The sequence below is a fragment of the Coffea arabica genome, chromosome 3e (assembly GCF_036785885.1).
Source record: "Coffea arabica cultivar ET-39 chromosome 3e, Coffea Arabica ET-39 HiFi, whole genome shotgun sequence".
Taxonomy (NCBI): Eukaryota; Viridiplantae; Streptophyta; class Magnoliopsida; order Gentianales; family Rubiaceae; genus Coffea; species Coffea arabica.
In genome coordinates this window covers 21,304,236-21,376,324 of record NC_092315.1, presented here as the reverse complement: position 1 = coordinate 21,376,324, position 72,089 = coordinate 21,304,236, and the positions used below count along the sequence as shown (strand labels likewise).

Below are 72,089 nucleotides of genomic sequence, written 5' to 3'. Positions count from 1 at the left end.
TTTATAGAGTTTGTGATAGAGAACCCTATGCCATAGCAGGGTACAGAGGTTGTGATAGAATACTCGTGTATTGAAAAATTGGACCATGAGAATTGGTCTTGGACTACTCGTTCATTGATTGGAATTAGGGAAAAGTGACCCTAAATGGACAAAGGTCTAAAAAGAGGGACTCTGTCGAGATTGTTGGTGTTGTGTAGTGATCAAGAAAAAAAAAAAGTCTTGCCAAATTATTGACTGTCTATAGCGGAGTTTGATCAAGCCTAAAACCAGGGAGGCCAAGAAATTCAAGTAGGGAAGAAAAATTTTGTAAAGGTGTGCAAATTATTTTGAGTTGCCATGGAGCGAGAATTTATCAATTGTGAAAATTTAAAGTTTTATGGACACTTAGTGGTGATAAAGAAAGATCTGAATAGTCAAGAATAATGCACAAATATCTTAAAAGGTGTGGTTTAGGTGAATTTCTTGAAATCAATTTAAGTAGTGGTCCATCAAAAGAAATTAAAAGAAGGAAGACCAGATTATTTTTCAAAATAATGTGAAAATCAATGGCTAAAGAGTATTACAAAAGACTTATCCTCTCTTCTCAATCGCTTTAGTGGTTTTGGTAAGATCTCTTTTATATTTTGGTGATAGAATTTTCATTTGAATCTAATCATAAGTCAAAAATTGGTTTAGAATGGGAGATTAATTTGGAAGAGGATGTGTTTGTTGATGATAAAGAGACTTTGAAATTTTTGATATGGTTGAAAATTATGATTTGCATACTTTGTTTGGGATGATTGATAAGAAGAACTTGTCAATGAATGCATTAATTTGGTTGTGGATGAGAATATTACAAAAATTGTTGGTACTTGTGGGATGGATGAATACATTGGCAATCATAGAATTAGAAATTATTGGAAAAAAGAAAGCCATGATTTATTGGTTGAAAATAGTGTGAATTATTATTATCCAAGAAAATATGGAGGCTTTAATGGTGAATGGGTCAATATGGATGAATTTTTTGATCAAGTGAAATTTGCTGCCGAATTGTGTTCAATGTACAAGCATGTCCTATTCCCATTGGTGACGATGGAGATAAAAATTAAACTGGAATTGCATGTGAGTTATATAGCTACAGGTGTTGCTTATAAAACTTATAAAACTCATATACACTGACAATAAGTATAAGTTATAAAACTTAATAAATAACAACTAAATAAATTAAAACACCATTTAATTTATCATTGATTCTACAATTAACTTATTCTTATAGATCAAATTTACACCTAATAATATATAATGACCACTCAAGTAATGAGAAAAGAATTAACATTCATCATCACACTTATCTCACATTAGTCTTGGAATATGTGCCTAGTCCAATTAAGATTAATATTACTTCTTTGATCCAAAATATAACTCTAATGAAGAAATATTTAGGAACACGAGTTTTCAACTTGGCAATAAGAATTTCAAGTTATAAGTAGCCAATAATGAGATAACTCCTCTATCAAAAGAAAAGATAAATCCTTATAGATTATTCACTATCAAACTACACTTCATATTATACCCAATCACTAACAATTTGGATTACTTAATTACGAGAAGCAATCAAATAGAGTCAAAGTATAGAAACTCAACTCAAGATACCATGATAAATTTTAAACCTAAGTATCACTTACACAAACATCACTTAGAGAATAATCCTTTGTGCACTTAAGAATTTCTCTATGCAGAGTAATATAGTGAATTTGATCATTCTATCAAGTACCTATATACTAGTTTAGATGTCTCACATCATAGTAGATGAGATCTACAACTTCTCATATAGAACGGACATAGTATATACTAGTCTCTCCGTATTAACAATGTCTTTTCTTGTCGATACTATGACTAGAGACATTTAAGATTAAACCTTAGTAATAACATATTGAACCTCAAAGTCATAAATTTTATGATTTAATCAATTGATTTATTCTAATGACTTTATAATTTAAATGTAAAACATATGCAATTGAAATGATAAACTTGTTATTCATTAATTACATGAATAGAAAAATATATAGGGAATCCCTAAAAATTGATTGGTTTTACGGCCAACATATTTTCAAGATTTCCTCAATTCGATCTCTATAACTCAATTTATGGTCAAAATACAGAAACGTGTGAAACCAAAACGCGAATCACTTTTGGAAACTAGCTTCCTTAACTTTCTTCAAGGCAATTTCAACTTGATTTCTTTCTAACTCCAAGTTTTCTAAATGTCATTAGGCATCTAACAACCTTTCTTAAATACTTTTTAAGCACTTTTAAGCCCTTTTCCAAATCCTATCAAAACAAACATAAAACACTACTTAAAACCATTATTTTTTAAATATATCATCAAATCATGATTAAAACACAAAAATGCTAAGAAAATCTTAAAATAAACAACTTTAACATACATGCATAACAAATGGATCCAAACACACACCCAATAATGCAAAATATGACACTTATCAACCACAGATTCTTTTGTGTACCTCACGTGGCATGTAATATCTTTCTTCTTTAGTAATGTATTTTAGCCAAGGCATTAGATAATAATGCCTATAATGCATACTATGTGGACTTGACCTTAGATATCTAATTACCAACAATGACTTCAATTGGTAGTTGGCAGGGCCAACAACTCAACTACAACAAATTTGAAATAGTTTATTAGCATAAACCAACTATAACTCCCATTGGAATGGCCCACAACTCAACTACAAGTTGGTTGAGGCAATAGAGGGATCACTTACCTCAAACTATGTGAGCTAGCATCCAGTTTAACCCCTAGCTGTCTCAATACAAATCACTTCCCCATCTAAGCATAATAAAAACAACTAATTCAAGCTCTAAAGACTCTTATGCATGCTAATTTATCATAGTAAAGTCACCAAACACTAATCCTAAGTGATACCTATAGCAAAGATCATCTTCTCACTATAATGGTGCATATAATCAACTTTAAAGGTTTATCAACTTTCATAGATACTAAACTTGGGTGAGACACTTATATGAACTTAAAACCCTCTGAATCTAGATTTTAACCCAATAATGATGCTCAATTTAGGTTTCTTATTCAAAGATATAATCAAAATACTAAACTAGTACAATGCTACTAGAAAATTTTGAGCTGAATCTCAGATAGATTTTTGGCAGAATAGCTTTCCAGCTTTGGGTCTAAGTTCCATTTTCACCTTACATTATGCCAAAGATTTTGTAGCCATAAAAAACCACAATTTTATACCTAAAATCATATTATACCATAAACACACTTGGAGGTGAAGTATTAGACCCAAATCATGCAATTTCTATCAAATTCACTCATCTCATAAAACACCCAAAAATATCAAATTGCACGCTAACTAAATCGACCAACTTTTGTTGTACAACTAAGCTTAAAGCATGGTATTAAAACAAAGATAAACTACACCTAACAACTCAACCCGCTAACTCAAGATCCAAATCATTTTAAACCATAATAAACTCAAAGATAATTTCCTAGTTTCTCACCACTTGCTTAAATTTGATTCTTCAACGATGCACCTCAATTGGAAGAAAAAATGGGAAGAAAAGTTTAGAGGATGAGACGAGAGGTAAGAAGAGGAAAAATAATAATAATTCATAAAAATGTATGAATAATACCCCACTACCACTTTTATATTCCTCCACTAAATTTTTTAATTTTCTTAATACCTCCAATCTTCTTGGCATTCACAATCTAACCCCAATGTTCTCCATATTCTACCTCAAAGATTGCCAACGAGGTCACAAAGAGTGACTAATAATTATTGGATTCACCTTTACTACTTAGATACTTCCCCAGTGCAGTACTTCTACCAAAACTTCTAGGCCTCTACTAATAGATGATGGTACTCCATATTTCTCCTTATGAAGGGTTTATTTAGAGTTTTCCTGAGGGTTAGTAGCATCAGTATGTATGCCTTAAAACCAATCTACTTCTATAAATTCCTTATTTATTTATGCTATTATGCATTAATGAGTGCCATCTTTGTCATTTCAATTGCATATATTTTACATTAGAATTATAAAGTTCTTGGAATAAACTTAAGTCAATAAAATTGTAAAAGTTATAATGATGAGATTTATTTGACTTACTTAGGGTTTATTCTAAAATATTGCTAGTCATAGTATTAATAAGATGAGATATTATTAATATGAATAGACTAGCACATACGGTGCCTCTTCCTTTTGCAGAAAATTATAGATCTTATCTAAATATGATGTAAGGACATCTAAACTAGTATATGGATATTTGATAAGATGATCAAATTTACTAGATTGATCTGAATAGAGAAACCCTTATAGATAACTATTTGTGTACCAATGGGATATTCTTTAAGTACCAAGAGTGTAAGTGATTTATAGTTTTAGGGTTGGGATAATGCCTTGAATGTGGATTACTATGCTTAGACTCTATTTGATTCATTCTTGAGAATGAGTAGTTCAAATCATTAGAGATTGGGTATAATATGAATATAGAAGTATAATGAGTAATCTATAAGGATCTAATGGTACAAGAGTTATCTTTTTATTGGCCACTTATTGAAGCATAACTCAAGAAATCTTAGCACTAAGTGAAAACGGTCATAGAAATATATTTTTAAATTCCTATTCATGAGAGTTATTATGAGGGCTCAAAAATTAATCTATAAATATTCATACTTTTATCTAGAAAACTAAGTGTGTTACATTTACCTTATTATTGATTGATTTATGTATTTAATTGCTTTCCTTATAATTTAGGTCCATAAGAGAACTTTTTTTTTAAATAATACTCTTGTTAATACTTAAATTTTATTAAATTGTGCAAAATAAAAGTGGTACAAATTTCCAGCTAAGCTAAAGCAGTTTTCTATGAAAATTAGGGAAACCTAAACTGTCCATGGTACTCTCCCCACGGACAGTAACCGGCAAAGCGTGAAAGTCTTCAAAAACACCCTTTTGCTCCATATTTGCACCCTGGTTAGCTAGATAATCAGCGGGTTTGTTCGCCTCTCTATAGCAATGTGTTATCTCACGGAAATGTTGCTTGAAACTGAGCAATTCATTCACCTCCCGTTGCAGCCTCCAAGGGCAACCATGTGTCCCTTGCAGTATCTGCACCAAGACAAGTGAGTCAGATTTGACATGCAACTCTTGTAAGCCTCGAGCAACACATAGCCACACCCCAAAGAGCATGGCCTTGAGCTTCGCGTGTAAACTGGTTAAGGACCCAAAAAAAATAGGAATAACCGACGATGATTCTCCCTTCGCAATCTCACACAACTCCTCCACCCCCGCTCACTCCCAGGTTCCCCCTAGCACAGCCATCCGAATTCAACTTATACCCTGCCCTAGGAGCCGACCATGTAATCGGTAAAATGGAAACCCTTCTTTTCAGACCAATTAACCAAGAGTGAAGAACATCCCAAGAGACGAAAAAACATGCTATCTCCGAAAAATTACAATGCAGTAAATCACACAGTTGTTGAAAAACTTGATCTGCCACTTCCGCCTACCCACCTTCTTTCCATCAAAAACTCCCTTGTTTCTCGCTTTCCATAACTCCCAGTAGATAAGCATTGGTAACGTATCATAAACAAACCTGAGGTACACGTTGTGCCCCTTACGCAACCACCACCGTAACACCACGTGTCTCAGCGTGGACACCATTGCCAAATCTCCTGAGCCGCCCTCAAATCTACCCCAGACTGCCTTAGCTAAATCCCCTGTACAAAATATGTGATTAGCCTCCTCCTCTGCTGGCTCAGAACAACAATGACACTTAGACGGACCCTGTACCCCAAATCTACGCAGCAGGTCCATCAGAGGAAGAGACAATCATAGCAACCATAGCATGAAGAAGGAGACTTTGATAGGACACCCCTTCAACCACACGTGCAAAACCATCGAAGAACAATTAGAAGCCTACGAAACAAGCGAGTAAGCCGAAGAAATCGAGAATGCACCATCCTGCATCAAAACCCACACCATCCTATCAGAACTACGAGCAGATGGAGGGGGGACCTTCACCACTTGCCTAACCAACTCAGGCCCTAGAACCTATTGAAGGAGCTGCATATTCCATTGTGCCTGAGAGACAAAATCCGACACAACATGCTCATGAAAAATTTCCACCTGTTGACAGATAGCCCCAGTTCCCAGCCAATTGTCATGCCAGAAATCCATCGATCCCTCACCGAGGACCCAGCAAATGTGCTCCTCTGCCAATTGTTGGATCGAACATAACCTCCTCCAAGTGTAAGAAAGCAAACAACCCTCTTCTGCCAAGGGTGCACTCTTCTACTATATTTGGCTGCTAAAAATTCAGCCCATAGCGATCTTCTCTGTTGAAAGTTCCACCAGAGCTTAATGGAAAATGCGTCATATACCTTCGCCATGCTACAGACTCCAATCCCATCCTCATGCTGCGGGCGGCACAACTCCCCCCAACTTATCCAATGGAACTTATGGCCCATATCCGTCGAACTCCACAAAAAGTCAGCCATCACCCTTTCTAAGGAAGCAATAACTCCCTTCGAAGGCGATGCCGCTGCTAACAGGTGGATTGGCATTGAAGACAGAACACTCTTTAACAACACAATTTTGCCCCCAATGGTGAGGACTCGATTCTTCCATGATAGGATTCTGGATGTTACAACGTCGCAGAGCGCGGCAAAATAATGCATCCTCCTTCTTCCAATATATAGAGGACAACCAAGATATTTGATTGAAAAAGATTTGTACGAGAAGTCGGTTACCATTCCAATCATTGCACGTCGTTGCAAAGGTAAGGTGGGATGTACCAAAAAATAACTCTTCTGACAATTAACTCGCTGCTCGGAAACTGCACGGTATCCATCCACTACTCTTTTGACCAACGTTACTGAAGTCTTAAGGCCGCTAGTGAAAATAACCACGTCATCAGCATAGGCCAAATGCGTGACCATAGGGCAGTCTCTTGGGACTTTGAATGGTATGAATCGTCGATGCTCTGCCAACGCATTGAGCGAACGAGACAAGACCTCTGCTCTAATGACGAACAAGGCCGGCGAAATTGGGTTACCTTGTCTCAAACCCCGTGAGGACTTAAAGAAACCGTGAGGCAAGCCATTCACAATGACAGAAAACCAAACATTCGATATCAGTCTCTACACCATATCAATCCAAACTTCGCTAAACCCAAACCGATGAAGCACTTGTATAAAAAACAACCAAGACACCCTATCATACGCCTTCATCATGTCCAGCTTGAGCATCACATTCCCTCCCTGACTAGGCTTTTTAATATCACTCAACAATTCTTGAGCTAATAGAAAATTGTCCGCCATTTGTCTCCCTTGCACAAAACCGCTCTGTTGCGGTTAGATAATCCGAAGAAGAACCTTAGCCAAGCTGGAGAATAAAATCTTGGAGATGACCTTGTTGATAAAGTTGCATAAACTTATCGGGCAGTATTGTGTGAAGTTTTTGAACCTTGGGAAGTAAAACAATTGCAGTAGTTAAGACATTTCTTAGCAACGTCGCGCCACAAAAGAAACTCACGATAGCCCTGTGAACATCCTCAGCGACCACCTCCCATGCAGACGTGAAAAACTTCCCGTGAAACCATCCGTACCCGCAACACTCTCCCCATTCATTGAAAAAATGACTTCCTTCACTTCCTGCATCGATGGAACCTCAGTCAACGTCTCATTATCCTGCTTAGTGATCAACCTTGGAATAATCTCTAGCATGTTATTCGAGGACTGTCCCTCCTCATCTGTAAACAACTCCTGGAAGAACGAAACAGCCTCATTTCAAATACTCGACTCGTCAGCCACCCAGTCACCATTTGTCTTCCTAATTCTATGAATCACTGACTTCCTTCTCCTCTTGGTCACCACAGTGTGAAAAAATTTCGTATTCTTGTCCCCATCTGAGAGCCATTTGACACGAGCCTTTTGCCTCCAGAACTCTTCCTTAACCACCAATGTGTGTTTCAATCTTGCACGTGCCTCTTGTAGAGTCACCAACGACCTTTCTAACGAATGGTTATCATGATCTATTTTAGCTTCCAGCACCCTCTGCTCTGCCGTCCGAATCACCAAGAAGATGTCACCAACAAATTCCCTCGACCATAGTCGAAGTGCTTGTTTAACCCTTCACAGCTTAGCCGACAAAACCTGGAGAGGCGAACCAGGAGAGGAAATACACCAACTCCCCTTAATCACATCCAGGAAACCTGGCTTCGTCGTCCAAACATTCAGGAATCGGAATGGCCGTGGCTTGTCATCCAATCTCGTTGATGCCGATATCATAAAAGGGGCATGATTAGAAGGGTCTCTCCCCAAGTGCTGCACTAAAATAGAACTCTCCATAAGCATAGCAGCCGAGTTGAGCAAAAGTCTGTCTAGCCGCTTCCAGGCTCTCAATATACCCTGCCAATTGTTACACCATGTATACCTAGACCCCGAGAACCCAGCATCCCCAACTTCCGCCAATGACATAAAATGTGATAATTCAACCCCCTCAACATGTCTAAAAGGTAGGCCATCCCATTTTTCCTCTGCATTTAAGATAACATTAAAATCCCCCACAAGAAACCATGGTTTAATATCGCATGAATTTTAGCTATTACCCCACAAGAATCCTTTGTCTTGCAACCGAGAGAGAGAGGGAGAGATTTAGCTCCATTTTCTTCTTTTCACTTCAAGACAAGAGACAGAATTGAGAATGAGGGAGAGATTGCAACTTTTTTGTGTCCAAACCAGCTGCATTGGTGCATTTCATCCTTGGAGAAACTGAGAGGGAAGGGAGTAAAGCTGTGTGTGCATTTCCAGCTTTTATTTGCAAGGGAAAAGAGGTAAAATTTTGCTAACCACACCCTCCATTCTCTCAATAGACTTAGATACTTGTTGCATGTTGGATTTGAGTTAAGGAAAAAGAATTTTGCTGAAGAAAAACCTTGCTTAAGAACTGATTTCTTGCTGGAAATTTCCAGCTTTGGCCGAGAGGAAGGGAGCTTAGTTTCACATCCTTTTATTCGATTTTTTGGAGGAATTTTTACTAAGAATACATGATATATGTCTTATCTCTTGCTTTATATGATATATAGTATGTTTTACCTTTGAATCTAGTGGAAAGTTGGTGACTTTGGATGAAAAATTTGAAGAAACTTGCTGGAAATTTCTGCTAGAACCCTAAGGGGAGAAACTGGGATTTTTTCAGCTTTATCCCTAAAACTTTGGTTGTAATCTTGGCTCCATATACCTTCTAACACTTTAATCTTAGCATGCATGTGGTATTCTACTTGATTTAAACACGAAAATTTGGTGATTTTTACAAGAAAAGTAAAAAGTGAAATTTCTGGAATTTTTCACAGCTTATTACCGAACCTTGAAGCTGATTATTTTGTAGCATGTAGCTTTGAATCTTGATAGATTTTGGTATATTATTGCTTTACACATGTTTTACTATATATATCGTGGTTTGCATGTTGAATTTCTTGGGTTAAAAGTGAGATAAATGTATGAGATTCATAGGAGAGGTAAGCTGATTTGTTTCACCAAAAACTTGAGTATAGGTTAAACACTCTTGAAACTATAATTGGTGGCTGGAAATCAGCATGCATGTAGGAATTTTCCTAAGATTTATACCAAATGAATAGTTAAATAATTATGGTAATTATAACTTGTCTCAGGAGGCAATAAGGTGCAAGAAGGAAACCCCAAAGCCAAGGTGTAAATTGTTCACTTAGGGTGAGTGTTCCTTATGTGCGTTTATAACTAAATATCTGCATTGGTTTAGTGCTTGTTGCCTACTTGTTCGCTTGGTGATTGTTGAAAAGTAATGATGAAAATTGTTAGATGTGCCTAATTGCCATGTTGGTACTTAAACTTGAGTTACTTACTGCATTATGGTTGATAGACCAGCGCGTATTTTATCTCACTTTACCTAATCAAATTTGAGATTTCTATGGCCTTAATTGTTGGACTAAATGTGCATGATTGTAAGCCATATGTGTATGCTATCACATCTGTTGAATTGGACCCCAAAACCCTTCGTTAGTCGACCTATTCGAGACAACGGCGGGCTCGGTCGGATAGGTTAGCAACCTTGGGTAAATGTGTGGTATACTCGAGTATTACCTTGTAGTACAATGACTATTGAAATGACTATTAATTGAAGGGGATTGTTTATTGGTTTGGAGGATATAAGGGGGTGATTTTGGCAGAGTGTGCAATGATATTGAAATTACTTCCAAAGAGAGCTTGTACATTTTATATTGAATAAGTTATTATATCGTGAATTGTACAGTGTTTTGACCTGAATTGAAATGTTTATTATTGATTGTTTCTTTTAGGACCTCACTGGGCATAAACTCAACCCTTTAGTTTGTTTTCCTTATAGGGTATGAGGGCGGAAGGAATAGAGATTAGCAACCCTGATCTTGAAGTTCTACTTTGTATCTTTTCCAAACAATCTTGTATTTTGAGAATTAGTAAATAAACTCATACTCTAATCTTATTGGGTTGTACATAAGTGTGAATGTCATGATTAATTGATAGAGTAAATGTTACTTTTGGGAGGTCATTGCAGTGAATTCTGGCCAGAGTCAGGCAGGTGGTCCACTAAGGCCTAGGGTGCGTCTTAAGATGAGATGGGGTAGTCACAATTATATTTTGGTAACAAAAAAATTATCATTAATCATATTATAGTTGCCACATATTTCATACTTTAGAGTAATGCGAGATAAATATGGTAAGGGATATTAATTACATAGAGAACATGCAAGGAACATGGTAAGGGATATTAATTACATGGTGAACATGTAAGGAATTGTGAAGTTATCTAGTTGACTTTTGCATTGCTTGAGTGGTTATGATGCATTGCTACATGTTAATCTTGATCTATAAAACTAAGTTGATTGATTAGTTGAAACAATGATAAATTCAAAAGAATTTAATATATCTAGCTCTTATTTATTTTGAGAGTTATAACATATAGTTATTACCAACGTGTATAAGAACTTAATAGGTCCACATTAAGGGTTTCATTAGCAAAATTAAAAGGAATTCAAGTAAAGGCTTGAATGATAAGTTTTAATAAGTTTTAGTTTAATTTGTGAGGGACTTACAATGTGAAAAGGTTAAGTCCTCAAAAATGAGAGTTATATTAGAAAATAGAAACCAAATTCTTTTGGAACCACTTTGTATTTCCTATAGGAAGAGTATCTATTTATCTATATATAACCTTATAGTTTAAGCTAACAAGATATAACATTAATTCAAGTTTTATAAGATTTTTGAGAAAATCTAAAGAGAGAGAGAGAGAGAAAAAAAGAAAAATTCGACAAGAGCTATAAGACTACATGGAGTCTCTCTCGTCTCCTCTGGCCGTCTCTGTAGTCCAACAAAACTAGGATTTATCTTCTTCGTAACTAACTTCTCATCTCATGGAACATAATAAAAAAAGATCTGCTTAAAAGAATAAAAATTATAAAATTTTCTGTATGCATTTATACAATTAGAAAATTGTTTCGGTCAATAGACACTTGAAGACTATTTTGTGGCTAATTAGGCTGTAGTAGTGTAGTGTGTAGATTACTGTGTGTGGTGTGTTAAAATTTGGTGACATATCTCATAAAATAATTACTTGGTGTTGCTAAAATTTGTATGATATTTGAGTTATAAAAGAGGAAGTCATCTCAAGGGACATGAAAAAAAAATATCCTTATGTAAACAAATGGCAACCTTTAGTTGTAAGCTGCCCTGGTTGAGGTTCCAAAAGTTATTCTTGTCCCGAATAGGCGAACCTAGAGAGATGGTGAATAGGTTCATATATTATTTTGGCTAAATTTAAGAACTTTTTCAGATTTGAAAAATTCCAATGAAATGGATTGAAAGTATTAAATCAAAACTGCCCCACTACGAAAATACCACGATGCAAACACTTACGTTATACCAAGTAACTTAAGTGAGCAAACAACATTAATAGAGATGCATGCAATAAAAGCAATAATGACTCTCAAAGTAAATTTGCAGCCAAATTAAAAAAAAAAGGGATAATTTCACAAATCTCCCCTGAGGTTTCTGACACTTGCATTGACACTCCCTAAGATTTTAAAAATTTCACTAACCACCCTTTTGAGATTTTGGTAACAATTCAGTCCAAATGTGATTAAAATATTATTTTTATGAGTAAGATGAGATTTTTATTCCATGAATGCCCACTTGGTCCATGTATTAGTAGAAGATTGCAAGTTATTAAAAGGTTGAAATGATTAGTAAAGTTGAGGGAGTGTCAATATAATTCAAAAACTTTCAAACGTCACATGGAAACATTAGCAATGTTTTTTCCAGCATTGACTTATAGTCAAGCTACTCGAACTCCCCCCGAAAAGTAGAAGAAGTTCTTGAGAAGGTCAAAGAAAGAGCTTCTTCTTCCGACGTGAGGAATTTTTCCAAAAATTCCGAGCCTAATCCTTTCAAAAAAGCACGCACAGTACTTTTGTGTTTCCGAGCCAAAGTTTTAGCACAAACCATCCCAGGCATAAAATTGAATAAGGCATATACCTAAAACTTACTTGAAAATCAGAGTAGCCTTTGAGATGAAAACTTTAAATAGCAGAGCCTTTGAGATGAAATCAAACTTCGAATTGTTATTGAACTTCTTGAATGAGAGAGTATACAAAGAAATATAAATCTGAGAAAGTAGAGGTTTACAGAGAGATTTCAGGATGGCTAAAAACTCGATGCCTCTACAACTGATTTTGAGTTCTATTTATAGAGACTTCCGTCTTTGAATTTCATCTTCATTTGATTGCCGACACTTTCATTTGAATTTCATTTGCTTTTTCTGCCGACACCTTATCTTCTTTTGATTGGTTACTTTTGAGATTCTTATCCTTTGAAATCTTTTCGTTGGCCGACAACTTTTTCAAAAGTCTGTCGGGTCTTGAGCACATGGACCACCGAAAGGATCAAAAGTAGATTCTGTTGGCGATCCAGCTGACTCATCTTTTTTGTCTTTTTCTTTTTTGTCTTGACTTTGCAAATAATTTAGGTATTCTTTGAGCATTTCCGGATTTTGCATCATCTTTTTCATTAAGAAATCATTTGCCCTTGTTTCTGATGTTGAGCAACTTTTCTCCTTCTCTTTCTTCTGTGGAGTGGTTGGGATATTAACTCCTTTGGCAGATTGCTGATTTGGATTTGTCCATTTGAGTTTTTCTCCCGTTTCTAGGAATCTTAATACATTCTTTTGATCACAAAATTCTTGATTGAATCCTATCCACCATTTGATTTTGAATTCTCGGACTAGTGACATTGGAAGTGGTTTTTCCCATTCTTGATGGACTTTGAAACTCCAGCAAAAAATCCATGGTACTTTGAATTCCATGTGGAATAGTATTGGCCGTATATATTCTTCCCCCCTTGCTTTTTTGAGATAGGTTTGGAATCCCATGAGGACGTTTGGAGGTAAAATTTCTTTTTGAGGGCCAAACCATTGCCACCAATGGTTGAACCAAATTGGGAATTTTTTGCTACAACTTTCTTTGAATGTAAAAAACCAGGAATGATTGAATGGTCTATACAAAAAAGCACGATACCATGCCATTTTGTAATCTTGATAAGTGAATCCATCTGTAATGAATCTGACTGAGAAAGATTCTTTGAATAAAGAGAAGTCCATTCATTAGGAGAACAAACTTTCTTTACGATACATTTTGAATGGCTAATTATTTCTGGGTTCTTTTTATCTGGAATAGGGAAAATTTCCACAGACTGAGTATCTGTGAGAATTAATTCATAATAATCCAGATTTTTTGATGGATCATTGTAAACACCAAATTTTTGGTTTCGAACTTTATTTGTTTAATTAATTTAATTTTAGCTTTATTTGTTTCAATTTTAGGTTTTTTATTTTTATGTTTATTTTATTATTTATTTTGTCTTCGGGTCTCTTATTTTTGTTTGATTTAAGGTCAAAAGCATTTTCTTTTACATACTAAATTTCAGGAAAAGGAAAAAAAAAGAGAAAAAAAGAAAATCAACAAGCAGAAAAATCCTTTAGCATTTTATCTTCTATTCCCGGTTTTGCTCATTTTATTTGATGTTATTTTCATTATAAAAAAAAGGGGGGGGGGGGGGAAAGCCACGCATGCAACGGAATTACAGAATTATGAAGAATCCATTTTTCACGGTTGTTTCTGCTTTTCTTTTTTCAAAACCTTCGGCCACCTCATCCTTTTTTGGATTCCTATCAAAAACCTTCTAGAACAACAGCCATCGGATGGCCAAGGTAGAAGCATTGAGTTGGGTTGGTTTGTGGCCATCCAGATGAGGGCTAAAAGAGAGGCACGGTGATATAAAAGGATAAGGAGAGAATCTGGAACGGGGGGGATCGAGCGACGGCTAGGTTCTGAGATAGAGAGAGAGGTGGGGATAGAAAGGCTAGGGTTTTAGAAAAATGAGGGAGGCGGCTAAGCGAAAAGAGAGAGAACCGAGAGAGAGCCGAACGAGAAAAATCTGAGAGAGGGTTCTGGGGACGGCGAAAAAGAAAAACAGCGAAGCAAGAAAGCTACGGGGGAAAGCTGAGAGAGAGCTGGAGTTGGCGGCTGAGTGAAAGAAAGGCTGAGGGAGAGTGAAAGAGAGGGAGCCGAGAGGGGAGGTAGCCAGAGGTTGAGAGGAAAAGGAAAGGAAGGCTGAGCTTTGGGATAAACCAGAAAGTAGAAAAGGGGAAGTTACGGGCTGGGATTGAGAGAGGTTATTCGGCTGAGGGAAAAGTCAGAGCGTAAAAGAAAAAACAAAAGCGAGGAAGAAGGAAAAGCTTCGGCAACAAGGAGTTTGGGAAGAAGGAAATCAGAAAAGGAAAAGAAGGGATCTTCGGTTGGTATTGCCTGCATCAGCGCTGCAACCCAGGTGGCGAATTTCGATTTCCAGAACCGCTCGATTTCTTTGAATCTCTCTTGTCGCTTTAGCAGCCTAAATACTCTCAGAAAGAAGAAATCAGCAGAAACAAAGAAAGTTTCGTTGCACGCATGAAAAACTTTCGAAAATTGCACTTTGGCCCCCCAGGTCTCCCCTTGTTCCACTATGACCCAACCAATTGAATAATTTCCTCAATTTGGTCCTTGGCAGCTTTAATTTTACAATTTCTCATTGCTTGTTTGCTTCAATTAACTACTATGCTTTGTTTCAATTGCACTTAAGTCATGACTTTAGGGGCTTCATGATCAAGTGAGCTTTGCATTTGCACATTTCTTTTAATTTTTTTTAATTAAAGTGGTACCTTGACCCTTTTATTGTTTTGAAGCCATTTTTTCCTTCCTTTGATTACCATTGCGAGGGAGGTACACTCTATCCCTTATTTTAACTTTATTTGACCCTATGTGTCTATGTGATTTATGTGCTTAATTGCATGTCTTTTGAATGTTTTTCATTATTTATTTATTCGCTTTAGTCTTCTTAATTTCGTATATTTAATTTAGTTCATTTTCGATCATTTGAAAGGCACTTGAATGCCAAAGTTGTAATAGCTAGGTTATTATTTTTATTCCATTTCCCCCTTTTAGATTGTAGTAGGCCTTCCCCCTAAAAATGTAATAGTTAGGGCCTCAGTTGCTTTATGTGTTTTGCATGCTTAGGTGCTATGTGTTTAATCGCTTTCTTAGGTTTTGGCATCTAGATATGCATGCTTATGTGTTATATGAATTACGTGCTCACATGTCTACTTGCTTTAATTATGCACATTACTTATATATGTGTATGATGGATGCAAATGCACGTAATCGTGGCTAGTCCAATGCTAGTCATGATTGTCCCCCCGAGCTCTTGCAAGTCCAATGCTTGTGAGAGAGCGTTAGTGAAGGACTAGTCCAACGCTAGACCATTAGAGGCCCTTCGCGCGTTAGATCATGATTGCATGATAAAAACACTTCATTTCATGCATATTTTTTCATTTTTTAGGATCTTTATCATTTTCACATAATATTTCCCCCTAATAAAATCCCTTACCCCTATGTATATATAACATTTATATTTGCACCTCATTTAGGAAATTAGGGGGTAGATTAGTGCATTTGCTTGATTAGATTAGGGAAAGCCCCCTTGGATATGGGATATGGACGAGTTTGGCTTTTCTAACCTTAGCACGCTCGTATTCCCTCTATTAAAAGGGAAAATTGAGTCACGAACATTAGTCCCCGCACCCGACATGATGCATTCCTTTAAAACATCTATATTTCTATAATTATTTTATCCTTTTCCTTTTCTTAGAGTCTCATATTTTTGCATTATTCGTGGCTTCTCCAAAGGGTCATTATTGGGCATCACAATTAATGTGATTGGTACCACTCAAGCTTTGAAGAGAAATTTTGCCCCCCGATGTCCCCCTAGGTCTAGGTCTTGCATTCATATAGTGCATCCAAATGTGATAAATGCTTTGGTTAAAACAAGAAAATCTTTAACTAAATTGCGCAACTAGCCTTGGCTAGGTCGAAGGGGTGCCTTGGATTTTTATCCTTGCCTTCCCCTTCGTCAAATGTGACTCCCGAACCTTTTTCGTTGGTTTACGTAGACTAGGAGTCGTTTAAAAGGGGTTTCTTTCTACATTTTCCTTTAAAAAATTCATTTTAGGTGACTTGGTACACCTTAACTCTATACCAAGTGGCGACTCCAATTTTTATTTCAAAAACCCTTTTTAAACTGTATTTTGGGTCAAATCGTCGCATTTTCAAGTCCCATTTAAACCCATGTTTTTCATTTTCCTTTTAAATAAAAAATCATATTTTTAATCAAAAATTCACTTTTTAAACCATTTATTTTTTTCTTATAAAAAATGGGGCGCGACAGCTGGCGACTCCACTAGGGACTTAGAGAGTCCGATCAAATTTGATTTAGTCAATCTTTTTCTTCATTTAACCTTCTTATATATTACATTTGGATATTTAGGATTGCATTTTTCCCTTTTTAGGATTTTTGCATTTCGCGCGTACCAACTCACTCCCTCACACATTTGCGTACGATTGATTTGATGGATGATGGTTTATTTATCCCGCGCTTTGCATTGCATTTGGGTGGGGGACATTCCCCTAGAGCCTCGCGTTGGTTCTTGATCCCTCCCCTCCAAACGAACACTAGCATACGTGCATACGCTTTAATTTTTTACCCCTCATTTATTTTTCTTTTAGTGGCTTGTCACGCCACTCCACCCTATTAGGATTTTAGGCGACTCACTTGGGCGTGTGATCGCGACACGATGTGTGCGTAGCATGATCCGAGGGGTCACTCAATCTTCCATTTTAAGCTTTGGGTTCATAGCCTTTAGCTTTTAGTCGAAGGTTGAGGATTTTTGATAGATTCACTCATGACATGTAGCCGTGACACGATGTGTGCGTAGTAATGTTTGGGGAATCGCTCGAGCCACCGACAAAGAACCTTGGGATTGATGACTCTTGGTTTCCAAGTCTGAAGGCTCGGGGACCTAAAACCTATCGAGTCTAGATGCATTAGTGAGCCAATACCTCATGCATCCATGATAGCTTGCCTAGGGTAGAGTTTGCCTTACCCTATTAAGGACACTATTTACGAGGGGAGGGATCCAACCCCTCTTTTTCTTTTATTGCTTTATCTTTTGTATTGCCTTGCTACAATGTGTTATTTGTATTTATCTGATTGAACTAACTTTTCTTGGTTTTGTGTCTTCATTGCATTCCTAAACCCTAGCAAATAAGAGGTCTGGCATGACTTTCTTTTAGAACCTACCCTTGTAGATAGGCTATTGCACGTTTAAGAAATTTCGGTATATTTCGTTCATAAATTAATAATGCCATATCATTTTAGGCTTACCCTGGCAAATAAAGGGTCCCTTAGGTCATGTTTCATTTCGAATTGCATATTTTACTGCTTTAATAAATTGGCATCACGCATAAACCATAGAAAGGGAATGCCATTTAGGGGATCCCACGTTAGGAATAAACCGCCCTGTGTCTCGGATATTTAATCCAAGGAGACTTGCACGTTTATATTTTCGTACCATCCAAAGGGGTAGTGCACAAGGTAAGGTAGGGTCCAAACCTTTCCATGACCCTGGGGCGATTTTCGGTACATTAGAATATGAGCATCTAACAATCATTCTTTGGTCATTTTTAACATAGTTGGTAAAAATCCCTTACTTAAAGGACATTAAGAAATTCGCAAATAATTCCTCATTGTTGAGATGGTAAACTTATTGAGGCCAAATCTTGATTGTAGGAGACTCATAGGCTAATGCATCGCAATGCATTTTTGAAACTACCAAAGGGGAGATAATTCCATCGATTTTTGAATCAACCATCAATTCCATTCAATTCATTTGATCAAATTATTTATCAAATTCATTGTGTCAATAAATCATCAATTCTATTCCATCCATTGGACCATTTTATTCGTCAATTTCATCCAGTCCATTTTATCAATTTGTACATTTTTAGGGCAATCTAGTCGATTTTGAATAGATTACTAATTTCATTCAATTCATTTGATTAGTTTGCCCATTCTTAGGGCAATCTTATCGATTTTGAATAAATCATCAATTTCGTCCGATCCATTTGACTGATTTGCCTAGTTTTAGAGCAATTTGGTCAATTTTGAATAAATAATCATTTCACTCGATCTGTTTGATCAATTGATTTCATTCAATTCATTTGATTAGTTTAATTCATTTTTAGGGTTATCCATTCAATTTTGAATAAATAATCAAATTTCATTCAATGCATTTGACCATTTTACCATTTTTTAAGGTGATCCGGTCAATTTTTGAATAAATCATTAATTTCATCCAACCCGGTCGACTGATTAGGGTTTTAATTTCAAATTGAGAAACCTAGTTATTTTTAAGAAAATCACCCATAGCACTTATTTGATTTGGATAAATTAGGGTTTTGATCTGTGTTAGGAAATTTTAAATTTCTTCAATAACAAGCTCATCAAAGTTAAATTAATTTGTATAAGTTCTCGTGCCAACCAAAACCAATCGTTCATTCGGATTTGTCCTCATTTTGTTGGAGATCTCCCGTTGTTCAATTGGTCCAAAATTTTCAAACTATTTTCCAATCAAATGTCAATAAGTTGATCGGACCCCTCAGGTATGGTATAGTGCCTGCCCTAGAGGATTGCATTTTCATGCTAGGCCTACCCTTGGCATGAAAGGGCTCTCCCATAGGACATGCATACCGAGCTTTTATTCTTGCTTACTGACTCAGGGTATTTTTGCTTTTTTCCCCCTTCCCCGCATTCATAAAAATGTTTCAAAAAGGTGGAGATATTTTTCTATATCTGATAACAATTTTGATCCGATAAAGTTTGAAAGGTAATACTTGATTCTTGGGCAGACCCTGCAATGAAAACATGAAGGATCTATTTGGACGCGCTAGGCTAAAGCCTCTAAGAGACTTCATCATTATTTTTCAAAGAAAAGAAAATTTCTGTTCCGAAAAGGAGGCAAACAAGTGTGTATATGTGGAGATCTTCAGAAGTCTTTCTCTTCTCATTTGTAGAAATTTTGTTCCAAACTTTTCAGCAATAAAGTTTTTTTTATTTATACAATTGTTGTTTTGTATATAATCATGTATATTTTATTCTTTTTTGGCTATTTGAGGGATTTCATGATGAATTTTAAGAAATAAGACTAAATTGAGATTTTTTCAACCTCTTGCCTGAAAACTCACAAATGTATACGTTAGATTGGTGATCCGAGCTATACAATAAAAGTGCTCAAAATTGAAAAGAGGTCACTTAAAAGGCCCCATGAGATACCTTTTCTCCTTCACTTAACCCCAAAATAAAATCAGTCACATTGATTGATAAATTGCAAATTGGGGCGATCTTTGCTTGAGAAATGTCCAATGTGTCTAATTATATTCAATTCACATCTAAGTGAAAGCAAAAATGTGCATTATTCTTGTTGTTTTGAAAATTTGGAATGATACTTCGAGCGTTCGTTTCTCTACCTATACAGATTTTATCATTTGTTCTCCCATTTGAGCCTTTGAAAGAATCATTTCGTTTCAAATAAGAGCCTCAATGATCACTACCCTACATTAGAAAATTCTTAAAATATCAAAAAGGGAGTGGATTTTCAATGACCATTTCGTTACTTTGGTTGTCATAAGGTATAAGAATGATGCTTTGGCCATCGTTTCTACAACCTAAACACTATTTATCCCTTGCATCCTCATTTGAGCTAAAATTGGTGGTTCTTTTCAAAAGCACTTACGATCGCACCCCATATTGGGGAGGGAGATTGGAGAATTTTCCAAAAAGGAGAAAATGCTAAAATTAAAAGAAAAGAGGGAATCGTAAATTGGAGAAATTTGATTCTACCTGGGTTTCAACTTTGAAAAAAGAGAAAAGAGAGAAGGAGAAAAGAAAAGCAAGGGTTTTTTCCGCACGAATCGCCTATGTTTCATAGATATGGATGAGCAAGAGTCTTCTTCAGCCAATTAATTCAGATACATGCAAGAAATTTCGCATTAATGAAAGTTTCCTTTCAGGGTCAATGCGAAGAATGGAATGAAAGTCAGGCCCTCTTCTTTTCCAATCAAACATTCTATCCCTAATTATCCCTTTTGAACCTTCAGAATAAATTATTTCGTTTGGCAACCCCCGAGAATCGCAAACCCCACACTGGGGCAAGTTTGAGTTGAAAAGGAAAATTTCGAGAAGTGAAAAAGCGATAATGCAACAAGATCAAAAGATAAAAGAAGAAAAGAGAACCTCAGTTAAAATAAATTGGGGCAAATTTTGTGAAAGTTCAAAATGGCAGAAGGCCGAAAAATCAAAAGAAGAAAGAAAATGAAAAGAAAAGCCTCAATGGAGAATAAACTGGGGCAAACTTTGATTTAACCCTAAAATAGGGTTGGCGCAACAATGCATTCTCGGATTCTTCAAACCACTTTTAAAATCTGCTTTCAAGCCTTAACTTTTCTAAGCACCCCACCTGACCCCATTACAAAAGGCGAAATTCCTGACTTCTGTTCTTTACAATGGCCCTGTCAAGAAAATTTCTGATGCCGAAAAAATTTTAGCTGTATTTCTGAATTGCTTGGGTATGGGGTTGACGCTACCCACCATGTGAAAATCCACTAGGTCGAGGAAAAGGAAAAAAAAAAGAAGTAAAAACAAAGAAAGAAAAGTAAATGCAAGAAAAATGCAGAAAAATTCGACGCTGAAGTCCCTGGTGAATGATGAGAAAAATGCAAACAAAGTCTGAGATCTTTGAGTTCAAAATAGGGGTAATTTTGGAAAAATGCGATCTTCGGTGCAATGTCCTTGAAAGTCTTATTCTTTAACTATCGTTTTCAAGCCACATTACAAGCTCATAAAGTCCATCGCTGACTTATCCTTCATGACAACCCAAAGTGAGGATTATGCTCATAAGAAAATCCATCAAATCATTTGTGATCATAAGGGTATAACCAGTTTTCGCATGTTTAGCTATCGTTTCTACCCATTTGTTGCAAGCTAAAAGCTTATATGTTGAATAAGTTTCTTAAGAAATGAGGGTGACAAACTATTTGCTTTCACTAAGATGTGATGTTGAATGGGTTACATACAATTTTGGGCACAAGAACAAGACAAATCTTGACTTCTCATTTTCCTTAGCTACCTCAAAATCAGAAATAAGATCACTTGATTGGTCCTGAAAGACGAGTTAACAAGAAGTGGTGACCCATTACTCTAAGCATCGATGCTAAGATGAGGAAGAAATCTTCTGTAATTTGGTATTATTTCGAGAAATTCATCATGAAATTTTCTGTTAGGAAACATAGTTTCTTCCAGTGTTCAAATAAATGGAGAGTCATCCAAACAAATTTTTGCAGTTGAATAGGTCCACACTGGGACAAATTTTCATTTAAGAGATTTTGCAAAATGGGCCCATACTGGGGCAAATTTTTATTTGCGAGATTTCGCGAAATAAGCCCACACTAGGGCAGATTTTGTAACACATTTGAGGATTTCGTCCAAGAATCAAATAATACATTTTTCAGATCAATCACGCTACTCTTTTCATGAAATTTAAGTGCATATCATACTTTGGTAAGCCCCCTGTGCAGGTATTCATGGCTGAAATCGACGAAAGAGCATCTGGTGACTTGGAAGGCCGATGCCGAAGAAAGAGAAGAAAGAAGAAGGAAGAAGGGCCCTACACTGGGGCAAATTATTTTTGAAAAGGTTCTCTCGAAAAATATCAAAGATCAAAAATCCAAAAAATCAAAAATCAAAAAAAATCAAAAAAATCAAAAAAAAAAATCAATCAAATTCAATTTCTTGTTTCTTGAAAAATCAAATTGAATTCTTGTTGACAATGTCTCAGCGTATGCCGCGCACCCTTCTATCCCCCTCTTTCTTGACAATCACACTTAATTTCTTGACCAATTGAATGGCAGGACTGGGTCTTATCCTTCTGACCATCCACAAAGATCACGTTGGGCCTGGATTTTGTGCCGCCAACATCACAAAGATCACGTTCGGCCTGAATTTTGTGCCGCCAACATCACCAACATCACGTTGGGTCTGGATTTTGTGATGTTGTGCCGCCAACATCACCAACATCACGTTGGGCCTGGATTTTGTGCCGCCAATTTCACAAACGTCATGTTGGGTTTGGATTTTGTACCACCAATTAAGGCAGGCTCGGGTTTAATCCCACTGATCAATTCATCACACTGGGGCAAATCTTTGGATAATTTTTCGAGCAAGTCTTATACAGTTTCTTCATGCATACCAGCATTTCTCTTATACTGCCACTGAACATGGGTCAGTCCCACCAGTGAGCATTTCTTATATTGCCGCTAAACATGGGTCAGTTCCACTAGCGCGCATTTTGTTTTCATCGCCACTGAACATGGGTCAGTCCCACCAGTGAGCATTTTATTTTCATTGCCGCTAAACATGGGTCAATCCCACTAGCGCGCATTTTGTTTTCATCGCCACTGAACATGGGTCAGTCCCACCAGTGAGCATTTTATTGCCGCTAAACATGGGTCAGTCCCACTAGCGCGCATTTTGTTTTCATCGCCACTGAACATGGGTCAGTCCCACCAGTGAGCATTTTATTTTCTTTGCCGCTAAACATGGGTCAGTCCCACTAGCGTGCATTTCATTTTCATCGCCACTGAACATGGGTCAGTCCCACCAGTGAGCATTTCATTTTTTTCACCGCCACTGAACATGGGTCAGTCCCACCAGTGTGCATTTCATTTTCACTGCCACTAGCCGTTGGGTCAGTCCCACTAGTGAGCCTTTTATTTCACCGCCACTAGCCGTGGGTCAGTCCCACTAGTGTGCATTACATTTTCATTGCCGCTAAACTTGGGTCAGTCCCACTAGCGTGCATTTTTATCACCACTGAACATGGGTTAGTCCCACCAGTGTGCATTTCATCTTTTTGCCACTAAACATGGGTCAGTCACACTAGTGTGCACTTCATTTTCATTGCCGCTAAACATGGGTCAGTCCCACTTGCGTGCATTTTCATCACCACTGAACATGGGTTAGTCCCACCAGTGTGCATTTCATCTTTTTGCAACTAAACATGGGTCAGTCCCACTAGTGTGCACTTCATTTGCATTGCCGCTAAACATGGGTCAGTCCCACTAGTGTGCATTCATGATTTAAATTTTATTCGGGTCAGTCCCATGATTTTAAATTTTATTCGGGTCAGTCCTATGATTTTAATTTTGTTCGGGTCAGTCCCATGATTTTAAATTTAATTTTAAATTTTGTTCGGGCCAGTCCCATGATTTTAAATTTTATTCGGGCCAGTCCCATGATTTTAAATTTTGTTCGGGCCAGTCCCATGATTTAAATTTTATTCGGGCCAGTCCCATGATTTTAAATTTTGTTCGGGTCAGTCCCATGATTTTAAATTTTGTTCGAGCCAGTCCCATGATTTAAATTTTATTCGGGCCAGTCCCATGATTTTAAATTTTGTTCGGGTCAGTCCCATGATTTTAAATTTTGTTCGAGTCAGTCCCATGATTTAAATTTTATTCGGGCCAGTCCCATGATTTTAAATTTGATTTTAAATTTTGTTCGGGTCTGTCCAATAATTTTAAATTTTGTTCGGGTCAGTCCCATGATTTTAAACTTCTTATTCGGGTCAGTCCCGTTTAAATTTTCAGTTTGGGTCGGTTTTTTTTTTTTTAAAAAAATTTTCTCGCCTGAGTCAGTCTCATTAAAGGAGGTCAGTTCTCATTTCAAAAGCGTCAGTCGCTCGATTAGCTGCAGCCGAATAACACAGGTAAGTATTTGGTGACTACTTCTTTGTCTCGAGTTTTTCCAAAACTCAGACAAAGAGGGGCAAACTGTAGACACCAAATTTTTGATTTCGAACTTTATTTGTTTAATTAATTTAATTTTAACTTTATTTGTTTCAATTTTAGGTTTTTTATTTTTATGTTTATTTTATTATTTATTTTGTCTTCGGGTCTCTTATTTTTGTTTGATTTAAGATTAAAAGCATTTTTCTTTTACATACTAAATTTCAGGAAAAGGAAAAAAAAAGAGAAAAAAAGAAAATCAACAAGCAGAAAAATCCTTTAGCATTTTATCTTCTATTCCCGGTTTTGCTCATTTTATTTGATGTTATTTTCATTATAAAAAAAAGGGGGGGAAAAGCCACGCATGCAACGGAATTACAGAATCATGAAGAATCCATTTTTCACGGTTGTTTCTGCTTTTCTTTTTTCAAAACCTTCGGCCACCTCATCCTTTTTTGGATTCCTATCAAAAACCTTCTAGAACAACAGCCATCGGATGGCCAAGGTAGAAGCATTGAGTTGGGTTGGTTTGTGGCCATCCAGATGAGGGCTAAAAGAGAGGCACGGTGATATAAAAGGATAAGGAGAGAATCTGGAAGGGGGGGATCGAGCGACGGCTAGGTTCTGAGATAGAGAGAGAGGTGGGGATAGAAAGGCTAGGGTTTTAGAAAAATGAGGGAGGCGGCTAAGCGAAAAGAGAGAGAACCGAGAGAGAGCCGAACGAGAAAAATCTGAGAGAGGGTTCTGGGGACGGCGAAAAAGAAAAACAGCGAAGCAAGAAAGCTACGGGGGAAAGCTGAGAGAGAGCTGGAGTTGGCGGCTGAGTGAAAGAAAGGCTGAGGGAGAGTGAAAGAGAGGGAGCCGAGAGGGGAGGTAGCCAGAGGTTGAGAGGAAAAGGAAAGGAAGGCTGAGCTTTGGGATAAACCAGAAAGTAGAAAAGGGGAAGTTACGGGCTGGGATTGAGAGAGGTTATTCGGCTGAGGGAAAAGTCAGAGCGTAAAAGAAAAAACAAAAGCGAGGAAGAAGGAAAAGCTTCGGCAACAAGGAGTTTGGGAAGAAGGAAATCAGAAAAGGAAAAGAAGGGATCTTCGGTTGGTATTGCCTGCATCAGCGCTGCAACCCAGGTGGCGAATTTCGATTTCCAGAACCGCTCGATTTCTTTGAATCTCTCTTGTCCCTTTAGCAGCCTAAATACTCTCAGAAAGAAGAAATCAGCAGAAACAAAGAAAGTTCCGTTGCACGCATGAAAAACTTTCAAAAATTGCACTTTGGCCCCCCAGGTCTCCCCTTGTTCCACTATGACCCAACCAATTGAATAATTTCCTCAATTTGGTCCTTGGCAGCTTTAATTTTACAATTTGTCATTGCTTGTTTGCTTCAATTAACTACTATGCTTTGTTTCAATTGCACTTAAGTCATGACTTTAGGGGCTTCATGATCAAGTGAGCTTTGCATTTGCACATTTCTTTTAATTTTTTTTAATTAAAGTGGTACCTTGACCCTTTTATTGTTTTGAAGCCATTTTTTCCTTCCTTTGATTACCATTGCGAGGGAGGTACACTCTATCCCTTATTTTAACTTTATTTGACCCTATGTGTCTATGTGATTTATGTGCTTAATTGCATGTCTTTTGAATGTTTTTCATTATTTATTTATTCGCTTTAGTCTTCTTAATTTCGTATATTTAATTTAGTTCATTTTCGATCATTTGAAAGGCACTTGAATGCCAAAGTTGTAATAGCTAGGTTATTATTTTTATTCCATTTCCCCCTTTTAGATTGTAGTAGGCCTTCCCCCTAAAAATGTAATAGTTAGGGCCTCAGTTGCTTTATGTGTTTTGCATGCTTAGGTGCTATGTGTTTAATCGCTTTCTTAGGTTTTGGCATCTAGATATGCATGCTTATGTGTTATGTGAATTACGTGCTCACATGTCTACTTGCTTTAATTATGCACATTACTTATATATGTGTATAATGGATGCAAATGCACGTAATCGTGGCTAGTCCAATGCTAGTCATGATTGTCCCCCCGAGCTCTTGCAAGTCCAATGCTTGTGAGAGAGCGTTAGTGAAGGACTAGTCCAACGCTAGACCATTAGAGGCCCTTCGCGCGTTAGATCATGATTGCATGATAAAAACACTTCATTTCATGCATATTTTTTCATTTTTAGGATCTTTATCATTTTCACATAATATTTCCCCCTAATAAAATCCCTTACCCCTATGTATATATAACATTTATATTTGCACCTCATTTAGGAAATTAGGGGGTAGATTAGTGCATTTGCTTGATTAGATTAGGGAAAGCCCCCTTGGATATGGGATATGGACGAGTTTGGCTTTTCTAGCCTTAGCACGCTCGTATTCCCTCTATTAAAAGGGAAAATTGAGTCACGAACATTAGTCCCCCGCACCCGACATGATGCATTCCTTTAAAACATCTATATTTCTATAATTATTTTATCCTTTTCCTTTTCTTAGAGTCTCATATTTTTGCATTATTCGTGGCTTCTCCAAAGGGTCATTATTGGGCATCACAATTAATGTGATTGGTACCACTCAAGCTTTGAAGAGAAATTTTGCCCCCCGATGTCCCCCTAGGTCTAGGTCTTGCATTCATATAGTGCATCCAAATGTGATAAATGCTTTGGTTAAAACAAGAAAATCTTTGACTAAATCGCGCAACTAGCCTTGGCTAGGTCGAAGGGGTGCCTTGGATTTTTATCCTTACCTTCCCCTTCGTCAAATGTGACTCCCGAACCTTTTTCGTTGGTTTACGTAGACTAGGAGTCGTTTAAAAGGGGTTTCTTTCTACATTTTCCTTTAAAAAATTCATTTTAGGTGACTTGGTACACCTTAACTCTATACCAAGTGGCGACTCCGATTTTTATTTCAAAAACCCTTTTTAAACTGTATTTTGGGTCAAATCGTCGCATTTTCAAGTCCCATTTAGACCCATGTTTTTCATTTTCCTTTTAAATCAAAAATCATATTTTTAATCAAAAATTCACTTTTTAAACCATTTATTTTTTTCTTATAAAAAATGGGGCGCGACAATCATCAGGATGCCAGAAACATTTTGAAGGAAAAAGTCTTTGAGTAAAAGAGTTAAGTGCATTGTAAAGAGGCACTTCTTGAAATCTAGTTAAAGTAATATGTTGAGTAATGGGTTTGGTGAAATATGGGTTCTGATTGGCTTTTTCTGGGGTTTTTGGAATTTGTTGAATGGGTCTTATTTGAGAAGAAGTTGGAATTCGAGCAGCTTGACTATAAGTCAATGCTGGAAAATCTTGCAATAATTGAAATCTGTTTTGAGTTACAGGAGTAAGACTCATCTCATAATCTTGAGCAGTCTTAAGTCTAGAACTTCCTGCTTTTGAATCCATGATCCTGCAAAATTAACATCAGTAAATAATTTGGCTAAGTTGTTGGTAAAAGGACTGGTTTTCTTTGTAATAGTATTGAATCTCTTCTTGAGAACGATTGGCTTTTTTGAGAACGTCTACAAAAATAGTATTAGAATGAATTCGTCTTTGAAGAAGAAAAGCATGTTCTTTTGGAGTAAGGACTGAGAAATAGCTGGGTTTAATATATGTAGTAGGATATTTTTGAATTTGATGATATGGAATGGGTTGAATTTCGGTTTGAGGATTTTTAATATAATAGGTCCAACATCTATGATATAAATTCTTTTCTTTTGTTTGAAGAATGGGATTATCTCTTTCCTTTCGCAATCTTCGAATAAACTCTGTATGAGTTTCACGTTCCATTTCCCTGTAGAAACTTTCTTGTCAAAAAGTCAGGAAGAGAATTATTTTCTCCTTTGATAAATTCTATTTCAAAATCAAATACTGATAAAATTGCTTGCCATCTAGCAAAAATTTGCTTTGAAACTATATTTTGAACATCCTTTTGTAAAACTTCTTTTGCTGATTTACAATCTATTCTAAGCAAGAATTTTTTATTATATATAAATTATCTTGAAATTTTGATATACATAATACTATAGATAAAATTTCTTTTTTAATAGTAGAATAATTCTTTTGTGGAACTGACCATGTTCCTGAATGATATCTAACTAATTCTTCTTGTGATTCATCTATTTTTTGTTTTAATATTCCTCCATATCCTAATTCTGATGCATCTGTTTCAACTATCATAAAAGCTTTAGGATGAGGAAGACATAAGCATGGGAGAGATTTAATTTTTTCTTTTAAATATCTGATTTTTTGAGTGTGTTCTTCAGTCCATGGTTTAGGATCCTTTTTTAATCTGTTGAATAATATGGAACATTCTTATCTTAATTTAGGAAAGAAATCTGCAATATAATTTAAACATCCTAAAAATCTTTGTAATTGATTTTTATCTTTTATTTCATCTGGAAATTTATTTGTAAATTCTAAAGCTCTATTTATTGGCTTTATTGTTCCTTTATCTATATCATGTCCTAAAAATCTGATTTTTGTTTGAAATTATTTTAATTTGGGTGCTGAAACTACAAGTCCATTTTTCTTTACTATCTTTAGAAATATATTTAAATGTTTAAAATGTTGTTCTAATGATTCTGAAAATATTAACATATCATCAATATAGACTATACTAAATGAACTATAAGGGTTGAATATATCATTCATTATATTTTGAAATTCTGAAGGCGCATTTTTTAATCCAAATGGCATCACTTTCCATTCATAATGACCAAAAGGTGTTGTGAATGCTGTTTTATATCTATCTTCAGGAGCTATTATTATATGCTAATATCCTGATTTTAAATCGAATTTTGAAAATATTTTTGCATTGTGTAGTCTATTCAATAAATCTTTTTTATTTGGAATTGGATATTTGATCCATTGTAATACTTTATTTAATGGTTTATAATTAATTACTAATCTTGGAACTCCTCTTTCTTTTTCAACTTGATTCATAACATAAAAAGCTGCACAACTCTAGGGTGACTTTGAAGGTGTTATTAATCCTTTATCTATTAACGTCTGTATTTCTTTTTTACAAAATTCTAATAATTCACTATTCATTTGTATAGGTCTTGCTTTAGTAGGAATATTTTTCTCATTAAAATCTTTTTCATAGGGTAATTTTATCATATGTTTCTTTCTGTCCCAAAAAGCATTCGGAATTTCTGCACAAACTTCTTTTTTAATTAATTCTTCTAATTCTAAAATTCTTTTTTGCATTTTTGGTTCTTTTAAATGTTCTTCAATTTTTAAATAGGATTTTTCTTCCTTTATATAATTTATATGTTGTTTTACCTTGGTAATCGTATTTATTGTCTTATAAATAGAGGATGATTGTAATATCTGTAATTCTCTTTGTTTTATTGGAGTCAAAAATTTAAAAGTAATCATTTTTCCCATAATATTAGTAGAAATTCCTTCATGCCCTACTGAGAATGGATATATTTGAATTAAAAAAGGTGTTCCTAAGATTATATCATTACTTATATTTTTTAAAATTATAAAATTATGTCTAATACAATAATTATTATTACATATTGAACCTTTCGTAAATTTATATTTTACAGCTAGATTTTCTCCATTTGCTGCCATTAAAGTTTCATTTGTTCTTTCGCAATACTTAGTAGGAATAATTCCTTCTTTAATACAACTTGAATCTGCCCCACTATCAAATAAAGCTACATAAGTTTCTTTGAAATCTTTTACTGTTATTGTGACTAAGGCATACCATTTTTGAAATGTTATTCTTTCTATTGTATTTAAATATTGTCTCTCATCTATTGGTCTTTCTAAAATAACTATTTCTTCTATATTTAATGTCTTTGAAGTAGAAGGTTGATTTTCTATTAAAGTCATTTTTGCTTTGATTTCTAAATCTTTAGTTTTTAATTCTATAATTTCCTTTTGTAATTGTTTTACCTGATTCTTTAAATTATTGATTTCCGTTTGAAGGTCTTTAGTGGTTTCTTTCTTCATAGTGTTTATATTAGGATATTTATCTAGTAATTTTGAAATACTAAATGATTCAATTATCTTTGGTATTTTATCTTCTTGTATAATTAAACTTTTTAGTCTTTCTAAATATTTTTTTTAGCTAAGGGATCATCAATTTTCTCTATTATATCTAATAAAAATTCTTTATCTTCCTTCTTAGTTATTACATTTATGTATTTTGGATTACTTGAACAATTACAATCTTCTTCACTTTCAGAACTAGTTATATCATTGTAATAATCATCTTCAGTACTTTGTTCTTTTTCATTTATTAATAAATTTATTAATTTATTTTTTATATCTTCTTCTTCTGCACAAATTTCATTTATTTTTTCTTTCAATTTGCATTTATTCGCTTTATGTCCTACTTTTCCACATTTGTAACAAACAATTTTCTTTTTAAAAATTTTTTTCTTTTTCTCATATTTTTCATCTTTGTTAGATCTTTTATATTTTATATATTTTTTATCCTTCTTTCTTTTCTTTTTATATGTTGATGGTGATTTTATTCTTTTTATACCAAATGCTTCACAAAATGATCCTACTTCTTTTGTTATGGATCCATACTTGATTTGAAGTTTTAACTCTGAACATAATATTAATCCTTCTTTTTTCACAAAAGCAAATAATTGGCCAAAAGTAATATTTTCAAATGAAATAACATCTGTTCCCATTTTTTTTTGTAAATTATCCATTATTCTTTGTGAAAATAAACTTGGTAATCATGTAATAAATCTTTCTTTCCAAAATGAAGCATTACAATCTGGTCTTTTTAATACATTGGTTAAAACCTATCTTTATACCATCTAAAATCTGACAAAGTTGGACATCTTAAATTTGTTAAAAATGCTTTATTAGCATTTAATTCTTCTTTTGGATTTCCTACAAAATACATTACTATTGTTACAATTAGAAATTCTGCAACATCTGATTGAACTTGAATGTTACCTTGATCATCTTCAATTTCTTGAGTATGGTCTAATATTAATAATTTATCTTGAAGTGTTAAAGTATTATCCCACCAATTTTTTAATTGTCCTGTAAATCCAGATACTAACAAGGTTGCTACATTTCTTTCTTGAATATTTTTAAGCTTATAAGCTAGTCTAGCCATTCCCATTTCTTGTAAAGTGTTTAATACTTCATATTCGGCTCTTCCATCTATATTCCATTCAAAAATTGAATCTCCATCATATTTAGTAGTGTGGAATTTTGATCTTTCCTCATATTGAATATCTGGAGGACTTGGTCTTGGATAATAATTTCTAGTACTTACCATTTGCCAATCTTTTTTATTACTCCTAAAAGGTTTTCTCCTTCTTATTTTATTTATTTAATTATTTCCTTCTTCTTTAAATTGATCTTCTATTGGTGAAATTACATCTTCATCGCTTTCTGATTTACTTGATTCTTCTGATGATATTTCTTTATTTTTTACACTATCTAATGTACTTACTCTAGAAGTCTGAGTTTGGGCTTCTGTTGTTAAACTTTGCAATGTTTGAGATATTCTATTTAATATATTATCGGTATTATTTATTCTTTGAGTATTGACACTTTGAATTAATTCTTGTTCTCTTTCTCTAGTTAAACTTCTAAATTGAAAATGAGGTGCTGAATATCATTAGGAAATTTTGTTACTGGTTTCTGAATACTATCTATGTTTGTACTTATTACTTCCATATGTTGTGATATAGTATGAAGAATTTGATTCGTATAATTATTTTGTTGATATAATTTCTTAATATCATCTAAATTTACAGTACTATTAGTGCTTGATTCTGCTTCTCTACCTTTTTTGAAAGGGGATGCAATTATGTCTCCTTGTCCTATATTAATTTTAACTTCTTGTAATAAAGGATGAATTGACGTTATTACTTGATCGTCTTTTAATTTCCATTTTTTATATAAATTAGTTTGAACATTTATTTGAGGAGTATTATATACATCATCTATTCCTATTTTTGAAATATAGAACGATAATCAAGTAAAGAAAGGAAAATCAAATTTTCTTATTTCTAATTCATTTTTCCATTCTAATATTAATTTTTCTTTACATTCAGAGGATAATTGAGAAAACTAAATTCTTTTTTCTATATTTTCTTCATCATCAAAATCTTCTTGTAAGTACTTATGATTTATCTTATATTTCTTATTTATTACATTTATTTCCAATTTTCATTTGAGAATGTGTTGGAGAATATTCTGACTGATTTTGATTAACTACTTCAGGTACAGGGGTTTTAAATTTAAATGTTGAAGAACTTTCGGGCATAAAATTAGTATCAGTTGATTCATAACTAGATCTTCTAGCTGGTATCCATGAATGACTTGCAGTTGAAGGTCTTTCTCTAAATGAATAAAATCTTAATAAAACCTTTCCATCAGGTTCTTCTGTTATATCTTCTGGATTTGTTTGTTCTATACTTCTTGGTGCTTGTGGATTTTGAATTATAAATTCACTTGGTATAGTAATTTCATTCCATTTCAATCGTTTTGGAGTGTAGGTAGTAGGTCTATCTGCATCAACTTGTAATAGTGTTGTTTCTTCTTTTAAAGTTGGAGTCATAATAAATTTTGGATTTAACTGTGAAGACAAAGGTCTATAATACAATCTATAAATTACAGCAAAATTTTTTGTATATTTTTCAAATTCATCACCTTATAAATGAATATCTAATATGACTGAATTCAAAACATGAGGATCTATTAAATCGACTGAAAAATTTGGAGCACAATTAAAATAAATGGGTCCATTGCATACATTTGTTTGAATCATAGACAAAAGTGATGTTTTATATCTTTTGTGTGACGCCCCCACTTCTCCCAAGGGCGAACCCAAGGGTGTCCGCGAGATGCCTGCCCAGCTCTCGCCAGGACTCGGTACAATTTCCCTTCAAACTTAAGAATAACCGATCGATACTAAAAGTCGAAGGTATAAAGGAAAGTCAATTCCTTAATAATCGTTCAAGTCTTACATCATAAGTTACCAAAATATCTTAAATTACTAAAATATACAGCTTCCAAAAGTTGTCTAAACGAATACATTCAAAATTCTAATCAAAAGGGCCATCAAATCGTCCTCTCCACAATTCCTTCCATTTCAGCTCCTGTTAAAGAAAACAAATCTAACGGGGTGAGCGAATGCTCGTGAGGCCAAGAAAACATGCAACACGCGTAGTCCAAATAACAATAGCACTTACACAAGAATGAGAGCTATAATATTCAGGTGATTCACAATTTATACTAAGATACCCTTGAGTAGGATACAGGAGCTCTTATGAGCTAATTTCTATTTGTTTTGTCAAAGTTCAATCTAATACTTCCTTGTGATGACATTCCATCACCCGATTAGGTAATCAAGTCCGTAGAATTTCACTTTTTCAAGTATGGTTCTGAGTCGACATGAGAGGTACCTCCCACCCGAATCGGTATGGTACATGCTATCGCTTAGGGAATCGATTACACGTTTATGGTTCTGAGTCGACATGAGAGATACCTCCCACCCGAAACGGTGTGGTACATGCTATCGCTCAGTGGTCGATGAGACATCGCTCCAATCGACTTATACCTTATTTATAGTTTTGAGTCGACATGAGAGGTACCTCCCACCCGAATCGGTGTGATACATGCTATCGCTCCGAGAACCAGTTATAGCACTGAGACGGTATGAGAGGTACCTCCCACCCAGATTGGTGTGGTACATGCTATCCGCTCAGAGATCATGAGTTAAACATATTCATGTACAATTACCAATTATTGTTTATGGTTCTGAGTCAACATGAGAGGTACCTCCCACCCGAATCGGTGTAGTACATACTATCGCTCAGGGAACCGAGTATAGCACTGAGCCGGGATGAGAGGTACCTCCCACCCGAATCGGTGTGGTACATGCTTCCCCTCAGAGCTTACGAGTTAAACATGTCTATGAACAGTTACCGATCATGTGTATCCATGTAACAAGTATTGCATAATTAAAGGAAAGAGAGAACGAGGGTGTCCTCACGTATATACACATAAGTCGAGGAGGCTCACTCCACTCGACATCACAACACAAATATGGTTGGCAATAACAACACTTCACTTAATTCCTATAACAATTCATTTCACACAATTCGAATATCAATTCACATAGCACATTTTAACTGTAGCATTCTCCAAAGGAGAACGAGCGCGATAAAATACACACTCGTCTCAACAACTTTACGTATCATGTATAACACTTGTACAATTCACATTTCAATTATATAAGTATTTAACATGCACTTGACACTCACCAAGTAAACAAGAAGAAACGGCACTCGAAGTTCAAGCGTCCACCGTGGGATCCTCTTGAAGTTCCTCTTGTGTGCGCCTGAACACATAATAGTGAAGTATTACTCATATCCCAATTATCAAGGAAGATTGTACACTAGTACAATCTAAAGAAATTTCATGAAAACGAACCTTAATTACTCGTAAATCGAGGTTTAAATGGAGTTTCTTAAAGTACACAGTAATCGAGTTTTCATTTTGGGAAATCAAGTATAAAACGTTCAAGAAATATTAAAGGAATAAGGAGTACTTGAAAAACTCCATTTTCTTAGAATTCGGAAAATTTTCGTTTTGATACGAGTCTTTGAAAAATCGTATCTCACTCTACACAAGTCCAAAATTGGAAAACTTAGTACCGTTGGAAACTTCTTAGAAAGTACTAAAAGTTCTTAGAAGACACTTTTCCATGATTCTAAATGGAAGATATTCAAAAATGGGCTCAAAGTTACTGTTTCAGAGTACTTAAGGTTGTGTTGGGGTTGGTTTTTCGCTAACTTTGGAAATTCAGAAAAATTCACACGTTGCGAGCTAGCCTCTGAAATCTATAACTAAATTAGAGTTGCAAGTAAGGTTTTTAACAGAAAAATCGGATCAAGAATCGGAGTTTCGAGCACCGAGATACGGTAGCTCAAAGTTAGGGAAAAATTCAAAACTGGGGAACAAATTTCCAGATTTGAGCTTCCAACTTTGGGACTTTAGTTAGGTATTGAAATGGACTTGGATTGGTACAAAATTCGGCAGTATAATACTCCTATATAAAGTGTATCCCTCTATCAAATTTCATGAAAAAATACCTTCGGGAATGTAGTCACTCAAACAACCAAAGTTTCGAAAATCCTAAGACAAAACTGCCTTGAGCCCTTTTGTTTTCCATTCCAAACATTTGGTCAAGGAAAAATTCCTCAAACATGGCTCATTAGTGTAGGCAAAGCCTAAGGAACATTCATGGCACATTTCATAAGTGTTTAGCACCAAAATATTCAGTTAGCAAGTCTACACCAAGCCTTGCATCAAATCTGTCCAAAAGTTAGGGTTTTCAAGAGCAGGGCAGGTTCCGTATTTTGATCATAAATCACTCAACTTAATTCGGAATTGGGCATGGTTTATGGCGTTGGAAAAGAAATTCATAGAGCTAAAATTTCACAGAAGAAATCATTTTGCAATTCGGCACACAACTAGCTCGAATTCGAGCCACAAGTTGCAGCCTCAGCATTTCGTTCCAGGAAAACAGAGAAACAGAACAGCCGACTTTAAAAGGTTGGTTCGGCTCACATACATGGAATCAGAATATACATTTCATACCGTTGGAAAGGTGGGAATGTCTAGTTTCAAATACCACTGACGGCACTCGATTTCGACGTCGGAGCACAGAGTTATGGACGAAACAAGAAAGCTGATCTGAGCATTACGGGAACAGTTTCCAGGTCTGCTACCTTCACGAAATTAATTCATTTGCCCAACTAAACCTCAATATTTTTGAATGAAATTTTGTACACCATCTATACAACATATAACCATCATATACCAGCCATTAAATCCCCAAAATTCTGCAGAAATAGGTACGTTCAAAGAAGGGGCAGAATCGAAACTTTTTACTCCATGCACTCCTTGAAGTTTCTACTAATAATACACCATTAATCTACCATTTTGAGCACTAAACCAACATTAAATCCATCATCAATCATCACATCAGCCATCAAGACAAGGGTGGGAGTTCATAGAGCCCACCTTCCAAATTTTCCAACAATAACAACCACCCATATGAATACAAGAGCTTAAAGGTGTTAATCAACCTCCATAAACCAAGATTAGAGTGTTGGATCATTACCTACTTTGGTTGATGAACTAGGCAGGATTTTCGGTCCTTAGAAGCTCCAAGAAATCCGTGGAAAGCTCCTTGTTTTTGTAGTTAGATGAACTTCCCAAGTGTTGAGCTAAGTGTAGTTAAATTTTGGTTGAATTTGGTGAAGGTTTGAGCAAGATTTGGAGATGAAATTTGTAAAACTTGGAGTTGTTTTGTTGCAGCTGATGGTTCAGCCAAATGAGAGGGAAAGAGGCGTGTGATATGCTGAAATAAAGCTTCTAAAGTAAGCTTAAATGTGTGGCCACAATTCGCCGAAAGTCAACTCTCTCTCGCGTGTGTACGCGCGCATTTTGGGCTCGATTCCTTTCAAGTTTATTTCACTAGTGCACTGAACCTCTAATGCACTTATATTCATATAAATATTATTCACTCTTAATTGTCCCAAAATAATGGTCTAAAGTCCCTCAATTAATCGCGCGCGTGAAAACGCGTATTTCCAATTTAGGCGCGATAAAGTGAAACCTTCAAGAAATTCTTGTAACGATCGTACCACTAACTATCACTTGAGTACTTAAACCTAAAATTACCTATTTTAGGACCATTGTACAAGTCTCCAATTTTCCAAACTTATTGTACTCTCAATCGATTAAAATTTTCCAAACGCGATTTCACTTTTTCACTAAACAAACTTCTAAGAAAATAATTTTTTTGAAACGAGATACTTTAAAAATATAACGAAGCTATAATACCATGTACTTAAGTCTAATAAGGCTAGAAAATATTATTCGTGGCAAAAATCCAAATAAATAATTAATTTAGCCAAAAATAGGGATTTAAAAATAATAGTTTTTTTTTTTTTCGAGTCCTCACATTTTGAGTCTAGTATCTCTTAAAGCTAGATATATAGGTGCATCTACTCCTAAATGAAATAAGGGTTTAACCGCAACTTGAATTAAGCCTATATGAATATATCTATATCCTTTACTAAGATACTTTTGAATTGTATTATGATTTAATAATGGAATGGATTGATATTCCTCTTGAATAGAAATTGTTTCTTCATGTGTTTTAACTGATAAAGCTGCTTTGAAATCTAAGGGTCCTATCCTGTAAATATGTTCTACTTTTTCTTCAGGAATAGTCCAATCTGAATTATTTATAGGCATATGATATTCATGACTTTGAACTATACTTGGTTGTTTTGAACTAGATCCTATCTTTAATTGTCTAAGAAAGGCGGCTATGTTTAATATTTTATTTACTCTTTTATCTTATCAGGAATAACCGAGCCTAGGCGTGGAACATCCTATCCTGGACTTACCAACCGGCTTACAAAGCCTCTAAGTCTTACCAATGCTAAGATAAATTTATAAATAAGTTTTTTAACATGAATGCCTAAATTAGAAATTTAAGACAAGATATATTTCAAAACAATCAATAGTATCTGTATAACATCGGTTTGGCTCTGATACCAGAACCATCCCAGGCATAAAATTGAATAAGGCATATACCTAAAACTTAATTGAAAATCAGAGTAGCAAATGAAAAAGATGATGCAAAATCCGGAAATGCTCAAAGAATACCTAAATTATTTGCAAAGTCAAGACAAAAAAGATGAGTCAGCTGGATCGTCAACAGAATCTACTTTTGATCCTTTCGGTGGTCCATATGCTCAAGATCCGACAGACTTTTGATAAAGTTATCGGCCAACGATAAGATTTCAAAGGATAAGAATCTCAAAAGTAACCAATCAAAAGAAGATAAGGTGTCGGCAGAAAAAGCAAATGAAATTCAAATGAAAGTGTCGGCAATCAAATGAAGATGAAATTCAAAGACGGAAGTCTCTATAAATAGAACTCAAAATCAGTTGTAGAGGCATCGAGTTTTTAGCCATCCTGAAATCTCTCTGTAAACCTCTACTTTCTCAGTTTTATATTTCTTTGTATACTCTCTCATTCAAGAAGTTCAATAACAATTCGAAGTTTGATTTCATCTCAAAGGCTCTGCTATTTAAAGTTTTCATCTCTTTTACTCAAAGACTTTTTCCTTCAAAATGTTTCTGGCAACCTGATGATCCATCAAAAAATCTGGATTATTATGAATTAATTCTCACAGATACTCAGTCTGTGGAAATTTTCCCTATTCCAGATAAAAAGAACCCAGAAATAATTAGCCATTCAAAATGTATCATAAAGAAAGTTTGTTCTCCTAATGAATGGACTTCTCTTTATTCAAAGAAATCTTTCTCAGTTAGATTCATTCCAGATGGATTCACTTATCAAGATTACAAAATGGCATGGTATCGTGCTTTTTTGTATAAACCATTCAATCATTCCTGGTTTTTTACATTCAAAGAAGGTTGTAGCAGAGAATTCCCAATTTAGTTCAACCATTGGTGGCAATGGTTTGGCCCTCAAAAAGAAATTTTACCTCCAAACGTCCTCATGGGATTCCAAACCTATCTCAAAAAAGCAAGGGGGGAAGAATATATATGGCTAATACTATTCCACATGGAATTCAAAGTACCATGGATTTTTTGCTGGAGTAGAACATGTAGCTTTGAATCTTGATAGATATTGGTATATTATTGCTTTACACATGTTTTACTATATATATCGTGGTTTGCATGTTGAATTTCTTGGGTTAAAAGTGAGATAAATGTATGAGATTCATAGGAGAGGTAAGCTGATTTGTTTCACCAAAAACTTGAGTATAGGTTAAACACTCTTGAAACTATAATTGGTGGCTGGAAATCAGCATGCATGTAGGAATTTTCCTAAGATTTATACCAAATGAATAGTTAAATAATTATGGTAATTATAACTTGTCTCAGGAGGCAATAAGGTGCAAGAAGGAAACCCCAAAGCGAAGGTGTAAATTGTTCACTTAGGGTGAGTGTTCCTTATGTGCGTTTATGACTAAATATCTGTATTGGTTTAGTACTTGTTGCCTACTTGTTCGCTTGGTGATTGTTGGAAAGTAATGATGAAAATTGTTAGATGTGCCTAATTGCCATGTTGGTACTTAAACTTGAGTTACTTACTGCATTATGGTTGATAGACGAGCGCGTATTTTATCGCACTTTACCTAATCAAATTTGAGATTTCTATGGCCTTAATCGTTGGACTAAATGTGCATGATTGTAAGCCATATGTGTATGCTATCACATCTGTTGAATTGGACCCCAAAACCCTTCGTTAGTCGACCTATTCGAGCCAACGGCGGGCTCGGTCGGATAGGTTAGCAACCTTGGGTAAATGTGTGGTATACTCGAGTATTACCTTGTAGTACAATGACTATTGAAATGACTATTAATTGAAGGGGATTGCTTATTGGTTTGGAGGATATAAGGGGGTGATTTTGGCAGAGTGTGCAATGATATTGAAATTACTTCCAAAGAGAGCTTGTACATTTTATATTGAATAAGTTATTATATCGTGAATTGTACAGTGTTTTGACCTGAATTGAAATGTTTATTATTGATTGTTTCTTTTAGGACCTCACTGGGCATAAACTCAACCCTTTAGTTTGTTTTCCTTATAGGGTATGAGGGCGGAAGGAATAGAGATTAGCAAGCCTGATCTTGAAGTTCTACTTTGTATCTTTTCCAGACAATCTTGTATTTTGAGAATTAGTAAATAAACTCATACTCTAATCTTATTGGGTTGTACATAAGTGTGAATGTCATGATTAATTGATAGAGTAAATGTTACTTTTGGGAGTTCATTGCAGTGAATTCTGGCCAGAGTCAGGCAGGTGGTCCACTAAGGCCTAGGGTGCGTCTTAAGATGAGATGGGGTAGTCACAATTATATTTTGGTAACAAAAAATTATCATTAATCATATTATAGTTGCCACATATTTCATACTTTAGAGTAATGCGAGATAAATATGGTAAGGGATATTAATTACATAGAGAACATGCAAGGAACATGGTAAGGGATATTAATTACATGGTGAACATGTAAGGAATTGTGAAGTTATCTAGTTGACTTTTGCATTGCTTGAGTGGTTATGATGCATTGCTACATGTTAATCTTGATCTATAAAACTAAGTTGATTGATTAGTTGAAACAATGATAAATTCAAAAGAATTTAATATATCTAGCTCTTATTTATTTTGAGAGTTATAACTTATAGTCATTACCAACGTGTATAAGAACTTAACAGGTCCACATTAAGGGTTTCATTAGCAAAATTAAAAGGAATTCAAGTAAAGGCTTGAATGATAAGTTTTAATAAGTTATAGTTTAATTTGTGAGGGACTTACAATGTGAAAAGGTTAAGTCCTAAAAAATGAGAGTTATATTAGAAAATAGAAACTAAATTCTTTTGGAACCACTTTGTATTTCCTATAGGAAGTAGAGTATCTATTTATCTATATATAACCTTATAGTTTAAGCTAACAAGATATAACATTAATTCAAGTTTTATAAGATTTTTGAGAAAATCTAAAGAGAGAGAAAAAAAAAAGAAAAATTCGACTAGAGCTATAAGACTACATGGAGTCTCTCTCGTCTCCTCTGGCCGTCTCTGTAGTCCAACAAAACTAGGATTTATCTTCTTCGTAACTAACTTCTCATCTCATGGAACATAATAAAAAAAGATCTGCTTAAAAGAATAAAAATTATAAAATTTTCTGTATGCATTTATACAATTAGAAAATTGTTTCGGTCAATAGACACTTGAAGACTATTTTGTGGCTAATTAGGTTGTAGTAGTGTAGTGTGTAGATTACTGTGTGTGGTGTGTTAAAATTTGGTGACATATCTCATAAAATAATTACTTGGTGTTGCTAAAATTTGTATGATATTTGAGTTATAAAAGAGGAAGTCATCTCAGGGGACATGAAAAAAAAAAGATCCTTATGTAAACAAATGGCAACCTTTAGTTGTAAGCTGCCCTGGTTGAGGTTCCAAAAGTTATTCTTGTCCCGAATAGGCGAACCTAGAGAGATGGTGAATAGGTTCATATATAATTTTGGCTAAATTTAAGAACTTTTTCAGATTTGAAAAATTCCAATGAAATGGATTGAAAGTATTAAATCAAAACTGTCCCACTACGAAAATACCACAATGCAAACACTTACGTTATACCAAGTAACTTAAGTGAGCAAACAACATTAATAGAGATGCATGCAATAAAAGCAATAATGACTCTCAAAGTAAATTTGCAGCCAAATTAAAAAAAAAAAAGGGATAATTTCACAAACCTCCCCTGAGGTTTCTGACACTTGCACTGACAGTCCCTAAGGTTTTAAAAATTTCACTAACCACCCTTTTGAGATTTTGGTAACAATTCAGTCCAAATATGATTAAAATATTATTTTCATGAGTAAGATGAGATTTTTATTCCATGAATGCCCTCTTGGTCCATGTATTAGTAGAAGATTGCAAGTTATTAAAAGGTTGAAATGATTAGTAAAGTTGAGGGAGTGTCAATATAATTCAAAAACTTTCAAACATCACATGGAAACATTAGCAATGTTTTAACAGCCATAGCAATGGCTACCTGTAAGTTTTAACTGCCAGATTTTTTATTCAGCTGGAAGTGTATATAAGCATCACAATTGCATCTACACCCTCAAGATTATGATTATGAGCAGCAAAGGTTTGGGAGCATATAAAGTTATTGTTTTGTGCTGCATTTAGAGTTCATAGTGAAAACATTTAGTAGAAAACCATAGGGGAGAATCATGGAATTCACCCTCATATGTCAACAACAAAATACAACTTTTACTTAATATAAGATTTAAAACAACACACCAATATTTATTTCAACTCTTAATATCTTTCTAATATCCCTTTCTCATAGTATAAATTTACACATAACAACAGGATACATGAAGAACAAGAATTTAGTTTTATTACCAACTAAAAAATCTACTGATCAAGTAAAGTAGTTCATAATGTATTGTAGATAATATACTAGTTTTCTTGAAATCAATTCACAAGAACACTTTGTAATAGGAGGCTAAGATGAAAAGGAAATTTATACCTTGATTTCTGCTTTAAATCACCTTTACTCCTAATAAATGAATAGCATCTTCACTTTGTCTCCATTTTCTTCTTCTTTTTCCTTTGTTTTTTTTTTCTCTATTTCTTCCCTTCTAGTTACATGGCTACAATATTAGAAATTTGATCAATCATCTTTGTCAAATCATACCAGTCACAAAAAATGGCACCCAATTTCTTCCTCAATTGGCACCTTTCTGTAATGGAGTTCTAATTAGCTTAATTAGACATCAAATTTATGTTATTCTAGTTAAATGTAATTAACTAATTTTGATGCATTTTTTCCCCAAAATTTACATTATTTATTAGTCCCAATTTCATAGGACAAAGTGGTAATTTCAGCTATCATGATATAAGCAAAGTTCTCCAAATCTCTGCCAGGGGAGGTCAGTGAAATTTTTAAAACCTTGGAGGGTGTCAGTGCAAGTATCAGAAACCTCAGGAGAGGTATGTGAAATTATTCCAAAAAAAAAAGAGTAAACAAGGACAGAGATTTATAGTAGTTCGGCGGCGAAATAAAAAAAAAGAAGAATAAATCAGGACAGACATTTATAGTATTTCGGCACTAAAGGCTAATACTCACTGTCAAAGGTCTTTCTCCTCTTTGGATATTGAAACTAATAACCGTATTGATTAAGATCCATGCTGTTCTTCTTTACACCTATGGCAGCAACACAAATTAGCTTAATACAATATGCCTTTTCTTTTATGGCTCAAATGCAATTACTTCATCGAGATTTTTATTGTTTTCAGTAGCAACCTCGCTTTACTATATTTTTTGTCATGCTCAAACACAATCATTTTAACAACAAACCTAGTCTACGGAGTTCTTTGCCACCCGAGTAGCGTTGTCTTGCTTTGTCAGAAAACTCAAAAACTCTACCCGAACTCTTTCTATGGTTTGTAAAAGTAAGATAAAAATACTCAAGGCTCAAAAGTTCTGGAAAGTTATTTTGAAAGAGATGCCACCGGACCTTTTAAAGAGAAGATGGATTATTCAATAAGACAAGTGTCACGATCCGAGTCCAAGAATTGGTCCAAGCAACTTTTGGACTGAAATCCACAAGCCCAAAATGATTAACCCAAATTACTCAATAGTTTAAACACCCAAGGTTTTATACACATTCCATTTCCTTTCTCAAATCGATGTGAGATATTTCATTCTCCCCATCTTTAGGATTTTGCGTTCTCGTAAAACCTGTTAGAATTCAAACGGCTCATACGGGCTTCAGAGTGATACCCATTCGATGTGGCACTTAACCCTACACAGCACTTAGTTATTGCATTTCCTTGAATAGTCAAAACCATAATCCGTTGACCCAGACAGAAACCACGCAAAATTTGCTCCGATACCCTTACGACCCAGGTCTAGGAGTTGGACTAAACAATTTTTGGACCAAAATTCAATGGTTCAAATTGATTAATCCAACTTACTCAATAGTCCAAGCACCCAAGTTTTTATACACATTCCATTCCTTTCCTCAAATCGATGTGGGATATCTCAACAAGTATCCTTTTTAAAAGCGTGGTAAGAATTCATTTGGGTTAAAACAAGTATATGGCTGTTTCAGCCTGCTTGAGAAGAATGAAGTCCAGAATAGTTCAGCGAAGGATTTGGTCTTGAGTTTAAAAAATATTTGAACCTAGACACAAAAGTGTGCTAGAGAGAGTAATATTCAAAACACACCATGAATAGAATAGTTTGTGCTTATTTTCCTAATATACCTAATTTGACTGGTAGAGCTCAGATAGAAATTCCTTATGTAAAGAAAGTTCATGACTTACAAAAATATTATCTGAATACACATGGGTCGTGACTTGACTTCAGTGCCACTTCATCATTTAATTTTCTCTTCTACTCCATTCACCACAAGGCTTTAAAAGAACTTGGGTAACCAAGATTCACAAGTGATCTTCCACGTAAACAATCCTTAGTAAAATTATCAACACTCAAAAAACTCAATTAGTAGCAATATTTACTACATCAAAAGTTAGTATGATTGAATTAAGAACCAATTTTTTAGCCTTTTTTTAGTTTAAGCCACGTGGACCACATGCCATGGGATCACGGGCAGGTACAACCATTCCTGATAATTATGTACATTTTGTATGGCGCGTAACTTTGTTTGCACATGATGTAACTTATTTTGAATAACGTATAACTTTAGAACAAAATTTTGTGAATCTCACATATGTTATTAAAAGGGCAAATTACATTTTAGCCCCTTGTGGTTTTCGAAAAAACCACATAACCCCCCCATCGTTCAAAAAGCTATACATAAACCCCCTGTGGTTTGGGTTGAACTGGCAAATAGACGGAAAGCACCCACCGTAACGATTCGTGGGCAAAACGCGCCTGTTCTTCTGGTAGCAGTAGGAAACATACCCATATTACCCCTGACCAATTTGACGTACCCAATAAAGCCTAGATGGGTGCTCCTCATCTCTTTCCATCTTCCGAAATACTTTGTTGCTGACTTTGCACTGAAAGTTGGTGAAGGAACCCAAGATAGAGAACGAAAGAAAAATAAGAAGAAATGCCGTGAAGATAGAAGCTGAACAAACCTGCAATTTTCGTTCAACTGGTGAGGCAGTGATGATAAGGTTTTAGAAATGACTATTTTATAAATGACTGTTAAGGTTTTATAAATGACTGTTTTAGTTCTTGGATTGCACCTTACCTCCAAAATTTGGGAATTTACCCAAATTTTCCATTTTCTAATATTCCTACAAATATGCAAAATTATGCATATCCCTCAAATCTACCCAATATTAATGTTTTGTTAAACTCTAAATAACAAAAATATGAAATATATTATTTAAATATATTTTAGTTACACACAAGTTGGACGGGTAACTAGTGTGTCAGAGAGTTGCCATAATCTCCTTAAACCCGCATGCGGGTTTAAAGAGTATTCGGATATTCTCATATGCACCTATGCAAATCGAACCAACCGGATATCTTATCCGTATCCCATTTTTTAAAATAAAAATCTTATAAATTTGAAAAATAAAATCAAATTTAGATGTATTAGGGTTTTAAAAATATTATATAAGTGATAAAAATTTTATAAATTGTAAAAATAAAATCAAATTTAAATAATAAAATGTTATATTTGCATAAGAAATAATACAATAATCATAATAATGATAATACAATAATATTGGTGTAATAAAACTGCCATTAATTTAAATATTTACTTATAATGCCCAAAGAGCCTAATTACCAATTTTTTCTTCTCGCGCTCAAATATAACATTAACCCGCATGCGAGCTAACCTTGAAATAGAAAAAACACAGAATCTCGCTTGCGGGTTTCAACGTTATTATGCAGGCGGGATTTTCTTTACTCCCGAATGCAATTTTCTTTACCCTAATCTTAATGCATAAATTCAATTCTAGTCGATAAAATATTCTATGCTTAAATATGATAATACAGATTGTCCCAAAGCAGCAAAATTTTAAATTAATCAACGCTTAAGCAAAATAATCACTGATTTATTAACTTTCCAATGCCTGATAGTTTCTGTTCAAAAACTATGCAAGTGCATCTTATATGCTAAAATGATGTCAAAAAACTTACCAGATGCAACAACAGCTTTCGTGATGCTCTTTCACAGCTACTTTTTGGTCTTCAATGGTAGATCTTTGTGGGTTAAATTTCTCTCCTTCATTCGGTGGTCATGTTTTTCTCTCCTTTTCTCACGACAAAGACAGAACAAGGAAGAATCTGACTCATCTGCTTCCTTTTTGTATTTATATTAGGGTAATTTGGACATTTTGCCCACGAATCGTTACGGTGGGTGTTTTCCGTCTATTTGCCAGTTCAACCCAAACCACAGGGGGTTTATGTATAGCTTTTTGAACGATGGGGGGTTATGTGGTTTTTGCGAAAACCACAAGGGGCTAAAATGTAATTTGCCCTTATTAAAATCGCGATATAAAATGAAATTTGGACCGTATAATATTTTTTGATCAAATATTGACCGTAAACTGCTCAGAAACGATCCTTCTGATAACCGTCCCTGCCGCATATCCCATGCGATGCTAGTATATGGGTCCCACATGTTGACTCATTAATGGGCCATGCTATGATGACCTTTTAGTGCCATGTTATGATGGCATCCTGTCATCATGACATGGCAATGCTAGGTTCTTATGGGGCGCACTTACTTCTTCAACCAATGTTCAAATTGCATCTTTAAAATTTTAATTATAATATTTGTTTTTGATGCTTTTTTGAATGTAACCTATTTCATTGTCATGAATTGTGTAAAAGTTGCACCCTCGTTAAAAAATTCACTTATTCATTTACCCATTTTCCAAGTTTTTCCCCTTTTAATTTTGCTATTCAAACCAAATAGACTTTAGTGCACTTTATGTTCCTTTGTTATTTCCTTTCATGCAAAGATTCTTCATTAATTCATCTGTTCTTTTCCTTCTTTTGTAATTTATCCATATCAAAATTTTAAGATATTCAAATTTTCAATTTAGTAAATCAAGTAAGATTGGCGCTAGAGCAACTTTCATTTAAAATACCCACAATACCCTTCACAAGTCTAACTCCATATAATAATACATATACATTGTCTCATATTCATCTAACCTAGTTAAAGGTTTGTTAATTGTCCATTTGACAACGAAGTGCTTGTATCCTCTATTCTTAATTAAAACTTTTCATTGTTATTTCAGGTTTTCTTAACCCTTTTACATCCTAATCGGTAGTCTTTTTTCTTCCCCTTTTTATTGAACATCTTAATTGGTTATAACTTTGAGAGGCTTTATTTTATTGAAGAAAAAAAAAGAAATTAAAAATATTGAGACAGGGAAGGCTAAAGATGGAGGAGGACAGCTGTCTGATAAATAAGGGTGAGATGTACTAGAGAGGATTGACATTTCTATCCGACTTGTAGAGATAGAATTACTAAGAGAGAGATAATTAGGGGAGAAACTGAATAAATCACAAACTAAAGATGTGGTGGGATCATGCAATTCAATTGATGAGATTGAGACTTTGACTCGTCAAGGGTAGTGTTGGTATTTAATTGAAAGTTACTATGGTAAAAAATTTCTTCTCTCGTAATATGGCCAGCTATCGAGTAAACTCTATGCCCTTTTCTTTTCTTCTTCTTGTAGTTGGTCAATTGGAAATTAATTATCTTCCAATCAGATCTGTCAAATCTCAAATATTCCTTATAATTTGACAATTGTAAACCAATTACATTTTTTCCTTCTTTGTAATGACATTCATATGGGATCGATTTAAACAGCTCTTCGTTCTCTTTCATTCTGTAGATGTTCACTTATTATTTTTTTCTTTTTTCTAAAATCAAATATTAGTAGATTTCTTAATTTGTCTTCTCTCTTCACATATATCACCTTTTCATCATTGATTAAAGGTAGCAAAATTGAATTGCCCGGGTAGCTTAAATTGAAAGTAGCCATCGGTTGGTGTTTGAGTTAACTATTTTCATTCCATCTAACTTCAATATCTGTTTTGTATTTGGTGCAATATCTTGGATTTTAAAAGTTCGTTATTTTTCTATTTTTTATCAATTATATATAGAATTTTTCTAATGGTACCTAAGAAGCACTTAAAACGACACCTAAATCACATCTAAGTTATCATATAAATATATACATTCATATTTATTGCATTTCCTGAATTGTGACACTTTTTTTTTTAGAATCCTATTACTTTTAATGAATACTTAATGAACATCTATTAGCTAAACCGTTATAAGTATCTGATTTTTATTTTTTTTTGAAGAGAAAAAAGGACTCCCCATTAACTTGTGTACAATAATAGTTTCCTTCTGCGTTTCCCCTTTACTTGTTTTTTCAGGTCACAATTCATCCTTTGATACCTTAGCATCAAGACATGGGAGCCAAATAAGTTAAAGAGTATTTTTGGAACTTTAATGACTGATTTTCATAAAGATAGAGTATCGTACCTCACCCCTTTCTAGCCAATCACATTCCAGCATTTTATTGCTCCTGATGACCCGTTTGATTTCACAGCTCAGTTCTCACACACTTCTTATCTTTGGCCCAAATCCCCCTTTATTATTTCTCCTACATTTCATTCTTGATTCTCTCTGGACAATCAAACAAACTCTCATCACAAACGATAAATTCTTTATGGCCACTAACTATTTCAAGTCCATCCACCACCATCACCACCGTTCTCTACGGCGGCGCCACTCCATAGACTGCCCAAGAAGCAATTTCTCCTCCACCTCCTCCTCCTTTCTCAAACCAACAACTACAAAAACCAGCAACACCCTATCTCTTTCCCAGTCAATCTTCGCCACTTTTTCCCTATCATCCACCACTTCCACCTCCTCCACCACTCCTTCCACCTCACAAACCATCTCTTTTGACCTCCTTCAACAACATTTGTCCTTGAAAGACTTCCGGCAAGCCGACGAAGAAACCCGCCGTCTCCTCATCGTTCTAGCTGGTGAAGCAGCCCAGAAGCGTGGCTATGTTTTCTTCTCTGAAGTCCAGTTCATCTCTGAGGATGATCTCAGGACCATTGATGAACTGTGGAGAAAATACAGCAATGACAAGTATGGCTACAGCGTGCAGAAAAAGATATGGAATAAAGTGAGCAGAGACTTCACCAAATTCTTCCTCAAAGTTGGTTGGATGAAGAAGCTTGATACTGAGGTTGAGCAGTATAATTACAGGTCTTTTCCTAGTGAATTTACGTGGGAAATGAATGATGAAACTCCTGAGGGACATCTCCCATTGACTAATGCACTCAGAGGAACTCAGTTGCTGAATCGCATATTGAGCCATCCTGCTTTTGAAGAGAAGAAGAAGAAGAAGAAGAAGAAGAAGAAGAAGAAGAAGAAGAAGAAGAAGAAGAAGAAGAAGAAGAAGAAGAAGAAGAAGAAGAAGAAGAAGAAGAAGAAGAAGAAGAAGAAGAAAAACCATTGACTCAAGAAAAAGGAGCAGAAAATGGAGGCCTGAGGAGTAGTAGTGCTAAACCACCATTGAGCAAAGGAATTTTCAAGCCAGATTACAGCTTTTAGATTTTTGTCAAGTTGTGCCAAGAAAGAAAAATTGAATCAACATACTGACAAATTTGTGAATTTATATATTAATATCATATTACATATAGATGCATTGAAAACATCGATTGACTGGGATTGTTGTTTTTCTTAGTGTTCATTTTCTTTGGAATGACCCGTTTTTGTATAATTTTATGCTCCGGAACATAATGGGGGCAATCAACCAGTATAGGTTGATCGGAAATCTAAGTTCAAATACAATTTAGTACCTATAGATATATAAGAAATGTATTGAATCGATTCTTTTTAATAAATCGATTTGATCGCAACTTCAAATATGAAATTTGAATTCAAATTTGATCTAGGTTGCTGAAACTTGTATATTTAGGGAAATTAAAATTTTTGTTCAAACTTTAATTTTTCATGTAGATTCTATATGACATTTGTCTGTAGAAATTGTAACGTTACTCTATATTTCTTAGAATCCAAGTACCTAAACAAAAATTTGATCATTAGGCAAATCAGTAACTGGCAGGATGGTACATTGTAATGTTATCGAATGAGGCAAGTATGTTTTATTGCTTACATATCCAGAGGTTATTCTTAATTAATATTTGGGTTTGTGCATCTACAGCTACTCGTCGAAATGGAATTCACGTGTCAAAATTTTGAAAATGTAAATTTAAATAGAAAAAAATATATAAATACAAAATATGATAATAATTATTAGTGTGAATTCACATCATAGATTATGCGTGATTTACGTGTACTGATATCCACTTAACATTAGTGGGCACCCGTTAAAAAAAAAACCTTTAATTTTTTTTGTCAGTCAAACTTGAGTTGTATATACTACTCTCTTTTCAGGCATTTATTATGTGGAAATTGGAATGAGGTAATAGGAAGCTTAATAGTTTTGAGAGACTAGATCCACGGTTAGGGCTTCTTGTCTAATGTTCTTATAATCTTGTCAAATTTTCAACGGATTTACGTTCCACCATTATTTCCTTCCTCGAAGAAATTGTAAATGAACCATTCTTCTAATTTCTCTACATACATGCCTGACGTGATGTCTATTTTCCAACGTTAGAAATTACAAAAACAAAACTTTTTTTTTTTTTTTTGGTAATTGCTCCATTGCATGTCAAGCTCATCCACCCTCCAATTTAGGAAACTAAGGAAACAATATATATTTCCCTTATGGTTAGACAAATTGATATATTAGTTACTTCTATTTTACAATAACATTATCATGGAGCTGATTTGGATAGCTTTTCATTCTCCTTCTTTTTGTAGGTTTTCGTGACTTCTTAATTTTATTTACCTTCTTACTAAGATAATCACATAGTAGTAGGTTTCTTAATACACTTCCTTCTCATTCAGCGTAGCTCACTACCATTTATCACTAGATTGGATACTCCAAATGCACCACTTGACATTGTCACGTGGTGCACTAATACTAATAATTTATCACTAGATAATTGTACTTTAGTTGCTTATATCTTGTCTAGGAGGTAGAAGACAATACATGATTCATCGCTATTATTTGTCAATTTAAAACTAGTACATCACGTACCGTGTCACATGATGCACATGAAGCATGTAATACCTTCTCCTTAAGTGATTTTCTCTCTATGTTTGTGTGCATAAGAAAGCGCCTTATTATACTTTAGTTCCGTAATGCTGATTTGGACAAATTCTCCATGATTTTCTTCTTTTAAATTATATTTTTTTTACACAAATATTAAAATCCCACTCAATTAGCATTCTGATTTCTTAAGCTTAATTGAATATTTGTCTCCACGTTAGTTTTTTTTTTCTCAAAATTTTTATTCGTCAAACAAATCAAATTTTCATTGCACTTACACTTGGTCATTATTTCCTTGCATGAAATGATTCTAAATTAACTTCTTTATTTATTTCTCAGGTAAGAATTCCCCAGTAATAAAATATTAAACAAATTAGCTAAGTATCAACTATCAAGCTATCAACCAATAGTACCGAAACTAAGAAAATACCTGATCAGATTGTTCCTGCTCCGCCACAAGTCACCAATTTGTTCGTGTCTTCTTGACACCTCTGGACGAATGAGTCACATACATTGTCTCCTTGCTGATAGTTTGCATAATTGTAGGACATTAGACACTGCCCTTGTAAAGCAGCACCATATTTCTAAATCACCACAACCAATCGACAGTGATAGCCAGGGCCGATCTTAGTATCTTACCACCACAAGTAGGATGATGCCATTCACTAACCGCCAAACAACTCAGTTTGCTAATGTCAAAATTGTTTTGCCAACGGTGATGGAAAAACATGTTTAAAAAATCAGTCATCAGAAATTTCCAGCATCTGATGGCAAAAGCAGCATATTCCATATATTTGCAAGCAACATTGTCTCTTACGACCCTTCGTTTTTTTTTTTTTTTTTAATTATACGATCCTTTGTATTCAATCTACCCTTACAAAAAATAAAGGGAAAATTATTCAAAACTTCTCTCACATCTCACCAAATGACTTTTTTCATCTACAACTTTTAAAATGATAACTTTACCTCTCTTGCAAAATCAAGTCGGTAAAATTTGATTCTAATCTAGATTTTCTATTATCTTTTATTTCTGAATCGATCACGTGATCCATACATGATTATTTTTTGAAGAGTGAAAAAGTGAAATCTCATTTGTAATTAAACAATTGACCCAATTTATATTCATTTTTTGCCCTAAAAAAGTAAGATTTGACTTGAAACATATTCATTTTTCCCTTAAACAAGTGGATTTAACCCAATCCATATTCATTTTTGCTACTAAAAAGTGAAATATGATTTTTTTTTGTACATAAAAAAATGGCTACATGTTAGTCACGTGGTGATATCAAGTTGAAAAGTGATCAAAAACTTAGGTTGGAACCAATTTTACTAACTTGAATTTGTAAAGTACAAAAAGTTAACATTTTAAAAGTGAATTATGAAATGATTAATTTGGCAAAATATAAAAAAAAACGTTTTGAACGATTTTTCCAAGAATAAATGCAATGCGTGAAATACATCTCCTAGTCTTAACCACCTTATACGACAACTTCAATTGAGAACCTCTCAGCCATCTTGCAGAAGCAAGTATAAATGTAGCAGGTGAATAAGCCAACCATACATACTGATCAGGCCGGTGTAACTTGTATAGGGATGCTTTGAATCAATTTGATTGTACCTGAGCATTTACTCTCCTTCCAGCTGGTCACTTCCACATCGTATCCTGTATGATTTGAGTCTACTTTGGCAGAATGAGTACTACCAATTTCAGTCACTATGATAATAGAAAAACCCTGCAATAATGGTCCACAGGGAAGCCACAGGGATGCCACAGGGATGCCATTGATATGGGAAAAACCAGGTTGACTATATCACTAGAAAAAGCTTGCTATAATGGTCCACTAGCTTGCCATTATCCCATAACAGGATAGTAGGTTTACCATCATCGACCACAACCCTGATTAACTTCTCACAACAACCCTGATTTACTTCTCACCTTTAGGTCACAACTTCAAGATTGTCCTCTATAAACATGAAGAGTGCAGTCAGAAGGCACTTCAATATTCCAAAAACATCTTCCTATCATTGAAAGGTCAGGCACGCATTTGATCCAGACTCTTTTATCTTATTTAGCACAAACGTTTTAGATACATTCAAGCATCTAAATCTTGTTCCAAAACCTCCAATCAAGTTAAACTCAAGCCTCCTCATCTCACAGGTGCACAGATCTCTAACCATTACACTCCATGATGCAACGTTATACCCCCATACCATAAAAAACCAGCAAGTAGAGAGACAATTTTCTGCAAGGCGTTTTTAGGCATACTATATTTGACCGATTTGTTGAGTTGCAAACGTCCACCACAACCATGCTTCTTAGAGGCCTACCACTTTATCTTGCCTAACAGACCTCTAACCATTCGGCTCCTTACCCACTGTTTGGCAGACGGTTTCTCGAAGGGAAAAACTGTTAAGAGAATGCAAACAAACATTGAGAGAATTGGACAGTTTCTTATTGATTCAATTCATGTTAAGTTCGTAGTTTGTTCATTATTTGTCTTGACTCTCTGGGTACTCTTTGTTCTCTGTCACAGGGTTACATTCACATGAGTGATCTTTTATCCTACCTGTCATATTGACATCTTGCGATTATATTTTATCCAACTGAACTCGTTTCCTAAAAGACATCAATGAATTGTTGAACTAAACTGAGATTTATTAATCTGATTCTCTTTCTTTAGTTACGATTTTTTCGGTTTAGTACACTTTTCTCATTTATTTCTTGTCAAATGATATTTGTTTCTGATAAATGAATCATGCCGTGCACGTTTTGAAGCACATCACCTCAACGGTAATATGACTATAATTCACGTTTGAAACTGCAGAAATCTCAGCTAGCATCCCTATTAGATTATCCTCTTCAAGCCTTCAAACATGTCTATTGAATAAGAAATTGCAAGTCCGAGACTTCTCTCCAGGCGGATAGGAGTCTTCGTAAACAAATAGGACCAATGAGATGATAATGTTAACAGCGCAAATTATTTCAATAACAAGGATCAAACAGAGCAATCAAGGGAGAAGATTTAAATCACTCCTCCTCCTGTTTAGGTTGACAGAGATCCATCTAGAACCTGAAATCTACAGCCAATCACACCAATACCATTGAATGGAGCAGAATAGTAGCCACAGAGCTTTAGGTTTAAAAGCTGGCTAGATTAATAAGACACTAAGATGCCAAACGGAAGAAATGAATATGAGGAACGGCCTATTCTCAAAGACTAAGCTGCCCAACTTTTGCTTCCCCAAATTAATCAAAAAGAAAAATGGAACAGCATTAACAATCCTAGAGGTTTTGGTGCTCAATTTCTTTCCTCCCAACAAGCTGGAAGCTGTAAATTAACTAATGATTTCCTGCAAGCTCTTCCTCCATCAAAAAGAAATAAACAATTGACATACGCGAGCATTGAAGATGAGAAGGTTCCTGCATATGTACATGGCATTTGGACATTTTATTATACAACCTTGAACCATGCTTTTGAGTTTTAGTACAGCATGTCTACATCCTAAAATTTAATATTGACAATGTTATCAAAGTAGAAAGTAGAAATTGCATGAAGCTATAATACAAAGTAAACATAGCATGTCTGTATCACGGATACGACTCTCATGCAAGAGGCGCCATAAATTACGAAAGAGGTGCTGTAAACTTGGATCATTTTCTATTTGCTTGTTTATGGAGATCCCAGGCCCATAAACACAAGTCCATGGTAATTTTGACAAATTTCACTACAAGCAACTATTTTAAAATGGATGAGTGGGAAAAATGCTACCTTTTCCAAACATGCTATGCACAGGGGCAAAGCCTCCTCGTATGCTGATGCGAACCATCACAAGAAAGAATTGATTGTTTTTCTGTGTACAAGCATGCTCCTGGGTTCTGCGAGCCAAAAGAACCAACAGATCAAAAGACAAGCTCTATCAAATTATTCATGTCACTAATAGTGTTTAGCTAGGTGCTTTTAGAAATACAGAAAAGTATATTGTACACATACATCTTCAACAGCTGTAAGCAATTTCGTATCATGTAAATAAACCTGTAACTGTAGCAGCCATTCATTCTGTTTTCCTCTGATTCACCATCAAAATCCAACATAATAATAAACTAAGAACAGGAACCAGTGTCATTATTTGAGGTCACAGTTGACTTTCTCGAGTTAAAACTCTATGCTCCCCTCAATATGTGTGTGTATTTCACATTTTTTATGAAACCGATAATTATGCAGCCAAAATCCTCCACCAGTTAAATGTGCAGCCCTTCTTCAAACTAAAAAATTCTCTGAAGCATGCAAAACTGTATTTCTCTTTCATTAGCAAGAGGCACCATGCGCTTAAAGACAATGTAAAACATGAAGGAAAGCACTTTAAGGCGCCTTTTGGATTGAGGGAATGGAAGGGAAAGCAACAGAGAGGAATTGGAGGGATTTGGCTTCTATTCTTTGGATTGATTTTTGTAGAGGGAAAGGAAAGGATAGGAAGGGAAAGGGAGGGAGAGAGTCTAGTTATTTTGTTGAGTTATGGTTTTGGGCGGAAATGAAGGGAAATGAAACCAAATTTATTGAAACAATTTAAATTTTTTTAAAAGATCAATGTTTCCCTATCTTTTCCAATAAATTAACACTTGATCTTTTCCTTTCCTTTCTTTTCCTTCCTCAGTCCAAACAAAAATCCAGTATTTCCTTTCTTTCTCTCCACATATAATCCAAACAGGATGAATGTAAACCACTTTCCACCACTCTCCTTTCCTTTCTTTTCCATTGGTATCCTTTCCTCTCCTTTCCCTTCCTTTCTTTCAATCCAAATGGTGCCTAAGTCTTGGAAACCTTTACCGCCCAAGGAATACTGGTAAATGAGATTATAGATCTCTCTCTCTCTCTCTCTCTCTCTGCATGCACGCACACGTCTATTTGACTTTTCTTTCAGGAATGCTCACAAAACAGAGTGTAATTTGGCAGTTTATAATTTTTTTCTCTCTTCATCATTTTTTTATCATAATGATGTTTAATGAGATCAAATATTGTGACAGAATTGATGAAATAGTCATGATGCCTGAAAAGGAATCATATTATTATTTCCTGAACCAAAAAAGTAGTGGTTATGGTGGAGATTAACTTTAATGCACAGTTTACTGTGGTCTTTATGGTTTTTTAAATCAAAATGCTCTTAATACTACTGTATACAAGGAAAACATCTCCATGATCTCATGCTGCCTGCTCTTAGCTACAGTTTGTATCTCGAACGTGTCTTCAAAGTCAGCAGATCATACAGCAAACCACAAAATAGATAGATGAATACTCAATCATATGTGTTTATTGCATAGAAATAGTCCATTTAACTAGAATAGTTAATGTTTTGGTTAGACACGTCAAGAATGTAATGTACTGATATTGCAATAAAAAAGATTTAGATGTAATTAATCACAACTAGTATTTCTAAGCATTTAACCAATATATGCATATATTCTTATATAAAACTCCCAAAAAATGAAAAATTCCTCGCTCGTCAAAAACTACTTATTTCCTAATTTGGCACTAGAATTTCACCGCTAAGTTGGAAAACAGTAGATATACCTAGTAGATAGTAAATCTTTAGTTCACTTTCTAAACCAAACTCTGCCAAATAAAACTTGAGCACATTTCCAATTATCTTTAATTTTAACATTAGCTGCAACATAAACTCATTCAATCGAATTTAGAGAAGAAACCAACAAAAAAGGAAACTAGTACATTTTAATCGAAAGTCATGTTCGGGAAAAAGTTGAAGAAAAGCACAATTAGATAACAAGCTAAAGTATGAAACACTCTAGACATGAAAACAATCCTTACTTAAAGAAACAAAAAATGATATGAGATTTCTAACACCATTCAGGTTTAGCTTGTATTTGATTCAATATGTTGATAAGATGATGCTAGATGATATTTAAAAGAACATTAGTATTCTTCTTTTAGTCCATCTCAGCAAACTTCAAGGGTTTGAGCAACATTAGCTCCTGATCAAGGCTTTGCTACTGGTTTTTACCTAAAGACCAAATCATAAATCAAAGTAGGCATCACTTACTTCCATCTCCTGCCTGTGACACTTTTGCAAATGATCATAATAACAGGAGAAATGACAGAATGCAACAACTTATGCAAGTAAATGAGTGGGAGAATAAAGTATGTTCTCCCCCCCCCCCCCCCCTTCTTTTAACCTCATCCGGTTTGGCAATTGACTTGGAGAACTTTTGAGACATCTTACTATGGAGAAGGACAGAATAATATTTCCAGTTAAGTTTCAGTATCATTTTTCCAGACAATTTCTTCTTTCTATGTTGTTTCATGGAGTGGCGGAGCCAGAAAAAAATCTTAGTGGGGGCAAAAATAATACTAAAATTTTTTATCTACTCTTTTTTTTTAATTTTTAAGCAAAAAAAAAAAAAAAAAAAATTCACCAACAAGTACAAATGATATGTATATTCCAGGAAAAACATAAAAAGACAAACTCAAAATTATTAATGTAATAATCATGAGGTTGACATGGTCCCTTTTGTAAGTAATATCTCCGAATTTCATCATGAAGGTTTGGATGATAATCCCCAATTTTTTTTCTTTGGGCTGGATCCGCAGGTAATTCATCTAAGTTAATCCCCAAGTAACTTCTTTTATTGTCATTTTTTGCACTTTCATTATCCTTGGCTTCTTCTTTATTAGATGACTCTTTTTCCATTGATTTCCTCTTGAAATATCTCTCCATAGCTAAAGAAATTAAAATCAATATATAAGATACTAATCCAATTAAAATATTAAATGTACAATAAAATCTATCCAAGAACTATTTTACAAGTTAAAGTTATTTATTAAATGACTTATTTATTCATTACTATATCAAATCATTAATCACAACATATGAACCTAATCAAGTTAATTAGACAAAAGGATCCATACAAGAATAATTTAAAAGTTAAAATATGTGTCAAATGGTCCTCTATTCATCATTACATTAACTCCAATATAAGAAACTAATCAAGGAAAATAAAAAATAAATTATAAATCCATAAAATCACCATTTCACAAGTTAAAATATTTATCAAATAACCCATTTATTAATTATTACATTAACTAATCAATTTTCAAATTTCTTTAAAACAGTAATAGTCTCATGCTCTAGCAATATATTTGCAAACAAATTTAAAATAATAATAATAAGAAGTAACTGTTTAGAACCTGATTTTGATGGTCTCCTAAAGTTGGTAAAAAGAGCTGCAAATCAGTGGCAGACCCAGATCCCAGAAGATCAATTGATTCTGGTGAAATCTCTAAATCGAATGAAGTGATCAAGAGAAAGAGTAACAAGCTTTGGTTGTGGAAGAAAAAGTGGCAATCGTATGTTGGCGAGTGGGGACAACCAAGAGCCAGAGGAGTAAATGGAACTTGGGGAGTGGGGACAAAGGAAGTAAATGATTAATGATGATTGGATGAAGTGATAAATAAAAAGAGTTGTTAGTTGGGTGTCGAAGAAGAGGGGTCATCGGTTGTGAAAGGAAATGGGGGACCAGAGGAGTAAATGGAACTTGGGAAGTGGGGACCAAAAGTAATGACTGATATAATTGGTACTTGGCCCTGTTGGGGGAAAATGGGGACCAAAGGAGGAAAGTGAATGATATAAATTTTGTGACCCATTCTTTCACATTTTTTTAAAAAAAATTCTGGGGGCACCTTTAAAATTATGTCAAAATTATAGAACTATTATAGGAATTTAAGGGGGGCAGTGGGGGCACCCCTTTAAATCCGCCCCTGGTTTCATGAAACAAAATCGTAAATAATGACGCAATTTTGTTGAGATTCAAATTTTCTCAATATCTTGAAACTCCTAAGCCATTGGACTGTAAAATCCACCAAAAATGGGGTCATTTTAGATGCTTGCAATTACTGTTAGTTCCTAACAAATCTGCATCAAGTCTCAGTCCCTTTAAAAAAAAAAAGTTGCAAGTTGTTTATATTTTCTCATCATTAGCATGTCTTCTCCTCGTTCAAAAGTTACATCATGGTAAAGATTTACCAATTAATCAGCCTAGCCACTGGCAGAGAAAGATAAATTTTCTGCAGAACAACATATAGTCTCCTTCAATATATCAAAACCGCCTTTAAGTTAGATATATGCTGGTATCAATGGATAATGTTTGCTTACCAGTAAAATAACTACTACAAAGGGAAACTACAGAAAAGCGACAAGAAATATAGTGTACCAGATCATTTGGAGCATCATCAACTACTTCAGCAGGTTGATCAGCTCCAATACTCGCCAAACATGATCCTTTGCAGCTAAAGTACTTCTGCATGCTATTGAAGATTTTTAAAAAAAAAATCCTATTATTGCAGAAAGTCAAGGACAGATTAAAGATAGATTACATGTACACTATACAAGAAATTGTGAATCCTGCATAATTCATCCAATTGCTACTAGCACTGCAGGAGATAAATTTTATCCTCCAGCCAAAGTACAGGTACACAACAGAAAAAGAAGAGAATAGATGTCAAGGCAGAAAGAAGATTATCAATTTTCTCCTATAACCAAATGGAAATGTCACACTTGCAAAGGGAGATGGAGTGATTAATTGTGTTATGCACCCAAAAAATTGACAAAATATATGCTTTTAAAAATGGAGATCCAGTTTTATATGTAGGATCAATGTTAAAACATCAGTCATTATGAAGTTCAGTAACAACTGAACTATTGAACAGAAACGCGAAAAAGTAGAAACACCGAAAAGCAAGAAGGTGATCGAACATCCATGTACATGGAACTTACATCTGGCACTGGTTAAGTAGAGCTAACTTGTTGGGCACACAAGATTGTCCGTTTGACTTGCATACTGAGTCACATGATTCCCCTTGCCTATCTCCAAACAAGATCCAAATAATGAGACCAGGTGATAAATTAATAAGGTGCATAGACCAAGTATGACCGTAATATGATATCTCACCTTCCGGCAATGATCTTTATGCCAACCAGTCTTGCTTCTATTTGCACGTCTGAATCCCCTGTTGCAACATATATTCAGATTTAAGAGGTATCTATCTGCTATTTGTCAGACAATCAACTTGAGCAATAAATCACTAGATAAAACAATAAATGACATGTCAAGACCTCTAGAAAAGCAGGCAGGTCTTCCGAGGGGCAAGCTAGAGTGTCTAGCAAAATAAATCACTCTCCTCTCTGAAACTCGGCAAGTTAAGACGTGCAGAAATTTAATATTTATGTTCAATGAATTGCACTATTAAGAGTTCTGGATGGTGATTAGGGTGTTTAAAAACCTAAGAGCAAGCCTTCAAGCTATAGCATGACTTTGAACTCAAGGAAATCATCCCCTGAAATAGCCTTCAAGCTTTACTTGAGTGTTTCTCATTCGAGAAATGTTGTTCTCGACAACATTAGATTTGAACAGTTCTTGCTCTCAAAAAGTCTTCCATATGATAATCTGTTTTTCTTCAAGAAATACTCAAGAGTCGTCTACCTCATAAATCAAAGGACATTCAAATCTCTTCTTATGTTCACTAAGAAAAATCATTGGATAGCTGTCTTCAAAAAATTACTAGAGTAAAACTCTTACGTTCTTCATCAAAGGAGATCTGGTGTTCAAGCAAGTTACTGCTGTCTAAGTTAGCCTGTCAGTATATACTCAGCAAGAGAAAGTAATCTGTAAGTGGGGCCCATGGGGAACAGTTTCAATCCCTGGCAAATTGCTGCTGCAACATTTTGCCATGTTCTTAACTAAACTAAATTCAAATTTACTAGAAATAAAGTCAAACAAACTATTAAACTAAAAAACCATCTGGAAGCAAGGAAACCTAGCAATACCGAAACCCCAATGCCAGTAAATTTTATATTCTAAAGAAAGTTGCTGCACTAACTGTTCAAAACAACACTGGGCATCTGATGGACAAAGTCTAACAACAAACTTTAGGTGCGCATGTAATCATCTTACTTTGAGCGTAGGTTCTATTAGTCAATTGTAATTCCCACAATGAGAAAAAGGATTACACATTGAACGTTTGAGGTTCTTCTCACGAGTGACTTAGTATTATTCTCTTTTCTTTTACTTTTGTGTAAAATGAATTCCCATATAAATGTGTTAAACATAGCCTTAGCATTTCTGTCCTCCAAGAAAAGATTCTCCATAATTTGTGCATAAAATTATCACAGAGAAATATGCGGAACAGCATAGATCAAGCTTTCAGTTATCCTTACTCTAAAGTAACGTGACTCTAGGATCAGAAACTCAAAAAAATGTTCCACCAATATAAAGAAATCTCTAAGTGCGAGACAAACCACTAGGGAAAGGCAAATGTAGATAATGCGAAGAATAGACTGGCACATCAATACCCTTCAGGGTCTTGTTAATCACCTACAGAGGAATAGATCAGGGAATAGGCATACCAGCGGGAATAATTGTTGAAAAAGTAATTGAATGATGGACCGTGAAGTTCACTCATGGGTGCTTTTCAAACATAACAGTATTAGCTGCATCCCAGACCACCAATCATTTTCCCACCTATCAGCAACTATAAATTATTCAAACAGAAATTATTTAATACTCACCAGAAGAATTAGATGGTAGAGAGAAACAATGATGAAAATCACTTAGATACGCATTCTCATGGACCTGGAAAACCAGCAAGATTCGCAAAATGTTATATAACAGTCAACCGGATCAAATAAAGTTACATCCACATCTATCAGGTAAGCTGACTACATATGACAATGATAAGCAACTAAACGTAGATGGTATTCAGACGATTATATGATAGAGAACTAAATAATGCAGAAAGGACAAAGGAATGAATATCAAGTCAAAACTGGATACAGACCAGAAAAAAGATTGCTTGCATGGGGGCTAAGCCAGCCAACCACCCGCCCCCCCCCCCCCCAACACCCCCAAAAAAAAAAAAAAAAAAAAACAGGAAAAGAAAACAGACAAGGAAAGTAGTCATATTGGCAAAAAAATTAATAATAATAATAAAAATTAACAGTCACTTGTTCTTCCCCTATCGCTCTTTACTTCCAGTGTGTTCTCATATTTTGCTGAAAATGAGCTCAAGATGAAAGTGTAAATTTTAAGAACTCCAGGTCAATACTTGACTTGGTTTTAGAGAAAACAAAACCCAGAACTTCAGCTTCAATTTACCAACATTACCATTTTAAATAATAGTTAAAACTTCTTAACTGGAAAATTTCATTGATTACTCCCAGCTAATCACATTCGAAGAATATAAGAATTAAAAGGCAGACAATTCAATATCTGCTTGAATTGTTAAGGGACTTCCAAAACATGTGGAAAGCTTGGGCTTCAAATTCTGCTTTCCCACATTGAGCAGCATAAACTAGAATAAGAAATGTTCGATGCAAAAACACAGAAAAGGCACTGAATCAAAAAACTACTCATCACCAATGGTTACAGCAGTCCAAGACCTATTTCACTAGGAGCTACAAATCAACAAGAACCACATAATTTCAAGATCAACATAATTCACTATACCATTTTAAGGTTTGTACGGACAATAATGAGCCCTTCCAAAATTGTATGGACAATAGGCCTTACAAAATTGTAATCAAATAAATTATATGTTATACAGTCAACATCTGTCCAACATGAACCATTGTGGAGTAATGAGTCCTACTACGGATAGATGATTTCATGACTTGAACATTATCAGAGATACGTTCTCTTCCTCTTTCCTTTCATATGAATACATCTCTTACAAAAAACACTTTTCTGTTTACTACATAGTCTGCCAACTGAATGTAGCTTCTGATTAACTTTCTTTCAAAAAAAAAAACACTTTTCTGTTTACATAGTCTGCCAACTGAACATAGTTTCTGATTAACTTTCTTTCAAAAAAAAAATCTCTCCTGCTATTAGGCTTCCTCATACAACTTTTTTTCAAAATTTGCTCTGCTCAAATTCTGTAGGACAACCTTAAACTAAAAAGTCACGTTAATGTTACACAAAATCTAGGGGAAGTAAATGGTTCTCTTAGTAAAGACAGCATGGGAGAACAAGATAAGACCAAGACACAAAGAGAAACAAAAATTTTACATTGTTTTCCATTCCATGTAATTTATAGACATGAGGTTTTAACATCACATATTGGATATGTTCTAAAATGGACTAAGAATGAATTACCAAATTATCAGTCTCTAGGAGTCAATAGAGACTATTCAGCAAGGGTTGGGCATTTCATTGTTTATGTTAGAAAACACACTGATAGTGCAACCATGGGAAATTTACATTTCTATTACGGAGGAAGGATGCTGTGCATATGCTGCTTCTAGTTCAATTACAACTCTTGATCTATACATGTGTGACTTAAAGACAAAATAAAAAGAACAAACCGCGCATTCATTATTCATTGATATTAGAAGCTTTCTAGATATTTATCACTGCAACTTAGCATAAAAAATTCAGGAGAGAATTATTAAAACTTTTCGTACCTTCTCTCCTTTATTTCATACACTCAGAGAAACAGATACAGTTAAGTCTGTTAAGTGTTTCTTCTCCTAAACAACTTATAAAACATTTAATAAAGAACAGATAAATCCCTAACAAAAAAAATCCAATAATGAATAATCATAACTAAATATCAAACATTAATAGAAAAAAATACGAACGTTGTTTTATAACTTCACTCCAAAGTTTTAATAGTTGTCTGGGTGAAAGTCAGTAAAGAAAAATTATAGCCAGCACCTCATATTCATGTCAAGTTCAAAGTATATGACCATCCTAAACAATAACAAAAATAGAAGGAAAATGAGTCTTACTACACTCTCTGAATTATGGCGACACCTCCCAGCACAATAATCAAAAATGCTTGAGTAGGTTCCTGCCATCACAATGAACACTATAATTAACAACTTAGTGAAGCCATTAAGTACCATGGAAACCAGAACATGCAGCACTGGAGATAAACATGTATCCCCCAGCACAAATGGTCGGAGCACCTAAAATAACTGAAATTTAGCATAATCACTTCAAAGGAGAAATAAAAATTGTTAAGCTGAATAAGTACACTTCAAAAATCATTCATTAGGCTAAAACCAGAAAAAATAAGAATATAAAAATCTTCTTCTGTTTTTACTGCCTAATTGAATGAAATGCACAGTGAAACATCACCTGCACTTACTGGCTTTGCTGTCTTAAGCTTCAACACCAGATCCTTTTGTGTCTGCAGACCAATTTATGACTTAAAAGTGATATAATAAACTCCTAAAATCGAAAAATATTATCAACCAACAGAAACAATGAACAAATTACCCGAGCTGGATTGAGGCAGCACGAAACACAATATTCATAAGAGTTACAGCATTGTGAAACAAGGTTGCAGCCACTGCAATGGAGTAAAAGTAGTTTAGGAAGCAATAAAGCACTATAAACTACAACAGACATCCATTTTCCCAGAAGATATGACACAATCTTTCCAAAAACGTGCTGCAGAAATATTTTTTTGAAAAACTCTCCCAAAAACCGCAACACAAATGGAGCAAGAAAGACAATGTGGCCTGATAATTAAAAAGGAAATTAGGGATTAACTCACTGACAAGAGAATTGCTCTCCTCTGATAGGACAGCATCTGGACTTTGGATCAACTGAGAGTGCATCACATACATAACCTACAACACTAAAACTTATTCCCTTAAAAATCCATCCAAATATTTACCAGAAAATTGTAAGTTACACACTCATATCTGTTACTGGCACACGACTTTTTAACCGAGGTAAAATGATAAAAATTCCCTTACATCTCATCTAAATTAGAATCTATAATTTACATGGTTGTGAATGAAATTCAGAATAGAGCTATTATTATCTACAATTCACCCGGTTAAAAGCTAAGAGAGTGCCAATAACAATTCCCTTACACGATAAGACAAAGTTCTAACATACAAAATAGTTCAAGGGGAAAAATAATAACAGAAAAAACTTCCCAAATAAGGAAAATTTTGAAATTTTGTTATATTAGAAACTAATTAACAGGTATAAAGAGGGAGAGGAAAAAAAATCAAATTGTACCATTATCGTCAGAGAGTAAGTATCTTCCTTGAACTGTAGTTCTGCAATGACGATTCTCCTGAAGGCTCACATCTTTCCTGTTAAACCAAAAAACAAAAAAAAAAACATTAAAACCAAAATTTAATGGGGAATTTCAAAATTGGGGACAAATTACAGTGAAGAGAGGATTGTTGAGTTTTTACCTGATGGCTGATACAGTGGAGCCTAGCTCAAGTATGATCAGATGCCACGCTAGGCAAATTAACAAAAAATTAGAGATGATCTTGGGAGGAATTTTTGAGATCGATTTCAATTCTAACATTTCTTTCCCTAAATTGAATTTCCTAAACCTTTTGAATTTTTAGGAATTTCAAAATAGCTTTGGTTTAGAAAGGATTGAAATCGGTGAACCGTTGTTCAACGGGTCGGTTTAAAATTGGTGCAACTCGAGCTGGGAAACATCTCTCTAAAGCGTAGAAAATAGAATGGATGATATAAAACTAATACTAATGCGACGTAGGATGGGTAATTAAATAGCTCAGGATTAGAGAAAACTAAGGAAAATTGAGAGAACTTACACTTTTATTCTTAATTTTATCTATTTTAAATCATTTGTATTGGCATATCATTTAATTTTATCATTTTAACATGAACTTTACTTAAATCATATGTTCATCGTTTACGCGTCAAAAAAAATTTTTGCAAAAGTCGCACCGACGCGATTAATTGGTGATTTAGGGAGTTTTTTTTTTTTTTTTTTTTGTCAATACAGGAGTGTCCGGGTCAAGATCCGAAGGCGGCCCGACTAATCCCTTGCGCCTGGAGTACAGCACCACCCCAACCGCACCCAGGCGTTAAGTGAGGTTCGACCCCACGACCTGCGAGTGCCGGAAGCAGCCACAGACCGCGTGATCTAGCCCCGGGGGGTTGGTGATTTAGGGAGTTAACTTCGGACTATTAAGAGTGAGTATTAGTGTAGTAAGAGAAACTATCTTGACAGATTAGATTAATATTTGAGAGTAAGAAATAAGAGAAAAACTAGTGAGTGCGTGGCACTATTTGCAACTATTCCTAGTTGACTTCTTAAACAACTAAAGTGTCACCTTTCATTTCATTTCAAATCATCATTCAAGCCTTCATCTTCCCTTCTTCTCTCTCTCCTTGGCCGAATCTTGAGGCTGCAAAAGTGGGGAAGAAAAAACTCATTCTCCAACCACAAAATCTTGCTCTAAAATCTTCCAAATCTTCACTCACCTTTAGAAGTTGTTCAAGTTTGAAGAAAGGCCTTGTCTTGTGGTGGTTTTTGGTGGATTTAGTGATGCAAAGCTTGGACTTAGTTAGGGTTAAAGAAGCTTGGAAAAGGTAATGAACTCCACTCTACTTGATCTTTGATTCCATGCAAGAATTAGTAATAGATGTTGGTTGCTATGAAAGGGTCTCTTAAACCCTAAAAAATTTAGGCTAGATAACTTGAGAATCTTTCATGTTTTGTGATGGAAGTTATGGTAGATTTTGATGCTATAAGACTTGATATATGTTGGTTTGTATTTATTGTGAAAATCTCATGTATCAGATGAATATTGGATGTGATTTGTTGGAGGACAAAGTTTTGAAAATTTTCCCTGTGTGCTAGCCGATCTGATCAGTTGGTTCCAACCTTGATTTTTGAATTTTGGGGTGAAATCTAGCTCAATAATCTTTGTTAGATGTTAATTTATGAATGGGTGAGTGGGTTGAGCAAAAATTTTGGACTTAAGAAGTCAAAAGAGTGGAGTTCTTGCTACCCTATTTTTTTGAAAATTTTTCGCAAGTCGTGCTGACCAACGTTAGAAAAATCTCGATATCTTGGTGTGAAAAATTCAAATCGAGTTCCGTTTGTGGCATTTGAAACTAGATATAGAATTCTTTCAACCTTGTAAGTTTCAGATTTTTACTCTATTTCTACAAGTGCCAGAAATTTCACAAAAATAACTGAAATTCAAACCTGATTTGCTCTTAAACTTGGTAAAGCTGTAACTTGAGGCCAAATTTTGATCTACTTTTAGATTGTATCTTACAAAAGTGTCTTCGAAACAATTGTAGTACTTTGAATCTAGTTTCCAACGGTATAAAGTCTGTGATTTTTGGACTTACAGAACTCAAGATATGACTTTTCAAATAGCGTCGCGCAAAGCTGAATTTTCTAGTTTAAAACAAAAATGTTCTTTTAAGAACTTCCAACTTTCCTTTGAAATTGTTAGTCCGTTTTAAGTTTGATTTCATAGACGGATACAAATTTTGTTGTGATTTTAACCCCTCTTTTTGAATGGATGTTTTCGAAGGGCTTAGACCCCTCTCGATGTATTATCTTAGTTGATTAAGTGAATGAATTTTTCCTCCTTGTGTGCTAAGTAACTTAGGGTGTACGTGAGTGATGATTTAAAGGGGGGGGATTCAGCAAAAGACGATTTGCATTTGGTGATTGTTGGTTGAAATTGCTTCAGGTATCTAAGAAGATTTCGAAGGGAATTCCGGCACGAAACCGTAAAGGACTTGCTTGCTCATTTGCTTTTGGTTGTGGTGAGTGTCAAGTGCATGTTTCTTGATATCTTGATTTGAATGATACCACGTGTTATGTGTTGAATATTGAATTTGATGAGGCGAGAGTGTACTTTATCACACTTGTTCTCCCATTCTTGAATAATCTTGTACTTGCTTGGTTGACGGAGTGTCAACATTAGGAAATCGTGGTTCAAAGGTACAGGCGTAGCATGAATTGTGGATTTAGCTCCTGAGAGCTTCTTATCTTTTATTGGTAGTGCTGTTGTTTCTCTTGTGAATTTTTACGTCAATATCATTGCTACCTTTCTTGATTTACACTTTATCAATGTTAGTTGTGTATATCTTAATCCATAACTTTTAATGATTACAAAACAATTGGATGTTACTAATATTCTTTGAAGATATTATTTCAGGAAATTAGAACAAAAACAAGGTCAAAGATTTGAAACCAAAACAGGATCAAAAGATTGGCAAATTGCTGAAATAGCTGTCGGACGCACAAAAGGACCATATCGGACGGCCGACAACCATTGAGTAACTTCGGACGCATGAAGAACTCACACTCGGACGTCCGAAGATAATGAGCCAAGTCTTCTATGATCAATGATCTCGATCGGACACTCAATACCTCAGTACCGGACGTCCGACAAACGTTGCGGTACTTCGGACGCAATACACTATGAGTACCGAACGTTCGAAAGAAATTAGGAAGGATCTACAAAGTTTACATCTTACCTTCGGATGTATATTGTGGAAGGACCGGACGTCCTAAGAATCTCAAAAAGAAGTCCTGAACTCACTGTCTTCATTCGGACGCAGAAAATCAGAGTACTGGATGTCCGACACCACCAACGGCTAGTTGACTTTTCAACTGCCCTCTATCCGTTGACAGTATTAATTGAAGACTTTTTGGTCCCCTATAAATAGTGAATAGTCAACTACTTCAAAAAAAACGTTTACACTTTAAGTTTACATCAGATCTTGAGTGATTCAAGTGCAAGAATACTTCAAAAAGAAGATTTGTACTCTTAGTTGTGTAATCTTCATTTAGCTTTTCAAGTGTGATTCAGTTTCTTCAATAGTGTAGCCTTGTGAGTGTTATCTGAGTGATTGTAAAACTTCCTTGCTTGATCAAGTGAGACTTGAGGCAAGGAGGAAGTGATCCTTCCTTTGTACACAGGAGATTGGTTGCAAATTGATCAACTTGAAGAAGCTTGGTATATAAAGTGATATTCAAACTTAGTTCAAGTTTGAAACTTGGTTTGCCTTTCTATCCCTTTACTTACTGTTTTGCAATATATATTGCTTATTTCTTCTACTCACAAATCACCTGTGCTAATCCGTTAATTGTTTCTTTGTGAGGACCTTTAGAAAAAGAAAGCAAACTCTAGAAAAAGTGACTCATATCTTGGCTAGTTTTTAAAGAACCTAATTCACCCCCCTCTTAGGTTGTCTTTGATCCTTACAGTTGGTATCAGAACTTGATGTCCTAGAAATTAAGCTCAATCGGTTTGAGAGTAAAAATGACAACCAACAATGCCATGTTCTTTGAGGGACAATCTGTCACTAGACCTTCAATGTTCAATGGGTCAAGTTATGTGAGTTGGAAGGAGAGGATGATCATTTTCTTACAATCTATTGATACTGAGTTATGATTTATTGTTAATGATGGTCCATATGATGCTTCTATTATTGATGATAATACTCATAGGCCGAGATCAAAAATAAGAAATGAGTTGACTGCTGAAGATAGAACTCATGTTACTCTAAATGCCAAGGCTATGAATGTATTATATAGTACTCTAAATTCAAATGAGTCCATTAGAGTCAAAGGTTGCAGATCTGTAAAAGAAATTTGGAATAAACTTAGAGAAATCCATGAAGGAAGCGAGAATGTGAGAGAACAAAAGAAGTCCATTCTAGTCACTCAGTATGAATCCTTTATGATGGAATCTCATGAAAATATTGACAAGATGTACTGCAGATTCAATGATCTTATCAAGGATTTAGAAGTGCTTGAGAAGAACTACTCTCTAGATGAGAAAAATAGAAAAATTCTGAATACCTTATCAAAGAATTGGGAGAGTAAAGTGACTGCCATAGAGGAAGCTAAAGATCTAAATATCCTACATATTGAATCTCTTATTAATTCTCTAACCTCATATGAGCTGAAACTCAAATCCAAGGTGCAGGAGAAGAAGACACAAAGGTGAGGAGGAGTATTGCTTTGAAAGCTTCACAAGATGAAGATGATACAGCCTCCCTGGATGGAGAAGACATGGAAGGTGATGACAGTGACATTGCACTCATCATAAGAGGTTTCAAAAGAATATTCAACAAGAGGAGATTCAGAAAAGGTGGTCCAAGCAATTCCTTCCCAAATCAGTCCAACAACTTGAGAAATAAGGGGAAACTAGAGTTTAACAAAAAGCAAACATATAAATGCTTTGAATGCGGGCAACCTGGACACAATGCAAATGAGTGTCCAATAAGAAGGAAGAAGGAGAGCAAGATTGAACGAAAATCAAGGTTCAACAATTTTCAGATCACCTGGAATGACTTCAATTCAGAAGGTGAAGTCGAAAAAGAAGAGGAATCTGCCCAAGTGACCTTCATGGCCATTGGTGATGAAGAGGTAACTACGTGTAACTCTCTGACGGATAGTGACAATGAATCTGATAATGATGTTAATTCATTTTTAGAAAAAATGCACAATAGTTTGAAAGAATCTTATGTCAGAAACAAGGAACTAAAACAGAAGATCAGATTTTTAATTCAAAACAATGCAAATCTTTATCGACAAAACAAACACTTAAAAAATGAATATGAGAATCTGAAAAGGATTGAATTAGACTTGCATGCTAAACTCGACAGAAAAATAAATGTCTGTGATATACTCAAAAATGAACAAAATTGTTTGAAAAGAAGAATGAATGAGCTTGGCCAGTGGCTGCAATATCAGAAATAGAATTACTTTCAACAGAATGTTGAAAAATCTTACACTAGCACTCATCAAAATAAGTTAAATTATCATGCAAATGATTTTACCATCTATAAGAGATGTCAAGTCAGTTTTGTTAAACCAGTTCATTTGAATGATCCATCAACTATGTGCAGTTTTTGTTGTCAGTTTGGTCACATGAATAGCAACAATCATGTTAAGAAAAACATGAGAAATGGTATGAGATGCATATGGATGATTAGACATAATGCTAACTCTCAAGGACCCAAAAAGTAATGGGTACCAAATATTATCTTGTGAATTTTTATGTAGGTGAACGTGGTAAACACTGTTAAAGAATCAAAATGGTTCATAAATAGTGGATGCTCAAGACATATGACCGGTGATGCATCACAATTCATCAAGTTCAAACCAAAAGCAAGTGGAAAGGTAACTTTGGAGATGATAATAAAGTCAAAACTGTTGCAATTGGTGATGTTGGTAAGAATGGTCAAATTTTTGTTCATAATGTCCTTTTAGTTGACAACCTGAACTATAACTTGCTAAGTGTTAGCCAATTATATGATAGGAACCTGTTTGTGTTATTTAAAAAACATGAATGCCTTGTTCTTGACTCAAAGTTCAGTATTGTTTTCAAAGAAAAAAGAGTTAATGACATTTATGTAGTTATCCTTAAAAAAGTTGATTCTTCAAGCCTTAGTTGTCTCAAGGTAGCAAATGAGGATCCCTGGTTGTGGCACAGAAGGTTCTGTCATTTTAATATGGATTTGCTAAAAGAGATTTTCAAAAAGGATCTGGTTAGAGGGCTTCCAAAACTCAACTTTAGTAAAGACCGTATCTGTGATGCGTGCCAATTTGAAAAACAAGTCAAGGTATTTTTCAAACCCAAGAAATGTGTTTCTACTACAAAGCCCTTAAAACTCTTACATCTTAATCTTTTTGGTCCTACTCAAACCACAAGTTTAGGTGGCAAAAGATTTTGCTTTGTTGTTGTTGATGACTATTCTAGATACACTTGAGTGATGTTTCTTGCACATAAAGATGATACTTTCAAAAACTTTGTTTCACTGTTTGGTAAGGTTCAGAATCTGATTGGTTTGAAAATCATAAAAATTTGAAGTGACAACGGCACAGAATTTCATTTTTGTGGCTTCCTAGAATTTTGTGGCTTCCCAGAATTTTGTGACACAAATGGCATTACACATGAGTTTTCTATTGCTAGAATTTCCCAGCAAAATGGAGTGGTTGAAAGGAAAAATAGAACTCTTCAAGAGGCTGCTAGAATTATGTTTAGTGAATGCAATTTACCAAAGTACTTTTGGGTTGAAACTGTAAACACTGCTTGCTATACCATGAATAGAGTTCTTTTAAGACCAATCTTGAACAAAACTTCGTATGAGCTGTTGTTTGATAAAAAGCCTGTTGTTGGTTATTTTAAAGTTTTTGGTTGCAAATGTTTCATTCTAAACATCAAAGAGTATCTTGGTAAGTTTGATAAAAAATCTGATGAAGAAATCTTTTTGGGATACTGTGAAAATAAGAGAGGCTTTAGAGTTTAT

The 72,089-nt window shown here is 34.8% G+C and overlaps 2 protein-coding genes and 1 long non-coding RNA gene across 6 annotated transcripts; 1 reads left to right on the top strand and 2 right to left on the bottom strand.

The window, feature by feature from the left end:
- Positions 1-33,204: 33,204 nt before the first annotated feature.
- Positions 33,205-36,621, bottom strand: LOC113736893 (uncharacterized). Its single transcript, XR_003459855.1, has 3 exons — positions 36,409-36,621; positions 34,544-34,620; positions 33,205-33,376 (listed from the first exon to the last, which is right to left on the bottom strand). It is a non-coding gene; the product is annotated as an uncharacterized lncRNA (long non-coding RNA).
- An 11,831-nt stretch (positions 36,622-48,452) lies between these two features.
- On the top strand, positions 48,453-49,538 carry LOC113736648 (tetrapyrrole-binding protein, chloroplastic-like). Its single transcript, XM_027263710.2, has one exon. It carries the CDS (start codon positions 48,539-48,541, stop codon positions 49,340-49,342), a length of 804 nt encoding a protein of 267 aa, XP_027119511.2. The 5' UTR covers positions 48,453-48,538; the 3' UTR covers positions 49,343-49,538.
- A 4,423-nt stretch (positions 49,539-53,961) lies between these two features.
- LOC113736647 (uncharacterized) lies at positions 53,962-65,648 on the bottom strand. 4 transcript variants are annotated; one of them, XM_027263708.2, is made up of 12 exons: positions 65,231-65,643; positions 65,049-65,125; positions 64,573-64,648; positions 64,293-64,365; positions 64,152-64,203; positions 63,800-63,861; positions 61,580-61,643; positions 59,964-60,021; positions 59,789-59,875; positions 59,226-59,319; positions 54,775-54,881; positions 53,962-54,425 (listed from the first exon to the last, which is right to left on the bottom strand). In XM_027263708.2, exons 1-11 carry the CDS (start codon positions 65,347-65,349, stop codon positions 54,789-54,791), a joined length of 855 nt encoding a protein of 284 aa, XP_027119509.1. In that variant the 5' UTR covers positions 65,350-65,643; the 3' UTR covers positions 53,962-54,425; positions 54,775-54,788. The 4 variants fall into 4 exon arrangements, with proteins under 4 accessions (XP_027119509.1, XP_027119510.1, XP_071939422.1 ...); XM_027263709.2 differs by having other exon boundaries at positions 64,577-64,648; positions 65,231-65,292; XM_072083321.1 differs by having other exon boundaries at positions 64,577-64,656; positions 65,231-65,283.
- Positions 65,649-72,089: the final 6,441 nt, after the last annotated feature.

Coding starts and splice junctions, on each gene's coding strand:
- LOC113736648 (XM_027263710.2), top strand. CDS start 48,539: ATGGCCACTAACTATTTCAAGTCCATCCACCACCATCACCACCGTTCT.
- LOC113736647 (XM_027263708.2), bottom strand. CDS start 65,349: ATGTTAGAATTGAAATCGATCTCAAAAATTCCTCCCAAGATCATCTCT. Junction 64,204..64,292: donor GCTGCCTCAATCCAGCTCGG/GTAATTTGTTCA, acceptor ATTGGTCTGCAG/ACACAAAAGGATCTGGTGTT. Junction 63,862..64,151: donor AGCAAAGCCAGTAAGTGCAG/GTGATGTTTCAC, acceptor TTGTGATGGCAG/GAACCTACTCAAGCATTTTT.